This window comes from Chelonia mydas, chromosome 6 (genome assembly GCF_015237465.2).
Source record: "Chelonia mydas isolate rCheMyd1 chromosome 6, rCheMyd1.pri.v2, whole genome shotgun sequence".
NCBI classification, from domain to species: domain Eukaryota; kingdom Metazoa; phylum Chordata; order Testudines; family Cheloniidae; genus Chelonia; species Chelonia mydas.
Window position 1 is genome coordinate 17,448,636 of NC_051246.2, and position 71,213 is coordinate 17,519,848.

Genomic DNA, 71,213 nt, shown 5'->3' on the forward strand with positions numbered 1-71,213 from the left:
CTCGGAGCTCCAAAAGTCAGAGGGGGCAGGAGGTGCACATGGCCCCTCTGGCTGGGTGGGTGATGCCCTTGCTGCCCCACTCACCCAAACAGAGAGGTTGCTTTCCACTTCCCTCCTGGTGCAAGGCACTAGAGGACTGGACTGACCACACATCCCCTGAGCTTACACCTCACTGATCCACGCACTTAAAACAAGAAATATTTTGTTTAAAGCTCAGATTAGTCCCCAGAGGGGGGAAGGAATCCAGGAGACGTGTTATGGACCAACTGCCATGCCGGGGGCTGCTGTGCGTAGCCTGTGATTCTGGGTAGGGCGTCAACCTAGGGGCATGCAGGGCAATGTACAATGGGCTGCAAGAGGCTTAGGGTTAGCAGCTGCCAGTGCTACTTACTGAGCTAGTGACCTGTGTGTGTGTGTAACCCAGTTTAGGTAAGGAAACGAGGTGCCATCTCCCAGCTTGGGGAAGGGGAATTACGGGCTGGCAGCAGGAGGGTTTTCCAGCAGTTCAGGATGCCCCAAAACTGAGCTGAACAAGGGAATGTGAATGATGTCTGCTCAATGCTCTATCGGCCAAATAGCAGAGCGGTGCTGAGCGAGTGCCTAGACTTAGAGTTGGCATCCTGGCCCTGAAGTTTCCTAACGGGCACCAGCCACCAACCAAAAGAACAATGGAGTTGCCCTCCCGCTACTTTACCGAATTCTTGGGGCTCTGCTCAGCCAGCTGGGCCTCAGAGGGAACATCAGGAAGAGAAGGCCTCAGTACATAGGGGTTATGATTGAGTGAGAGAGGAGGAGAGTTCAGATGGGGCAGCGACTGGCAGTGAACCCCTCATCTGTAGCAGCATTGCTCCAAGGAAGGGATAACATGGGGGAATCTCCCCGCTGAGTGAGAGGAAATTCTGGCTCCAGCAGTACCTCAGTGAGGAGGAGGGGGGTGACTCCGAGCAAGAGGGAACCCCAGTCTCTGCAATAACTTAGGAACCATTTGTCCAGTGAGCCCAGTTAGGGTGACTGGGCAGGGCAGCCCCTGTACCTTTGCTCAGTAACTCAGTGGCTCTGGCTGGGTGAGTGCTGGCGGGACGGAGCAGACTCAGCAGGGGGATGGGAGATCTCTATCCAGCAAGAGTTTGGGCAGGCGTCTCTCTACCTAAGTATCTCAGCACTCTGAATGCTCATTGCTTTTCATGGAAAAGAATGTCCCCAGGACAAAAGACATCTCTCTTGCTGGGATTATCTTTAGCAGCTGAGAAGCCCATTGATCTTTGGGGGAGAAGGGGGTCTCTCCCTGGGACAGGGCTGAGCCAGTTGTGGTACCAAGCTCTTATCTAGTAATTTCATCAGTAGATCTCAAAGTGCTTTACAAAAGTGGTCAGTATCATTACCCACATTTTACCGATGGGGGAAACAGAGGGGAAATGATTTGCCCAAGGTGGCCCAGCAGGCCAGTAGCATTCCTGATGAAGTGAGCTGTAGCTCACGAAAGCTTATGCTCAAATAAATTGGTTAGTCTCTAAGGTGCCACAAGTACTCCTTTTCTTTTTGCGAATACAGACTAAAACGGCTGCTACTCTGAAACCTCTCATCCTAATAAATTTCAGGCTTAAGCCAATCTTTAATATCCCTTCCAAAAATCTTTAATTAATCGGGATGTTCTTAATCTCCATATAGCTGTCCAATCCCTTTTTGAATCTTGCTAAATTCTGAACCTCAATGACTTCATGTGGCAGTGAGTTCCACAGGCTAATACCACACTGGTGTGAAAAAAGTATTGACTTTGAATGTCCCTTGGTCTAGTGTTAGAAAGCAGGGAGAACAGAAGCTCCCAATCTCCCCTTTTCAAAACCAGTGATTATTTTATAGATTTTTACCATGACCCTTCTCATTTACCTTTTCTCTAAAGTACCAATCCCTGTCTTTTCAATCTCTCTGCCTGGGAGAGTTATCCAGGCCTTGACCATTTTCATCACCTTTCTCTGAACTTCCTCTAGTTCTGCTACTATCTCTCTCTACAGGGGTCTTGTTGTACAGGAAGATCCCTGATATTTACAACAACCATGGAACCTGGTGCTCTTGGGAAACTCTCTCTGCAGGGGTTGCCACCAGTACCTATAACTGAGGAGCTCATTGCAAAGGTTGGGGGGGGACATGACTGGTGTCTCTTCCTAAGGGTAGGTACCTGTAGCAGCAGAAAGGCCCACTGTTCAGGGCATAAGCAAGGGGGTTCTCTCTCTTTCCCTAGGGGTTTTGAGTCTTCCTCACATGTGGGGACAGGGACCTTGCTACCCGAAAAAGTCTGTTGGTCTACGTACTTATCTGGCCCATCATCACCACACCCTTGCAAGGCAGGGTAATATTATTTGCAGTTTACAGATGAGGCACAGAGCATCTGGCTTCTCCAAGGTCACACATGGAGTCTGTAGCACGGCAGGGAACTGAATGACCCAATCCAGTCCTTTAACTACAAGAACAACCTTTCTTGTGAGGGGCAGAAGGGGAGAACTCCCCCTACCGGGAAATAATCACTATCTGAGTTAATGTATAAATCTTTTGATGTGAGGACAGGAACTGAGCAGCCTAATGCTACTTTAGGAGAATGTAAAAGGGGCTCTTCCCAGCAGGCTCTAGACAGGGAGAGGGATATAGAGCAAGAGATACAGTACCTGAGGAACCCATTGTTCTGGGTGGGAAAAGGAGCCTCTTTGTTGGGACATCCCAGGCCCGGAGAGGTATCAGTGTGAGGGAAGGGTTGGGATCTATAATAGCTGCAGGGCTAAATCACTCTCCCTAGGATGGGGTCCCAATGGGAGGCAGTCCCCAGCACAGGGGGTGCCATGACCTGCAGTAGCTTGGGGGAGGGAGGCCACGACACAGTGGTGAGGAGACTGTCTAGCTCAGAAAGGGAAATAGGGACTTCCTTGAAGCAGCTTAGGACCCCACTGCTGTCGGGGGAAGGGTCTCACCCATAGCTCAGGAGTTGGGACGTACCACTGGGGGTGGGGCAGGGACTGAGTCGGCAGGACCCATCTCCAGCGGGGTGTAGTAGGTCAGCACCCATTGCTCTGGGGAAGGTCAGCTCACAGAGCACGAATGAGCTCAGGGTCTCACCTGTAGTAGCGCCGCAGCCCATCGCTATGGGGCAGGAGGACGGGGCCCGGCCTGGGGGCGGGGTCTCACCTGTGGTAGCGCAGCAGCCCATCGCTATGGGGCAGGAGGGCGGGGGAAGGGGCAGAGGGCTGGGGACAGGGCCCACCCAGAGGCGGGGTCTCACCTGTAGTAGCTCAGCAGCCCATTGCCATGGAACAGGAGGGCTGGGGGCGGGGTCTCACCTGTAGTAGCTCAGCAGCCCATTGCCATGGGACAGGAGGGCGGGGCCCGGCCCGGGGGCGGGGTCTCACCTGTAGTAGCTCAGCAGCCCATTGCCATGGGGCAGGAGGGCGGGGGAAGGGGCTGGGGGCGGGGCCCGGCCCGGGGGCGGGGTCTCACCTGTGGTAGCTCAGCAGCCCATTGCCATGGGGCAGGAGGGCGGAGGAAGGGGCTGGGGGCGGGGCCCGGCTCGGGGTCTCACCTGTAGTAGCTCAGCAGCCCATTGCCATGGGGCAGGAGGGCGGGGGAAGGGGCCCGGCCCGGGGGCGGGGTCTCACCTGTAGTAGCTCAGCAGCCCATTGCCATGGGGCAGGAGGGCGGGGGAAGGGGCCCGGCCCGGGGGCGGGGTCTCACCTGTAGTAGCTCAGCAGCCCATTGCCATGGGGCAGGAGGGCGGGGGAAGGGGCTGGGGGCGGGGCCCGGCTCGGGGTCTCACCTGTAGTAGCTCAGCAGCCCATTGCCATGGGGCAGGAGGGCTGGGGGCGGGGCCCGGCCCGGGGGCGGGGTCTCACCTGTAGTAGCTCAGCAGCCCGTTGCTCAGCACGAACCAGCGCCGCTGATACCCTTTGATGTAATTGGTCCATTTGAAGAGCCAGCCCTCGCGGGCCGACCCGGAAGCGGAGCTGGCCGACCCGGAAGCGGCTGTCACCCCTCCCGGGCCCGCTCCAACGGGGCATCCTGGGCCGCCGCCGCCCGGTGCCGGCGAGGGGAGCGGGGTGGTCGGGCCGGGCCCGGAGCCTCCGCCGCCTCCCGCGGCCGGTGCCGAGGGTCCGGGCGCCGCCGCTGGGCCTGTCCCGGGTCCGGGCCCCGCCGCCCGCAGCTCTGACATCTCGCGCCGCGTCCGAGAGCTCGTCGCGCCGGAGCCCAAGTGCCCTGCCCCCCTCCTTCCTCCGTGCGCTGCGCCGTCACCCGCCCCGCGCGCTGCCCATTGGCGGCGCCACCCCTCTCCGGGGGCAAGAGACCCGCCCGCCAGCCCCGCGGCCCCGCCCATGCGCTCCTATTGGCACAGCGGCCTCTGCTGGGCGGGTCCTGGCAGCTTATTGGCTGGCGGTAGCCATCGCTGCCATCCCATTGGCGTAGTCTTCCCCCTTGCCCCTGGCTGTTTTGCCTGTTCGTCGCTATCTGCGTCCAATGGGGAGATGTAGGCGGGGATAAGCTAACGTCGCCGTAGAGCAGAGACGTTATTGGTTGGGGGAGGTGCTGATAAGGCGACGCCACACACTGAGAGGTGATTCATCCTGTGTCTGATTGACTGGGTAGGCTCCAGTGGGCGGGGTTTCCACCAGTTTAATGTTGGGATTGGCTGAACCAGGAGCCAACCTATCCAGGAAGCAGTAGGGCTCATGGACGTGTCCAAGCCAGGGTCTCGGTGACCTCTAACCTTGGTGACCTGTGACCCCCTGACCCTGAGTTACTCTCACCCTGGACTGCCAATCTCTGACCCTTGACCTGTCCCCAGGGCCAGGACCCTAGCATGCCTTACCAGTGTCCCCATCTGCTGGGTCTGGCCTCTTTGAGGCCCCAGGTCATGGCTGGGCAAATGGGCTCAGGATGGCAACGGACTCAGCCAGCGTCACATGGCTGTCTGTGGCAGAGCTGGGAACGGAACCCGAGCTCCCCGATCAAAGCCCCACAGACACCCAGGCTCCTAAACCACCATCTGAAAAGGATGGCATAGGGCAGGAGGAGTGAATTGAAGCCAGGCTGCTCCCCCATCCCTGCATGGATTTGTCCCACCAAGCTGTTCTACATTAGGGGAAATCCACAGACCCTGGCCAAATGGTTGACCATAAATTAGAGGCAGAAATTAGGAGACATGTAGAGCCAGGAAAAGAGAGCATGATGGGAGAGTATATTCTGCTTGTCACAACCAAAATATGAAGAAGTTCAAGATAAGGATTTCCCTATCAGCTGTGAGAAAAAACTGTCCCATGAAGAGCAATGAAGAAAAAAAAAAGCATAATTGTGTGGAAAAGATGGCAAATGCACCACTGTCATAAAACACTGCACCTTACCGCCCAGTCAGGATTGGACAATGACTAATGGATGCAGAAAATAATAATATAATGCTTTTTATCAGTAGATCTCAAAGCACCTCAAAATCTTTAATGTATTTCTCCTGCAAACAGCCCTGAGAGGTAGGACAGTGCTATTATCCCTGTTTTTTGCATATGGGGAACGGAGGCACAGAGACTTGCCCAAGGTCACAGAGGAAGTCAGCGTCACATGTCAACATATACAAAGTAAATATCCTTAAATCAAACTCTAAGAAGTTCTCAAGCAGCATTTTGCTTACTTTGCCCATCTGTACATTTTGATTATTATTGATGGTAATATGTTTCATCAGTTTGTCTGTGTAACAGTGAAATCAATATTTACTGACATTTACTGATAAAGATCTAATCCTTCCAAGCCTCCTCTAAGATCAAACCACAAATACACCATGAAGCCCCTCCCAATCCGATGCCAAGCAGGCTCTGACATCACACACTCTCAACTGAGAAGATGGGATTAGAAACAGCAGAAGAAAATTGCGTGTGGTTAGATGATGCTGATACCAGATCACGGCATTGTTAACACAAATAATGAAGAATTTGGTGTATTGTACATATTGGCATTGCATGTTTAAAGTGCACCTTGATTTCTTCAGACAGTCATCACTTGATCTGCAGTAACTGTGAGGAGTTGTTACTGAGTAAGAGAGGCCCAGATCCTGACAGGTATTTAGACACGTCACACTCATTGAAATCAGTGGGAGTTAGGCACCTCAGTACCTTTGAGGATCTTAGCCCAAGCCAATAACTAGGTGATTGCTTAATTAATTACACACAGTGGATGCTCTCACTACCTTGCTCACTTTTAGAATTGTGCTTTTCTTTGTGAGCCACTGGGGTAGCAGCAGGTACTCTCAAAGGCTGCATTGCCTCATTTTAATTAGGTGTATAGAATAAGTATTTATTTAAAGCACCTTCCCATCTGTGCACATTTGGTATTATGCTTCACTCCAGGTATCATTTGTTCATGTATCATTTTTTCAGGTGTACCCTGTCCCACTGGAGTGGAGATGGAAATTGTTGCTGCTAGGGTAAGTTCCCTGATCATTGTGGTCTCCCTTAGCTTAATAGGCTGGGCCCAGATGAGGCTGGACATCCTTCCCCCTGTCCCCCTCTCCAGCTGGCTCCTTCTTGAGGTTGCACTGGGTTCTCAGCCAGGCTAGGCCCATTGTCAAGGCTGCACCAGCCTTAATGTGAATTGGGCTGAGGTCTAGAGGAGGAATGATCCTTCTCTGGCAGCACTGTCTGAAGCCTGGCTCCTCCTTTCCAAGGCTGCTGTAACACCACTGCTACTGATAACCTCTTTGATCTGAAAGCCATCCCGTTTGGATTCAAATAACTGGTTCTCATTTCCTCTAGAAACAAATAACCACCCTTCTTCTTTCTGGCTCCTTTTGCTAATGACAGCTCTTGGACAGTTCCTAGCCTCTCTTCTCATCCCTTCTCTTTGTCTCCTTTTAGGGGACATAGCAGCAGGCAGACACTCATGAGAATCCCCTCCCAAAAAAACCCTTCGCTCTCCCTCCATCTCCCATAGGCTAGGATTGGTGTCTATCTCCTTTTGCCACCCAATCTGCCTCCTTCTCAGGCCCATGAGGAGCGAGGGGCATTTTCCAAGGCCCAACCATCACTTCCTAGAGCAGTGGTTCCCATCCTGATCCCTGCTGCCTTTTTTCAAACCAAGCACTCCCAGCCCTCCAACCTCACTCTGTATTCTTAACAGTCAGCCAGTATTTTAATTAAAGTGAATTAAACTGTGTTTTAAAACATGTCTTTACATGTTGATGTTCAAGAATGGTGGATATTCAATAGGGAACATTAAGAAATGTTTGAATACAAAGTTATTGCATCATTTGAAACTGAAATACATCATCACTTATCCAGCCTATACTAGAATTTCTTTGCAACAACTATTACAAATATCACACACATTGCAACATTAATATTTTCCTCTAACAAAACATCTTGCATCTATGGATCCTTGGATATGGCATCCCTTCAGTGGGAGTAAGATGCCTTGCTGTGCACCCTGGACTTCACTTCTTTTTGATTGTAGGAAGGAGCGGTGGTATCTCCTGAGACTACCCATTTGTAGCACCAGCATGAGCAGTCACTCCAAGTGTAATGTGGATTTTCTTAACTTAGGGTATATCTACACTAGAAATTTTAAGCTACACTGCTGCAGCTGCACCACTGTAGTGTTGTAGCATAGACACTACAGTGCTGGAGGGGGTTCTTCTCAGGGCATGAGGGATAACTCAGTGGTTGGAGCATTGGTCTGCTAAACCCAGGGTTGTGAGTTCAATCCTTGAGGGGGCCATTTAAGGATCTGGGGCAAAAATAAGGGATGGTACTTGGTCCTGCTGTGAAGGCAGAGGACTGGACTTGATGACCTTTCAAGGTCCCTTCCAGCTCTATGAGATAGGTATAGCTCCATATTATATAGTTGTAGTAAATCCACTTTGCTGAGAGGCAGTAACGAGGTTGACAAAAGAATTCTTCTGTCAGCCTCGCTGTGTCTATACCAGGGTTTAGGTCATACATTTTTCACACACCTGCCCTTATGTACTTTCCTTTCTTACCTATTGTAACAAGCAGTGCAATAGTTAATAATCGTAACTTTGAAGTAGTATGATCTTGAAGTAGTATCCTCTGAGTGAGCAGCCATTGAAATGAATGGAGCAATTCACACGGAGCAATTGTTTCAGACATTTTGCAAGTTCAGGCAAACAGCATTGCAACCATTACAGTTGGTGCCACATTTAGGAAAGATGTGGACAAACTGGAGAGAGTCCAGAGAACAAAAATGACCTACAAAGAAAGGTTAAAAATACTGGGCATGTGTACTCTTGAGAAAAGAAGACTGAGGGTGGACCAGATAACAGTCTTCAGGGCTGTTATGAAGAAGACAGTGATCGATTGTTCTCCATGTCCATTGAAGGTAGGCCAAGGCATAATGGGCTTAAACTGCAGCAAGGGAGATTTAGGTAAGATATGAGGAAAAACTATCCAACTATAGGAGTAGTTCAGCTTTGGAATAGGCTTCCAAGGGAGGTTGTGGAATCCCCATCATGGAGATTTTTAAGAACAAGTGGGATAAACACCTATCAGGGATGGTCTAGGTTTACTTGGTCCTGCCTCAGCTCAGGGTGCTGAACTTGATGACTTCTCCAGGTCCCTTCTAGCCCAACATATATATTATTCTACAATGAGGCTCCTAGATCAGAGAGGGCCTGTGAATAGAAGACCCCATCTACCCTATTCTCCTCTGTCAGGCTTCAGGGCCTGGTCAGAGAATCATAGAACTGTAGGCCTGGAAGGGACCTCGAGAGGTCATCTAATCCAGTCCCCTACACTCAAGGCAGGACTAAGTATTATTTAGAGCATCCCTAACAGGTATTTCTCTAACCTGCTCTTAAAAATCTCCAATGATGGAGATTCTACAACCTCCCTGGGCAATTTATTCCAGTGTTTAACCACCCTGACAGGAAGTTTTTCCTAATGACCACCTAAACCACCCTTGCTGCAATTTAAACCCATTGCTTCTTGTCGTATCCTCACAGGTTAAGGAGAACAATTTTTCTCCCTCCTCCCTGTAACAACCTTTTATATACTTGAAAACTGTTATGTCCCCCCTCAGTCTTCTGCAAACTAAACAAACCCATTTTTTTCAATCTTCTCTTATAGGTCATGTTTTCTAGATCTTTAATCATTTTTGTTGCTCTTCTCTGGACTTCCTCCAATTTGTCCACATCTTTCCTGAAATGTGGCACCCAGAACTGGACACAATACTCCAGTGAGACCTAATTAGCATGGAGTAGACCAGAAGAATTACTTCTTGTGTCTTGCTTACAATACTCCTGCTAATACATCCCAGAATAATGTTTGCTTTTTTTGTAACAGTGTTACACTGTTCATTCATATTTAGCTTGTGATCCACTATGACTTTTTGAAGTACTCCTTCCTAGGCAGTCATTTCCCATTTCGTATGCGTGTAACTGATTTGTTCCTTCCTAAGTGGACTACTTTGCATGTCATTGAATTTCATCCTATTTACTTCAGACCATTTCTCCAGTTTGTCCAGATCATTTTGAATTTTAATCCTATCCTCCAAAGCAGCAGTTCTCAACTAGAGGTCCGAGGCCCCCTGTGGGGACCTGAGCAGGTTTCAGGGGGTCCATCAAACAGGGCTGTCATTAGACTCATTGGGGCTCAGGGCAGAAAGCCCACACTGCCCTGAGCTCCACCACCCGGGGCTGCAGCCAAGGCCTGAGCAGCTTAGCTTCGTGGGGCACCCCGTGGTGTGGTGCCTTGTGCAATTGCCCTGCTTGCTTCCCACTAATGCCAGTCCTGACTTTTAGAATCATAGAAGATTAGGGTTGAAAGAGACCTCAGAAGGTCGTCTAGTCCAACCCCCTGCTCAAAGCAGGACCAAACACCAACTAAATCATCCGAGCCAGGGCTTCATCAAGCTGGGCCTTAAAAACCTCTAAGGCTGCAGATTCCACCACCTCCCTAGGTAACCCATTCCAGTGCTTCACCACCCTCCCAGTGAAATAGTGTTTCCGAATATCCAACCTTTTATATGCAGAAAAAGAGTTGTTGTGGCACAGGCGGGCTGTGGAGTTTTTATAGCATGGTAAGTCTCAAAGAAAAAGATTGAGAACCCCACTCCAAAGCACTTGCAACCCCTCCCAGATTGTTATCATCCGAAAACTTTATAAGTGTACTCTCTATGCCATGACCTAAATCACTGATGAAGATATTGAACAAAACCACACTCAGAACTGATCCCTGCAAGGCCCCCTCAATATGCCCTTCCAGCTTGACTGTGAGCCACTGATAACTAATCTCTGGGAATGGCTTTCTAAGCAGTTATGCACCCAGCTTATAGTAGCTCCATCTAGGTTGCATTTCCCTAGTTTGTTTATGAGACAGTCATTTTCCACTGAATGCATCCAATGAAGTGAGCTGTAGCTCACAAAAGCTTATGCTCAAATAAATTTGTTAGTCTCTAAGGTGCCACAAGTACTCCTTTTCTTCATGAGAGACCGTATCAACAGCATTATTAAAGTCAAGATATCCCACATCTACTGCTTCCCCCCTATCCACAAGGCTTGTTATCCTGTCAAAGAAAGCTATTAGGTTGGTTTGACATGATTTGTTCTTGACAAATCCATTCTGTTACTTATCACCTTGTTATCTTCTAGGTATTTGTGAATTGATTATTTGCTCCACCGGGTACTGACATTAAGATGACTGGTCTGTAATTCCCCAGGTTGTCCTTATTTCCCTTTTTATACGTGGGCACTATATTTCTGCTTTTACAGTCCTCTGGAATCTTTTCTGTCTTCCACGACTTTTTGAAGATAATTGCTAATGGCTCAGATACTTCCTCAGTCAGCTCCTTAGAGAATTCTAGGATGTATTTCATCAGGCACTTGTGACTTGAAGACATCTAATTTTTTTAAGTAATTTTTAACTTGTCCCCATTTGAGCTTCTGATCCTACCTTATTTTCACTGGCATTCACTATGATAGATGTCCAGTCACCATCAACCTTCTTGGTGAAAACCAAAACAAAGAAGTCATTTAACACTTCTGCCATTTCCACATTTTCTGTTATTGTCCGTTCCCCCCAATCATCACTGAGTAACGGGCCTACCTGCTCTTTGGTCTTCCTTGTACTTCTAATGTATGTGTAGAATGTCTTTCTTATCCTTTACATCTCTAGTTAGTTTAATCCTTGTTTTGTGCCTTGGCCTTTCTAATTTTGTCCCTACATACTGGTGTTATTTGTTTATATTCATTCTTCGTAATTTGCCTTGTTTCCACTCTTTGTAGAACTCTTTTTTTGAGTTTCAGATCTTAATCCAAGGTGGTCTCTTGCCATACTTCCTATGTTTCCTACGCAGGAAGATAGTTTGCTCTCATGCCCATAATAATGGCTCTCTGAAAAACTGCCAACTCTCTTGAACGGTTTTTCCCCTTAGACTTGCTTCCCATGGGATCCTACCTACCAACTCCCTGAGTTTGCTAAAGTCTACCTTCTTGAAATCCATTATCTTCATTGTGCTGTTTTCCCTCCTACCATTCCTTAGAATCATAAAGTCTACCATTTCATGATCACTTTCACCTAAGCTGCCTTCCACTTTCAAATTCTCAACCAGTTCCTCCTTATTTGTCAAAATCAGTTCTAGAACAGCCTCTCCCCTAGCGGCTTACTCCACCTTCTAAAATAAACTGTCTCCAGTACCTTCCAAGAACTTGTTGGATAATCTGTGCCTTGCGGTGTTATTTTTCCAACATATGTCTGGGTAGCTGAAGTCCCCCATCACCACCAAGTCCTGTGCTTTGGATGATTTTGTTAGTTGTTTAAAAAAATAGCTGCATCCACCTCTTCTTCCTGGTTAGGTGGTCTGTAGTAGACCCCTACCATGACATCACCCTTGTTTTTTACCCTTTTGAATCTTACCCAGAGATTTTCAACAAGTCTGTCTATTTCCATCTTATCCTAGGCCCAAGCGTATACTTTTTAATAGATAAGGCAATACCTCCTCCCTTTTTTCCCTGCCTGTCCTTTCTGAGCAAGCTGTACCCGTCTACACCAATATTCCAGTCCTGTGTATTATCCCACCAAGTTTCTGTGATGCCAACTATGTCATAGTTGTGTTTTATTAACTAGCATTAGTTCTTCCTGCTTATTCTCCATACTTCTTGTATTAGTATACAGACATCTAAGATACTAATTTGATTTCCCCCCTATGTTCTCTTACCCCTACGTTCTCTTACCCCTACTATAATGGCCCATGCTCCCCACAGATTCCAACCCTTCTCCCAGGTCTTCATGTTTTGGAATTACCTGTGGGCTTTTGTCAGCTGCTGCTGTCGAACCCAGTTTAAAGCCCTCCTCACTCTGTATTCAAATATGCTCTTCCCCTGCCTTGATTGGTAGATCCCATCTCTGCTTATCAATCCTAGTTCCCGGAACAGCATCCCATGGTCAAGGAAGCTGAAGCCCTCCTGGCGCCACCATCCTCACAGCCAGGCATTCATTTCTAGGATGTATCTGTCTCTGTCTGGCCCCCTACCCTTGATGGGAAGGATCAAAGAGAACACCACCTGCACCTCCAGCTCCTTCACCGTTATTCCCAGAGCCCTGTAGTAACTTCTAATCTGCTCAGGTTCATACCTTGCAGTATCATTAGTGCACACATGGATGACCAGTAGGGGGTAGGAGTCAGAGGGTGGATGATCCTCGACAATCCCTCTGTAATGTCTTGAATACGGGACCCTGGCACACAGCATACCTCCTGGGTGCCTCCGTCCCCCTCAGAAGAGTCACCAACCACCACCACCAACCCGTTCTGTCATGGATGATTCTATGGAACAGATAGTGTTGGTGTTATTGACAGATGTAAGAGATGGTCAGGAATTTTTTGAAAAAAAAAAAAATATATTTTTTTTTAAAATAAAAAATGCCCATTCATCAAACCCCAAACTGTTTCCAAGTAGGGTCAAGTTTGACAAATCTGACTCAAAAAATTTGGGTAAAAAGTTTCAAAATCCCATTTCAATATTGTGGCAAATCGCTGGGACGATGATGATGGGTCCCGCACTTCCTCTTCGTGTGTGGGTGTGGGGGTGTGTGTGTTGGGGGGGTGAGGGGAGGTGTGTTCAGGGCGCAGTTTCCTGCCCCTGAACTAGGGTATCTACTGTCCCACTAAAAGAAAAGGAGTACTTGTGGCACCTTAGAGACCAATTTATTTGAGCATAAGCTTTCGTGAGCTACAGCTCACTTCATCGGATGCATACTGTGGAAAGTGTAGAAGATCTTTTTATATACACACAAAGCATGAAAAAATACCTCCTCCCACCCCACTCTCCTGCTGGTAATAGCTTATCTAAAGTGATCACTCTCCTTACAATGTGTATGATAATCAAGGTGGGCCATTTCCAGCACAAATCCAGGGTTTAACAAGTACGTCTGGGGGGGGGGGGGGTAGGAAAAAACAAGGGGAAATAGGTTACCTTGCATAATGACTTAGCCATTCCCAGTCTACCGGAGACCTACTGACCGCTATTCCTACCTACATGCCTCCAGCTTTCACCCTGACCACACCACACGATCCATCGTCTACAGCCAAGCTCTGCGATACAACCGCATTTGCTCCAACCCCTCAGACAGAGACAAACACCTACAAGATCTCTATCAAGCATTCTTACAACTACAATACCCACCTGCGGAAGTGAAGAAACAGATTGATAGAGCCAGAAGAGTTCCCAGAAGTCACCTACTACAGGACAGGCCTAACAAAGAAAATAACAGAACGCCACTAGCCGTCACCTTCAGCTCCCAACTAAAACCCCTCCAACGCATTATTAAGGATCTACAACCTATCCTGAAGGATGACCCAACACTCTCACAAATCTTGGGAGACAGGCCAGTCCTTGCCTACAGACAGCCCCCCAACCTGAAGCAAATACCACCAGCAACCACATACCACACAACAGAACCACTAACCCAGGAACCTATCCTTGCAACAAAGCCCGTTGCCAACTGTGCCCACATATCTAATCAGGGGACACCATCACAGGGCCTAATAACATCAGCCACACTATCACAGGCTCGTTCACCTGCACATCCACCAATGTGATATATGCCATGTGCCAGCAATGCCCCTCTGCCATGTACATTGGTCAAACTGGACAGTCTCTATGTAAAAGAATAAATGGACACAAATCAGATGTCAAGAATTATAACATTCATAAACCAGTCGGAGAACACTTCAATCTCTCTGGTCCTGCGATTACAGACATGAAAGTTGCTATATTACAACAAAAAAACTTCAAATCTAGACTCCAGCGAGAAACTGTTGAATTGGAATTCATTTGCAAATTGGATACAATTAACTTAGGCTTGAATAGAGACTGGGAATGGCTAAGTCATTATGCAAGGTAATCTATTTCCCCTTGTTTTTTTCTACCCCACCCCAGATGTTCTTGTTAAACCCTGGATTTGTGCTGGAAATGGCCCACCTTGATTATCATACACATTGTAAGGAGAGTGGTCACTTTAGATAAGCTATTACCAGCATTAGAGTGGGGTGGGAGGAGGTATTTTTTCATGCTTTGTGTGTATATAAAAAGATCTTCTACACTTTCCACAGTATGCATCCGATGAAGTGAGCTGTAGCTCACGAAAGCTTATGCTCAAATAAATTGGTTAGTCTCTAAAGGTGCCACAAGTACTCCTTTTCTTTTTGCGAATACAGACTAACACGGCTGTTACTCTGGAAACTGTCCCACTAGTAACTCAGAGAAAGGTAGTGGAGAGGGAGGGACCCGGGCCCACCCTCTACTCCAGGTCCCAGCCCAGGGGCCCTAGGGATAGTGGCAAACCACTTGAACTAGCGCTTCCTTCCCATGGGCTACTTCCCTCTCCTGCTCTTCAGCTTGTGGGGCTTCCTGCCCTCTCTCTGTGCACAAGCTAGGTGTATCTTTACCTAGGGTTTTGGTGTTCTAGCCAGCCACGGCACTTCTCCAAACTCTCCTCTACTTCAGCTCCTCCAAACTGCTCTCTGCTCCAACTCCAAACCACTCTGCTCCAACTCCTTCCCCTGGCTGATTGAAGCAGGGGGTTTTTATCAGGTGGCTTCAGGTGCTCTAACTGGCTTCAGGTGCCCAGTTTGGCCAATGTACATTTGCCAGCAATGCCCCTCTGCCATGTATACTGGCCAAACCTGACAGTCTCTACGTAAAAGAATAAATGGACACAAATCAGACGTCAACAATTATAACGTTCAAAAACCAGTCGGAGAACACTTCAATCTCTAAAAAGAAAAGGAGTACTTGTGGCACCTTAGAGACTAACCAGTTTATTTGAGCATGAGCTTTCGTGAGCTACAACTCACTTCATTGGATGCATCCGATGAAGTGAGCTGTAGCTCACGAAAGCTCATGCTCAAATAAACTGGTTAGTCTCTAAGGTGCCACAAGTACTCCTTTTCTTTTTACGAATACAGACTAACACGGCTGTTACTCTGAAACTTCAATCTCTCTGGTCACTCGATTACAGACCTAAAAGTTGCAATTCTTCAACAAAAAAACTTCAGAAACAGACTCCAACGAGAGACTGCTGAATTGGAATTAATTTGCAAACTGGACACCATTAAATTAGGCTTGAATAAAGACTGGGAGTTGATGTGTCATTACACAAAGTAAAACTATCCCCTCCCTCCCCCCCACTGTTCCTCAGATGTTCTTGTCAACTGCTGGAAATGGCCCACCTTGATTATCACTACAAAAGGTTTTTTTTCCTCTCCTGCTGGTAATAGCTCACCTTACCTGATCACTCTCATTACAGTGTGTATGGTAACACCCACTGTTTCATGTTCTCTGTGTATATAAAATCTCCCCACTGTATTTTCCACTGCATGCATCCGATGAAGTGAACTGTAGCTCATGAAAGCTTATGCTCAAATAAATTTGTTAATCTCTAAGGTGCCACAATCCTCCTTTTCTTTATACATATTTTAGAAATCACCCTGAGTTGGGAGGGCAAAATTCTTTGAAACCTCAAATTCTCAGAGGACAGGCAATCCTTTTCCTACCCATTCCTACTAGCTACACACTCTCCCATTGCTGGACCTCTCTACAGTAACCATGAAATCCTGCTGTTCTGCCTCAGCAGCAGCAAAGGCCAGTGGGATTGCACTTAGATGGTTTCAGTTGTGCCACTACGACCACTCGATCCTCCCCCTCCAGAGTTCCTTAGGATCAGAGAGAGGTTGGGTCCCTATTGAAGAGCTAGGTAAACAACATGGGCTAAAATGCCAGCACTAGGGAAACACCAACCAGCTTTACATCATCTTTGCACCCCCCCCCCCATGGTGGTTCAGATGAGCCCCCTAAATGAAGAGCAGTTGCTGAGGCCAAATCGAGGTCTGACTGAGGAGATGGTGATTGGCAATGGAAGCACATTGAAGAACTCCCTATCTCCATAGCATCACTCTCCACTGAAAGCAGCTTGCTGCTGGATTGCTAAAATGAGCCATTACTTCCTTATTCACCTGGAATCCTTGCGGCTAACCCTGGCCCAGAGAAAAGGCTGCTTCCATCTATAGCTGTCCAGGAGACTGCATACCCCTGGAACAAAACCACTCCAATTGGTTCAGAACAGAGCGGCTGACGTACTCAACAATGCAGGGTGGCAGGGCCACCTGTCCCCAGTGATGTGATCTTTTCAGCTCTTGCTCTGCCAGTATGTACCCATATCACGTACAAATGGCAGCTTAGCTGAGATCGATCTGATTTCACACGTAGCTCTGGGTGCTGAACATATCAGCCCTGGCACTTTCTCAAGCTGCTCCTTTGGTAGGTAACTGATGCTTGCGCTGAGATTCCATTAGGAACAACTTCATCATCCAGCCATTCCACTTCAGCTACAGAAAGAGGGGAGAGTGCCTAACTGCACCTGCTAAGCAAGATTGTCAGCACAGAGATGGGAGACCTCAAAGGTTAAGTTGGCTGCTATTAAGGGTAGCAGCATTGATGATTCAGGACATGTTCTTTCCTCTGAATCAGTAGCAAGAGCCCACACGTCCCCTTTTTCAAATGAGACGTGAAACAGAAGTGCAGACTTCTTGGTTGTTAAAACCTCCCTGGCACTTTTCACAAAAGTTGGCAAGTTCACAAGATGATAACAGTGGGGTCCTGGTCAGGTTCTGCCTTGAAGATTCACATTGATTTGACAAGTCCTGCAATTTCCAGTGGAGATGTTCTTAACATCCTGCCGTAACTTTCAGTAGTGGTGCTATGCCCTGTTAAACAGCTCCCCCACTCCACTCCCAAGACTATGATCAAGACAGAGTATAACAAGGGACCATTATGATCAGCTAGTCTGCCTTCCTGCATAGTTTGGCCAGAGAATGGCACCTGGCAATTCCTGCACTGAGCCCATGTTTGGTTGAACTAGTGCATATTGTTTTAGGAAGATGTCCAATTCTGATTCAACAACAAAGATGGAGAATTCCCCCACAGCCCTCGGCTAGTGATTCCAATGGCTGATTACCCTCATTTTTGAGGCACAAGTTTTTATTTCAGTCAGAAAATGTCTAGCTTCAAGTGCCAGGTCTTGGATACTGCTATACTTTTGTCCACTAGATTAAAGAGCCCTCTATCAAAATCTTTTCTGCACCTCAGGCTTTAGAGGTAAGAAATATTTGCTGATAGCCTCTCTGGAAGGCACTTTGGGATGATGGAGAGAGCTCGAAGAGGCACAAGGCCACCAAGTGGAAGGAAGAACTCTACTCTCCCCCAAGTATACAATTCATTTTTATTTACAATACCCTATAAAAATGTAAATTTAGAAACTTATTTTCATCAGAACCAAAAACAGGGAGGGAGGGAGGGGGAAGCACAAAAAAGGAATAATATAATAAAAGAACGGTCCACTCAATTGGTTGTGAGGGAAATGGAGGGTGTGGGGTGGGGGGCGACTGTGGGTATGGAGAGGAGTTATGGGGAGGTGGTTTTGGTTGGAGGGGAGAATTCTTTGGGGAGAGGGATTAGGAGAAAGCAGCGGATTTAGGAGGGAGGGGCAGCTGGTTATTAATAGGGAGGAGTTTACTGGTTGTAGAATACCTACATGTGCAAATATTTTTGTTGTTAAAAGCAAAGTAAGATTAAAAACCCCACCACATTCCAAAAGGAGCAAAACAGCAGGATCTAGCAGTGGTTGGGTATGGAAAATTCATTCAGATTAGCGGCTCTATCCACTAGGGATCAAAGCCAGGCCCCTTGGTTATTGTCTTGGAGGGCTCTTGACAGCATGGGCCTGACCCAAGGGGCAGGTGTGAGAGAGAGGGATGCAAAATGATTCTCAGGAAGACGAGGCAAGTGTGCAAAGATGTGTGTTCACTGTGTCATAGGACTAGGAGGGGTGACAGAGGGGAGCCCAGCTTGTGCAACTTCAGAAAGAATGAGAGGCCCATGACAAGCTGGGACAGGAGAGCCCACCCTGTGCAGTATGAGGGGTGGGACCAAATCTCAGTGCTTGGATGGGGGTGGGGAGTAGCCAGCAGATTCTCACGTTTTAGCCAATGAGCAAAAATTGAAGAAAGAGACTGTCCCTCTGATCCTATCATCTAAAAGTCACACCCTCCAAACATTTAGGAGACACTGGACGACAGATGTCTCTCTAGGCCCCCAACTCCACCTTCCAGAGCGCATGGGGATTCTCCCCACAACTAGTTGTCTCCCTGGCTATCTGGATTCTACATTGACAGGGGGGCAGGAAGGAGGAGAGGGTGGGTTCCTCACCACTCCCTCAGTAGCCTGAATGTGGTAGGTGGGGGAAGACAGGGCTGTGTTGGGAGAAAGCAGCAGCTGTTGTGAAGATGCAGAGGGAAATGGGAAGGACATGCCGAATTGCAACCTAGCAGCGAAGGGTGGGAGGACAAACCAAACACACACCCAACCAAGTTCACAGAGCATAAAAGAGGTCTCCCGTGCCAGATATCCAAGAGAAAAATCCCACAAGGCTTTGCTTCAGGGGAGCAACTGCCTCCCCTCCTCCACTGCAATCCTCTGGTGGTGGTGGTGGCGGCGGCGGCGCGGCAAGGATGGCAGCCGGCATTGAGGACCTGTCAAGACCTCCTACCGTATCCCCTGCACTAACCTGGCAGGGCAGAGGAAATGAGAACAAGAGAGTTAGATAGCTGCAGTACTAGGGTGTGATGGAGATCGGTGTCCCCTCCTTGGCTGGAGCACATGCAGACATTCAAGCCTCATCTAACACCACTGAGATCCCTGCCACCTTCACTTGTCTTCATCGCTGCCTGTCCAGCATTGGCAATTCCCACTTTTCTGTTCTCCTAAGATCCCTGATGGTTTAACTGTGGAGAGCAGGGCTGAACTCCTGAATCTCCCCCTCCACACCCTTCTAACTCTACATATCTCCTGGCCACCTCTTCCCCAGCCATACTCCTTCCTCCCCACCCTCAAGCATCTGACCTCCACCCAGCTCCAGACAACAGAGCCTGACTCCCTGTTCCTCAATTGCTGAGCGTCACTCAAATCCTCACTGCCACTGCACAACTCCCTGCCCCCCTCCCTGTTATTACACATGGGAAGCAGGACAGCAAACACAGCACTAAACCAGACGAGAAACAGGGACTTACTGCAACTTTGTCTCCAGCACGTTCAGCTTCTGCTGATCAACATAGCGAGAAAAAAGGGACAGCAGGTTAGAGGGGGTGGATACTGGCTTTGCCAGCGCTGCTTCAGGGATCCGCAGAAGCTCTCGGGTTGCCATGAACATCAGCTCCGTCCTGCCAAGGAGAAGGGCACAGACGAAGGTGTGAGTAGGTGGCAAGATGACAGAGCTTCCCTGCATCAACCCCAGGCAGGATTTAGCGGTCAAGGTGGATGACAAGAAGCACAGGAATGGGAGTTCTACTGATAGCCTAATTGGCTTCTCCTAAACCAGCTAGATTCTGTGAGATGACCTCCTATCAGCAGATAGAGACCGGCAGTTTCAACAAGGTTTTGACGGTATATAGGGTCTGTTTCACTGAGGAATCCAGTTGTGACCAAATTGAAGATGCTCTGCAATAATTTATTAATTCTGTATGTTGACCTGGTTATTGGGATGTTTGCTATATGACTATATTGGTTTAGTTTAAGAGAGAAGACAAGGCAAAACAAGCAGGAAGGAAACAGAATGGCTCCTGATAAGCCATTCCTCTGCAAACAACTGAGGGTCATTAAGAGACATCATCATGACGAGGAAGAGGCCCATGCACATGGCAGATCAAAAGGACTGTAGCTATTTAGAAAGGGATTCTCTCAAGAAGGATAAGAGAGGTAAAGAGGGAAAGTTGCTCAGGGGAACCAGACTAAGCTGTGGTCTACACTACAGAGTAAGGTCCACACAAGGCAGCTCATGTTGACCTAACTAAGAGTCCACACTAAAATTTTGCTCCCGCCAACATAATTTGTCTGCTATAACAACTTAATAACTCCACCTCCATGAGCAGCATAGAATCAATGTGAAGTTAGGTTGACACAGCATCAGTGTAGACACTGTCTTGCTGACATTGGCTGTTGCTGGCTTTCAGGAGCCATCTTCAATCGGTGCAAGTGCTCCTGGTGAGGACGTGCACCGCCGACACAAGTAGCAAAGATGTGGGCGCACACAAGCGATGCAATTACTGCAAGCTTTGTTCCTCCTGTTAAAATTTCCTCCAGTTACCTTTGGCTTAAGGAGGCTTGATGGTCAGTTTATTCACCTCTAGTCAGATGCCCCCAAGACAAGAAACTGCAAGTGTCCAAAGCAGCTGGACCTGCTGGGTTAGCACAGCGGATACACAGTGTGCTATAGCCCAGGGCCTAGTCTAAGCATGGAAGAAGGGTGAAATTCCACCCCAAGACAGGTAAACGCACTCAAAGAGACCAGAAAGGGGCAGAGGTGCAGCCAGTCCTACAAGAAACTTTTCGCCATGCAGCCATTAATGAAACCAAAGCCAAACAAAAAGTGAAAGAGGGTAAGTGTCAAGGAGGAGGAAGGAAGCACCATCATGTGATAGTGAAACCCTAAGCAATGGTTCCTACTAGAAAAAGTCAAAAAGCCTCCACCAACTTGGCTGAAATGCCACTGGGAGACTGTTTGAGAAGTAGGAATCACTCAGTCATGCTCCCATGTGAGGATCCAATAGGGTATGCAGGCCACAGTTCAGTTCCCAGAGACAGCTTAGCTGGCCTATAAGAAGTCAGCTAATGAATAGTGGCTGACTCTGAAGAACTCTAGGAATCATCTGAGTCCAGATTGGTCACCACTTTGGCCACACCCAGTGCCTTAACAATTGACCACCAATCTCTCATTTCCAGACTGAACCCCAGGGGCTGGTGGGTGGGTGAAGCCCTTTATAGAGGATAAGGCCAGAAGGGACGAGGAGATCATCTAGTCTGACCTCCTGCATAACACAAACCAAAGAATGTCACCCAGTTACCCCTGTACTGAGCTCAGTAACTTGTGTTTGGCTAAAGCATCTTCCAGAAAGGTCTTCCGTCTTGATTTGAAAACCGACCTCAAGAGATAGAGAATCCACCACTTCCCTGGGTCGTCTGTTCCAATGGTTAATCACTGGCACTGTTAAAAATTGTGACTTAAGTTGAATTTTTCTGGCTTTAACTTTCAGCCACAGGTTCTTGTTCTGCCTCTCTCCACTAGATGACGGACTCCTGTAGCACCCAGTATCTTCTCCCCTTGAAGGTGCGGATACACTGTAAACAAGTCACCTCTTGAACTTTTTTGGATTGAAGTAAGCAGATTCAACTCCTGAAGTGTCTCACTATCAGGCATTTTCTCCAGCTCTTTGTGGTTCTTCTTAGCACTCTCTAATTTTTCAACATCCTTTTTACAAATGTGGATATCAGAAGAGCAGAAAGTATTCCACTGTCTGTCTCACCAATGCCATATAAAGATGGAAAAATCACCTCCCGGCTGTTTCTATATCCAAGAATCATATTAGCCCGTTTTGCTCCTGCATCACACTAGAAGCTCATGTTCAGTTGTTTTCCCTCTATGAAATTAAATCCTTTTCAGCCATTGGAGTCCCATGATTCAGGCGGAGACTGCATTCAGCAAAACTATGCACCGTCACTGGGGTGCCTCTGTGGCTCTCTGGACTCTAATGCAGAACATTCCCCTGGCGGCCAGGAAGTGTCCCCCTTCCTAGGAGGAAGTTAGACTCCTTCAGTGAGGCTCACCTTCTCCACAACTAACTCCAAAGCAGGCCCAGAAAGAACCACTGAATATCAGTTCCTGGATACACAGGAACTTTGTAGTAACAGACCCCCATCAGCAAGACACCAATAAGAAGCTTGGAATTACTGTAGCAGGTTGCCAACTCACAGCGTGATCCCTCCTCCAGCTGGGGAGTTGTGGGTTCTGTTCCAATTCCTAATCTTATGCTCTGACTACTAGACCAAGCCGCATCTGCTGTTAGGAGGCCATATTACTCAGTGTCTACACTGATCCAGGGTATGCTCTGCTCACCACTGGTCAACATGCATTGTCCACAAAGGGAGGGACGCAGCTAAGGGATGCAGCTGGAACTCACCACTGGTTGTCCTGCATTAGCTCCGTAGCAGCACTGGAATTCTGCAATTCCTCCCCACGACTCAGGACCAAGTACAGCAGGGACAGGCCAAACTGCAGAGAGAGAAGTAGTAAGACAGCGTGTGGATGGAGGAGGGGACGATTGTGGGCCTGACCCACAGCAGGCAGACTCTTCTCTCTTCCTGGTGCTGCTATACAACCACAGTTCCCACTCCTAGGTCTGAAGCCTTCACTTCCTCTTTTCTGGCCTCTGCACATGGCCCTCTGACTTTCCCTGTGCCCATTCTGACTGCAGCCAGTATCTGTGAGGCCTACTCCAGCACAGGCACTGTTTCCAGAGCCCAGCAGTCTCATTTATTATTTGTATTACCACAGCACCTGGGAGCCCTAATAATAGACCAGGACCCCTATATACAAGATTTAGTAATAACAGAGAGGGAAAAGTCAGATTAAGACACAAACCATCTGCCTAGCATGTTTAGCCTTAGACTGTGCAAGAGAGACACTGGGTAGGATTGGAAACGTGAGGTGTTGCTTTGCTACGACAGCATGTCTTCTTTCCCTTCAGCTTTTTGGACATGTGCTTCTTGGTTTCCTGTCTGTAATAGCCCCATTATACTTTTCTGGTTCCTTTGCTGTGCTGGGTTTATCAAAGCAGACACTCCCACTACCCAGAAGCAGCCTATTCCCAGATTCAGCAAGGATTGTACAGCCCCTGCATTGAATTACAATTCCCATAGCACTGTTCCTCCTTTGCAGCACACTGCCCCAGAACAGCATGCTGCTCCCAAGCCTGCCCAGCATCCTTTGTGCCAGCCAGCACCATCATGCTTTGGCACATTAATTGCCTTGGTTGGAGAGCCACTAGAATCTGTTTAGCATGCTTTTGGAGGTGCTGAGCTTATATAATTCCAGGATTCATTCTTTTACATTAATTCTCCTCTGGATCCAAATGAATCCTGAAGAAAGTAACTGATATGTTGCAGGCCCCAGGAGTGCTATACAGCCTTATCTACCATTAAAGCAAAAGCAGTGAAGACCAGAGAAACAGACCCTACTGTGAGGACGAGACGCACAAGGAGAAAGACTCCTATCATCTGCACGTCCAACTGGTGGTACTTCTAAGGTGTCTTTCACTCCGATATGCAATTCTCAGCTCATTTAAAGCTACTCACCCCGCAGCTGGCTGTGCAGTGCAAGGAGAGGGGAGATAATGGAAGTGCTCTGCAGGAAGATTTTACTCCCTTTCCCCAAGTCAGTCCCATTCCTTTAGCGCCTTGCTCATCCACCCCTGTTGCTGCAATTCAACGCAGGAGACTTCAGTGCCAGTTAGCTCAACGCTACCTCTCCTGCCAAGGAAACTGCTGGTCAGAAAGGGCGGCCTCTCAACGAGTTGTTGGCCTGTCCCTGGGTTCAGGAATCACATTTATGGGGGTTCCACACCGCCTGGGTGGAGAAGGGGACCAGCTCTCTCGTTCTCCTATTGGGTGGGGGGGGGTGTTTGGACTAATGAGGATACCCTCCAGTTAAGAATAGAAAGGACAGACTCAAGGGAAGTGTCTCTAGCATCTCTCAGTTCTGAGGGTACCAGATGGGTCTATACCCTAATTGGGTCCCAGCAGTGAAGGGACTGAGTATGCAGATGCTGCAGCCTCTCACGGTGCTCAGCAATAGCTCAGGCGTAGGCACCTTGTTCTGGAGCACAGCTGCGAGGTGCAGGTTGGCAGGTGCTGGCGCCGTGGCGCTCTGAGGTAGGTTCGCTAGCTGCTGCAGAAGGCTGGTGACCGTCCCCGACGGAAGATGATAGAGAATGAGAGAGAATGGCCTCAACAGGCACAGCAGCACCTGAGGGAGAGAAGAGCAACATCAGTCACAGACAGCTGACTACGCAGGCAGCTCCCCACACTCCAGGAGGGGCTATCTGACTGAATCCAGGTATCATTTCCTATTGGTGAGCAGGGCAAGGGCGTTCCCTTTTTGAGTAAATCCAGTTATCCAGGTGACACGGAGTGGAGATGGTTAACAAAACAGGAGAGAGAAAAGACGGGCAGGAACTGAAGGGAAAGTAATAATGGGATGTTTGCTTGCGTGGAATGAAGTGACAGCATCACCTCCAGGATGAGACAGGGATGGCTACATATTATTAAGTTCTCCCACCCAATCTTGTCTATGTAGATTGTCTCCATTTGAAGAAAGGAACTATGTGTTTGTGCAGCACCCAGCACAATAGGGCCCCAATCACACCAAAGGCTTCTACATGCTGCTGCTGCAATACAAAAGGAGTCATGCTACTAACATTCCCTCATTCCATTTATTGCTGACGTTTTGTTCTGAGGCAGCCTCAGAAAAAGAGTTGGTTCAGTATGGGTTTGGGTCAATGTCCAGGGAGGATTCTTATTTTATCTGATTCTGATTTATTTCCTGATTCCTGTTCTTTGCACAGAAGCCTGGCCTCTGAATCTTTCAGGGGGTTATAGCACAGCATGCGCCCTCAATACCTGATCCTGCTAGCACTCTGAACTGCACCTCACGTTCAGCGTGGCTAACGTTACTCCAAGACCTGGTTTTTTGACAGTTCCTGACGTTTGAGTGCTTGTAAATGCAACACTGAAGTTAAAGTTTGAGATCTTTTCATTTCCCTTTTTAAAAAAAATCAGCAAAAAACAAACAACTGGCCTCACTGGTGATTTCACTCTGGTCTCTATTACTTTATTAAAGCCCTGTACTATTATTAATTCCATAGGATTTCGACCAGGTACCTGGAAATTGAGACTCCCTCTAGCCCCTCAGAAAGGGTATCAAGTGATATTATGTATTTACTCTCCATCACAGCCACATAAACAACAAACTCCAAGATCAAACTGTGAACTTTGCATAAGCAGAAGTGAATTTTCAGCTCCACTACTTTCCATGTGTCCTGTAAAACAGCTGACACTTCTTCAGAGGGTGGAAAAAACTCTGGCCTTTTAAGTTCAGCCATTTTTGAGAATTTCTCCGTATTAAACTGTATTTTAAAAGAAAATGAAGATTGGAATAATGCCTTTTTCGTTTATTTAAAAAAAAAGTCTGAAGAAGGTCTGAAAGACTTCTTGTTTACTTTTACAAAAATTTTCCAGCTCGTCTTTTTACCTTAGAAATATTGGTCTTTCCTGTTTCTGCTAGATGTCTCTTTAGAGGACTAGAAAACTGAAGTGAGAGTGCTCTCATTCCTCAGTTGAGGGAATGAGGATGTTGAGTCTTCCAAAAACTTCTCTCTCTCTCAATTATTTGACAAGTGTTTGCATTAATTAAAACAAAATGGTCAGTTTAACAAAAATTCTTTCCCTCTTCCTTGATACTGAGGATTATTATCTGTATCATGGTAGCACAGAGGTCATTGTGCTAGGAGACGTATAAACACAAAAACAGGATGATTGCTGCCCAAAAGACCTTCCAGTTATGTCATAACCCTACTAGTTCTCTAGTAGTCCATAGAGTTTTCCAGAAAAAGACAGGATCAACAAACCTAACAGTGCTACTGTAAAACAAATAATAGTCAGGCTGCCTGTACACATCACAAAGCAGTAACCAAGGAAACGAGTCCACTTTTCCTTCCCCCACCATCTCCTTCAAAGCAAGAAGAGGTAAATAGTTATTAGGGTTGGTCTATACTTCAAAGTTAGACCAGTTTCACTACATTGCTCAGGGCTGTGAAAAATGTCACACAGGGCATGACATTGATAAACCAACCTAAGGCCTGGCATAGGCGCTGCTAAGTCAATGGAAGAATTCTTTCATTAACTCAGTTCCCACCTCTAAGCTCTCACTGATTAACTACAGCACAGAAGAACCCCTTCTGTTGCCATAGTAAGCGTCTACACTACAGTAACAACACCACACCTATGTCGCTGTAATGTTTCTAGTATAGACATAGCCTAAGAAAGTAGGGAAAGAAATAGGCTAACTGTCTGAATGGACTTTTCTCAAGCTTTCACTTTCTAGCTTTGGGCAATCATGGCCAGTTTCAATCTAGAGGGGGAATTTCTTGGAGTTAAGTGTGTGATGAAAATGGGCGCACAATGAACATCTGCATATCTAACTGGACCATTCTGTCCAAGGATCTCAAAGCACTTTCCCAAACATTAAATATTGAATCCTCACAAACCCATATGAGGCCAGGAATACTACATATAGACCAGTCAGTTATTACCCCCATTCATGGAGTTGCAGATATGCAAAGCAACTTCCCCATGTTCACACAGTGAGCCAGAGAGTGAAGGTATGAGTTCAGATTCTCAGTCCCCTGCTCTGATCGTTGGACAACGCTACCTCTGAGATGCAGAGACACACAACTCATACCAACAACCTGAGGGGGAAGTTATTTTTGCCACAGCCTCTTGGTTACCTCATCCTGAGCATCCTTCTTGATCAGGAAGGGCAGGTTTCTGGCTGTTGCCATGAGTATGTCAGCCGCTTGCTCCGTGGACAGAAAGGGCAGGATCCGGGCAACCATACGCTTCCCTTTCCGGATACACATGATTTGCACAAAGTGGTCGTCACTCGGCCTGCCAAGAGAACGTTCGGACTGTCAATAGCCAGATATAGGAATGACCCCCTAGTTCACAGTGGGTATATGCAAGGACTCACAGGAAATCCCACGCCCCTGTAACATGGGTCTGCATTTAATTGTCACCTCTCCCCAGCCAGAAAGGACACCTTCCCAAAAGCATCACTGATCTGGCCTGAAGGGAAGCACATGGAGGGGAGGGGGAGAAAGAGAGAAAAGAAAAAAAAAAGTCATCACACAATGCTTCTTCATGCCGTCAAGTTTCCTTTCAGTAGATTATAATAATGGGGGCAATAATGACCGCTGTAGCTAAAGTCGCATAACATCTTCCATGCTGAGTCCTGCCTGTATGTGTTAGCTGCTCATCATTTACAATGCTGAAGTGAACTTTGTTTTTTGTAAGGGAGGCAGGAGAAGAGAACCATACTGCCCTGTTACAGAGCTAGTTACAGCTGGGAAGCAACCAAGGGGGGAGAACTTTTCAATGGTTTGCTAGGAGTTATAACTCAGCCTGGGTCTGTGCAGCACCACAACTGCCCCCACACCCCTGGCCCACAGCACCACCCCAACCCCCTGCATCCAGGGCCTATGCAGCACCACCACCTCCACCCCGCATCTCTGGCCCATGCAGCACTGCCCCCACCTCCCTTGCACTCCGGGCCAGTGCAGCATCACTCCCCCCCCACCCCCATTGCACCCTTGGCCCATCCAGCACCACCCCCAGCCGTGCACTCAGGGCCCGTGCAGCACTGCCCCCCGCCCCACCCATTTGCACTCAGGGCCCGTGCAGCACTGCCCCCTGCCCCACCCCCTTGCACCCAGGGCCCATGCAGCATCACCCCTCCATGCCCATGAAATACATGTCTAACTTCTCTGCATAGGAAAAGCTTTGCTCACTATACCCAAGGACTAAAGGTGCAGGCCCCACAGCAATAAAATCCTTGATCTGAGGGCTGCCATGGTCACACTTTCCTCCTCAGCCCAGGCCCGTTGGTCCCCTGCCTGGTTTCTCCCATGTTTCCTGGGAGAGAACCAGCCCCGCATATGAACTGGGGAAGAGGCCTTATTCCAGGCAGGACTGGGCACAAACCTCCCCAAGTGTCTGGGTCTCTTCCTACTCCACCTTTCCAACTGAAGGGGGGCAGCACCCAAAGGAGAGTTCCCTTGCTGTTTCAGTGAGCCTGTTACTAGAAAGGGGGCGGCCCCACACATGTGGATATGGGGAATGGACTGTAGACATTCACCCCATCCCGAAGCAAATGAGGGAAGAATTCCACAGTCCTCTCCTTTCTGTACACATGGGTGGGGCAACGAGGCTGGGGGTGGCACAGATCTGTGCAGTAGCAGACTCACGTTCCTCACCTCTCTTGGCCGGGCATTTTCCCCCTCAGATTGTCATACATGTCACAGATCTTCTGCTTTCTCTCCTCCATCAGGGCTGGCCGCTCCCCCTCCAGGCTCAGGAGGTAGCGCCTCTCATAGTCTTCCACATCCAGGAGGAGGCTGTATGTCTGCATGACACGCAGCCGGATCAGAGCCAGCCACAAGTACCCCCGCTATCCCCCACAGCTAGTCAGGACAGGAAGCCACTGCCTTCCGAGCAGACTCGGAACCAGAGTGCTGCTGGATCAGCAAGCCCTGTAGAGAGTGGGTACAGCAAGGGCGGCAGCAAGCTGCCAGTGTGCCTCAGCCCCAGCCTAGAGAAGCTCCACCATTCTCTCCTTGGCCTGGCTGCTGAAGCAGGCAACGAAGAGGGAAGGTGTTTCCAATGTTTATTATGAGCTTCGATTAGAGCAAGAAATAAGGCAGTGCCTGGAGAGTGAGGAGCATGCCCGACTCAGCACAGGGATCTGGGAAGGGGGTGTGTAGGGAATCGCTTTTCCCATGGCTTACTGGGAACATATCCCCAGCCCCAAGGGGCAGCCGCTGCACATGGGTTTGGCAGCTCCCTTGGAGCACTGGCTTTGCTGTGGAGCAAAGGGGGGGAGGGATAGCTCAATGGTTTGAGCATTGGCCTGCTAAACCCCGGGTTGTGAGTTCAATCCTTGAGGGGGCCAATTAGGGATCTGGGGCAAAAATTGGGGACTGGTCCTGCTTTGAGCAGGGGGTTGGACTAGATGACCTCCTGAGGACCCATCCAACCCTGATATTCTGATTCGGGGGGGGGGACACCTCATCTCACACTCACCTTCTCAATGGTGACGAGGGTCTGACGTCTCTTGTCTCGAACCTGCTTCTCCTTCGTCTCCTAGGGAAAGAGAGCGAGGCGGGCCCAGGTGGAGCACAGAACAAAAAACAGTGTCAGAAAGGAGAGGATGGGGAGTGGAGTGAGCGAAGAGAGGAGGACCGAACCCCGGGTGGAAAGAAAGAGCCCAGACTACGCAGGGCAGCCATGTCTGCCGTTACTTACATCGTCCTCACTGCGGGAGGTCACCACCGCGTCAATCATTTTCCGGGGGTTATTTACACTGGAGACTGTGAGTTTCCCCAGCGAGCCCTCAAACTGCACTGCAAGGACAGAGGAATGTGGATGGAGTCATTGCCCCAAGCCTCTGCTCCTCTATCCCCCCCAGAGAAATCTTACACTCAGTCTCCTCCAGCTTCACCCTGCCTCCACATCAATGCCCCAGAGAACCTTGATCTCTCCCTGTCCTCCCCAAGGAATCCCTGCAACTGTCCCCAATGCCAGCCATCTCCAGATCGAGTCGACAGCGGTTCTTCTGCCCCCAGCCCCATGACAGGTAACCATCCTCCACCATTAAAAGAGCATTACTGTTAGGAAATGAGATACTATTTCACGACCAATACATCACCACAGGTCTGTCAATTCCCTGCTGGCCCATGTACCCCCCTACCTTTCCCCAACCCAGGATGCAGTTTGAGGGAGGGGACATTTACCTGGCTTGTAGGCATGCTCTAACTTGGCCACCTGGGGTGTGATGAGTTTAGTACGTTCTTTCTTGGGGCCATCGCCGTGCATCTCCTCTGCCGCTGACACTTTCTCCAGCTTCTGGAAGTAATTCTGAGACAAAAGAGAGGAGGAGGAGGAGGAGGTGGTGGTGGTTAGGATCCCAGCACAGAGAGACGAGGGGCAGCTTGGCCCCCAGAACCAATGTGCCATCACACACAGTCCCGCAGCTGATAGGGCTGACAAGCCAGCCTGAGTGGATGCAGACAGTGTAGGGGCACAGGTGTAGGGGGTGAAGGGGGAGTGCTGAAACACAGTTACAGAGCCAGCTAACAGCATCATACTGGGAGCTCAGCTGCAGCCACCCTCCCGGCAGTCACTTATCGGGTGGGTGCAGGTACGGCAGACAAGGGATTAGCACACTAGGCCAGCAGCCCCTGGGACAGCCAAGCTCATCCCTAGGTGGAAGCTAGGTCAGGATGGCTTGATTAGTGAGTGCAAAGCATTTACCTGATAGTAGAAGTCATCCAGGTAAGGGTCAGTGCTTTGCAACTGCATCATCTGGATCTTTGATACCCAGTCCTTTTCCCGCTGCAACATGAGATTAGCATAGGGGTCCTTCCGCAGCTGCTCCTGATGGCTGCTCCGGTGGCCCACTCGGTCCCCCGCCGAGCCATTCAGACTACGGTGCTGGCTGGTGGGAAGATCCATAAAAATTCAGAAGATACAGAAAGGGCACAGTGGAGAGGACACATTGATAATGGCCTGCACTGCAGGATGGCTCTTGAGAGGCCACGCCCGACGGTGGGGAGCATGAACTCCTGGGAGACCCCCAAGGGGGGTGTGTGTGTGTGTGTGTGTGTGTGTGTGTGTGTGTGTGTGTGTGTGTGTGTGTGTGTGTGTGTGTGTGTGTGTGTGTGTGTGTGTGATACCCTCTTTCTCTGGCACTAGAACCCAGGTGAATCTTCTCTTCCCGCAGTGGAGTTCATTACCCCCCACCCGAATGCAGGCGATTTTAATACTCACTTCCTGTTCTGCTGCTGTCTCTGATGTAAGAGCCGCCGATGCTGCGGGTGAAGGTGAGTTGTATCTGGTCTGAACATCTGAGGGTGAGGCCTAGAGAAGAGAGTTGTAACCTCAGGTCTGTCATCTCCGGAGAAAGTCAACAGAGACTCTCAAACTCGGTGCAGTTAGCTCAATGATGGGAGACAGAGAATAAGTGTCGTACCTTAGGTTCTGCAAGTGGGACCCAGGACATGGGGGGTGCTGCTGCTGGGATGGGGGTGGCGCGGGAGGCGGTGGCGCTCCAAAAAAGGCACGGAACCCACTGGCTGGAGACATCATCTGCCCAACTCTGCCTTGAAGCAACTTGGGGTTCATGGATGTGAGGGGGCTGCCAACGAGTCCAGAGACACGAGCAAACTGGCTGGGAGACATTCGTCCAGCCTGCATAGATGAGGGTGAAGGGGCGGTGGGGGGAGAGAGACCACCACAAACGTTACCACTGTGACAGAGAGAGTGGGACACACAAGACTGAGTGGCACAGCTCTAGTCATCCGGGAGAGCAGGCAATGGGAGCCACCACCAACTGTCTGAGAAGGAGCAGCACAGAGAGAGCCATGGAAAGGCAGAATAGACGACACAGACACCAGAGGACAATGCAGCGCACACAAGATGCTGTTGAGGAAAGACTGAGAACAAGAGGGAATAGTCAGAGCTTTACCTGTGCTCCTCCTAGAAGCTGCGCTCTCTGAAGGTGGGTGAAAACGGGAGTGACGCTGGGAGGGAACGGGTGGCCCAGCAGGGAGGAATTCTGGGGAAAGAAAATGGAAGAGCAAAAAGGAAACACTAATTCTAAACAAAGAACCAATCAACCCAACATGGACATTCAGCAGGTGCATGCTCCAGATACATTCAGATCGGAGAGAAAACGAGAGACCACAGTTACACCCAGATCAGTGACAGTGAGGCCAAGAGATAGGCACATGAGCTTCCAGCACGTGGGATACACCCGGGCCTGAGAGGAACGGGGAAAAGGAAAGAGGTGCTGAGATACAGAAAGGGGGATCTCTAGTTGACACATGGAGGTCAGAACATTGAACACCAGATGATTCCCCTTTAAGAAAAAGTTAGTTTAGACCGAGAAGCCTGGATCTGTGGAAGGGAATGGCATTACAGGAGGGATCAGAGGACAAGTGTGATGGTTATGGGAAAGGACGTCAGGATTATTGAGACAGAGTAAGAGGCTCAGGGGTGAAGCTGATGGAAAACAGACTTTTGGGATGATAGAAGGGACAGTTATTGGGGCCGGGGGACCTAGAGAGTGAGGGGTCAGGCTGGGAATACACAGAGCATGAGACACTCCGTACCGGGACACTGCAGAGCTGGTTTGGGGACATCCTCTCGCTGTAGGGGGAAGGATAACGCTGTTGCATCGGGGCCCGGATGTGAACAGGCTTTGGACACAGGATCTATCAGGAGGGGGAAACCAAAACAAGGGAACTAGTCTTAGTCCTAGAAACTAGCTTCCCCTTTCCTTGCCAACATCTGCCAGGCAGCTCCTCCCACAGAGTTATCAGACCAGCCTGCAGTGTGTCATATGGTAGAGCCCCTCCACCTCCCCGAATTGCCCCATCTTGTGGTAGAGGGGGAACCCCCCAGTACACACAGCAGCAGCAGCATCTTCAGACTGTTTCTTCTGGAGGAGACTCTGGCTGGATAGCATCTGGTTTCAGGCAGCAATGCCACGTCTCTCCCCGTCTGCCAATTGCTGGCATGTGAAAGCAGCGTATGAAGGAGGATCATGTAGGCTCCAGGCACAGTAGTGGCACCTAAAGGACAGAGCGGCTAAGAGGACAAGCCTACCCACCCTACCATTAATCTCTTCTCCACCTATCAGCATCCAGGCACGCACTCAGCTGTGTTGCTACTCTAAAGATTGTGTGGTGGCAAAAGCTAGTGGCAGGCTCCCTTAAGCGGCCCTAAAAATTTCAGGGTCTTCACCTTCTGGGGTCTCTCTTTCCCATTTCTACCCTGCTTCTTCCTGGAAACACCACCCTTTCCTGAAACCATGGTGACCAGATCCACCTCCTGCCAGAGAAGTGTGAGGGGCAGAGGTACCTGCTGGTTGAAGTTGGGCACGGTGGCCTGCTTTGGTGGGGTGCCGATGGGGACAGCCCTGACAGGGGGGCTCCCAATGACTGGGGAGGACGAGCGCCTGGGCAGTGCCCGCTCCGAGAGGTCCCGCTCATCCTCCTGGCCCTGTGGTGGTCTCTGAGGCAGAGCATATTCCAGCACAGACACCGAGGGCACCTCCTGCACACGGGAGGAGGGGAAAAAACAGCCAGTGGTTAGCTACTTTGAATTGTGTGTAGTTTACCAGCTTGCCAGTGGCACAGCCCAGCACGCACTGAGGCTCAGCGAGAACAGAGGCACTCGCGGCACAGCTAGAGCAAGGAAATCTGCCTAATGAGAAACAGGGGGAGGATGGTCAGGAAAGCAAATGCTCTCTGGGGAGCTTCAATGTGTCACCTGCAGCTATGATCTAGTGGGCAGGAGTCCTGGCCTAGAGTATGAAACCCTATGCTGGAAGTCAGGTGACTGAGTTCTATCTGGGATTCTGCCACGGATTCACTGCAAAGCAAAGAACAAGTCACCACATCTGTCACTAGCAAGCTCTGCAAAGTACTGAGAGACTCAGGGAGAACAGAACTGCGTGCTACGTATTATTGTTCCATCTGCTGCCTTTCATGGCAATAGACACATTGTTGACACTTTTTAGCCTGACTAGCCCTGCAGAGCCAGCCCAGATGCAGGCGAATTAGTTGGACTCTATTCTGGTTCAAGCAGCAGCATTCTTAGCCAAGTTGTGATAGCAGAATCTTTATCGTGAGGAGTTCACATCAACTTAACTACTCCTGTAACATCTCTCAAATGGGGCAGGGTTACTGGGGATAATACACAAGCAGGAAACAACCCAGCTTGGCTCGCAGATCCAAGATGAAATTGGCAGAGCTGGCAGCTAAAAGACTATTTCTCGTGAATAGATCACGTTTGATCTAGAGTCAGCAAGAAGCAAGTGCTGGCTCACTGTCCACAATACTATTTTAGAGTCACTTTACAGAGCAAAATGGCTCTTCAGGAGTAAATAAAGTCTCATACTTCAGGGTCTAAGCTGGCTTTCACAGAACTCAAGAAGGAATCGCTCACCTGGCATGGGGTGCAATACAATAAGCTAAGAAGTACATTATGGAAAACTGCAACTTTCTCTGATGCATCTGCAACCAGCAACAGCCTCATCTGAGCAACAGGAGGCAGCACACCAGACCAAAAGGGCTAGTGGCCTGATTCAGTGCAATGGGACACAGAACTGGCAAATCTTATGCTCCTGGAGATGGCAAAAGCTTCTGCTCTGCACCGGAAAGGGATTCCTGAGATGGGAGGAAAATGGCTCCACGAAAGACTCTGAGCTCCCTTTGCAGGATTAGTAATGAGACAGGACACAGCACCTGAGTGAGAAGCGGTCCTCGGATGCGCCTCAGAACTGCAGATCCATCCCAGATGCTGGAGTTGAGGCCTCCTGGCTGCTGTAAAAGAGAGTATGATGAGCTATCATGGAGAGGGCTCTCCTGTCTTTCCATCCATTCCATGCATCCATGCTCTGCTCCCCCGCCCCCACAAATATTGCACTCACCTGCATTGGAGGCTGGGTTTGCACAGCCTGCATGATGGCTGGATCTTCCAGCTCGTTCTCGATGACCAGCTTGCTCAGCCTCTCTGCCAGGTTCTCCTCATGGTGCCCCAGCAGGTCCATCTCATCACTGACCGCCCCATCTTCCAGCTCTCTAGCTGTCGCAGGCTTGTCTTCCAGTTCTGCGAGCCGCTCATGTGCCTCCTGCCAGTCGTCATCTGCAAAGGAACCACAGAAAGGAAGCAGGGCTGGCACCCTAGTGCCACTTATTTATTTCACAGACAATTACATTTCCCAGGCACTAATGGACTGGAACAGCAGGGAAAGCTGGGGCTCAGGACTGAGGGACATCAGCAAAGCTATGGGTGGAGCAACCCAGAACTGGAGCTGCAGGGTGGGGTGGCTAAGGGCAGGATTGAAGGGATTTCCATTCAGATATGGCATTCCCTGAAGGAGAGCTGGGGACAGAGAGGAGGAAAGGGGAGTGAATGGGAGATGCAGCTCTCACCAATAGCACCGGCTCCGAACGTGTCATCATTGAACTGGTCGATATCTTCATCCTCCTCGCCCAGGGTCTGAAAGGCATCTTCATCTTCATCCAGAGGACACTCCTCCAGGGACTTGGAAAGGAGCAAAGAGAGAACAATGAGCAGGCCTCCAGATATGCCACAGTTTTACTTGCCCTCCCAGCATCACTAGTGTGGGCTCCCCTCAGCCACCTCATGCCCAAAGCTGGGGCGCCGAGTTTGTCTGTCTGAACCCGTTCCTGGAGATTATCTCATTTCCCTATACCAGCACATCACAAACGTGGCCCTTCAGAGGAAAAAGAGAGACATCACCTCCAGCACACACTAAATGTAACTCCTCAGACAAGGCATGTCACCCCTTAGCAAGTGTGTCCCGGGACACCCCCACACATCCAAACTGCACCCATGACAAGACGACAAGGTACTTCTGCCCAAGCACAGACTAAGACATCACTCACCTCCCACATACCCATTACACACACTTTCTTTACTAAGCATGCCTTCTTAGATGAGGCAATGCCACCCCACAGATAAACATCCCATTTCAAGCACACCTCCTCTGACAACATGAGCGGAAGGACAATAGTCCAGTGATTAGGGAGCAAGTCTGGGATCAATTTCCCTGCTCTGCTACTATAACATCTTGGGCAAGTCACTTAGTCTCTCGGGGCCTGTTCACCATCTGTGCAAAGGGGATAATAGCACAGCCCTGCCTCACACAGGTGCTACAAGGATAAATACACTAAAGATTGTGAGAGTGATGGGAGCCAGATAAATACAAGGGATAGAAGGAACCTTCTTCCCCCACCCACCCACGACAGACCAAGCACACCCCCATAGTCCTCCCATGCACCCTCCTCAAACAAGACACTCTACATACACCATGCAACAAATACAGCCTACAACTATGACACATGTACCCATGCCTCTCAACATGGACCAAGCATGTCCACTCAAATGCTTTCCCCAACCCAAGCCAGCTAGGTAAGAAACAAGTGTGCCCCTTGCCTGAGCTCCCGAACTCGTAATGGCTACCCCATCCATACCTTCCATTCAATCACGTTCTCCCTCAAGCTGTTCCACTCTCAGGGCCCCACCAGCCAGGCACATAACTCTTCAAATAACATAGCATGTAACAGAATAAAATCGATCATCATCAAGCCCAATCTGATGGGCCAACATCCTGGGCATCCTCCCGAACTAATGTCTGATCCCAACCTGGTGCACCCATATCCAGAGTAGCCATCTGAATCTAGTTCTGGGGCACACATACCCCACATGCACGCTATACTCAGAAAGGCTGCCCCTGGGCCTGTATCCCGGTAGTTCCTGCTCCGAGAGACATGTCCCCTCCATATCCTATATCTACCTCCCTAAGAAAGGAACCACAGATCAAATCCGGGATGTGCTGTGGCTCATACCCTACATGGCATCCGCAGCCTATACCACAGAGTCTCTGACTCCAGCCCATGCTCTGTGCAGCCCCACCTAATAGAGGCAGCCCCAGCCAGTCCGACATGCTGCCCCCTTCTGAGAGATTCCCCAGGCTACATCCTCTACATTTAACTTCAGAGCCTCCTACTCCATGTGTGTGTCCCCCACCCCCAGCCTGCAGAGCCCATATACCAAGCAATCACCTTAGCCAAGCATTCCAAGCACCAACCTGCTAAGTGCATACCTAGCTCTGCCCCTCTGAAACAGCCTCCATCGCCAAACAGCTCCCACGCAGGGAGGCCTCCTGGGCACCCACTGAGTGTGACCTTCTCAGCCACTCACCCCCACTCCAAGGGGGGAGGGCGTCCCCCTCGGACAAGCATCCCACAGTCCCCAGCCTGAGAGAGAGAACTCCCTACCCCACATCCCTTTCTGACCCATGCCCTTGGCATTCCCTTACCTTCTCCACATACACAGAACCCTCATTGTCACATACTGACCATGCACCCTGCAACAGAGGCTCCTCTGGACCTGTAGCCCATCGCCCTCACAACTAAACCCATCCCTAAGTCATGCCTCCTGCACACCCCTCCCTACAAAGACCCTCCAGCCCATACTTCCCCAAAAATTCCTCCCATCCCATGCCTCCCAGAGACCCCCCAGCACTCCATGCCCCCCAAACACCCAGCTCATGCACCCCCCCAGACACACACCCTGAACCCCTTCCCCCCATGACACACACATGCCAGCCTATCCCCTCCCCAGCACATCCCCCCACCTATGCCCCCTGCAACACACACCCCAGCCCATGTCCCCCCACACTTCCCCTGCTCGTACCCCCCGAACGCTGCCCCCCCCGACACCCTCCCGGCCCATGCCCCCCCCCCGACCCCCCCAACCCGAGCCCGCCCAGACACACACCCAGCCCCTGCCCCCCAAACCCTGTGCCCCTGCGAGCCCTATGCCACCTGACAGACACCCGGGCCCATACCCGAGAACGCCGTGTCCCGCAGACACACACCACGGCCCCATCTCCCCTAAAGACATACCCCACCCCATGCCTCACACAAAGGCCCCCCTCCGGCCCGAGCCCCGCCAGCACCTCGTGCCCCCCCAGCCCGTGCCCGCCACACCCCCCGTGACCGAGGAGGAAGTTGGGGCTCTGGGCGAGGGGAGAAGTGACCCAGGGACTGGGGTCAGAGGTCAAAGGTCGCAGCCCGGGCGGCCCCCTCACCTGGTAGCGGAACATGGTGAGCGGCGCGGAGACTCCCACCGCCAGGGAGGCCCAGCGCGGCCCCCGCTCCGGCTCCGAGCCCCCGCCCCTCGATACGCGCCCGTCGCGTCCAGGAACACGCGCATGACGTCATCGCGCAAGTCCCCCCCCATCCGCGGAGCCTGAAAGACCTGGTGCGCAGGCGCAATACGTCTAGCAGCCCCGCCCCTGCCATTAAAGAAACAGTGCCTGGGGAGGTGTCTTAAAGGGACAGTGTCATTCCCTGCCTGTGGCCTCTTAAAGGGGCCGTGTCTCTTTCCTCTCCCATTGAGCAGAGCACTGAGGGCTGGGGGAGGCCTCCATACTGACAGGCCCAGCTTTACAACGCCACTGCTTTGTCCCAGCTCTGTGGGCAGCCTCACCAGCTGGGGCACAAAACCTCCACAAAACCGGGGCAGGCACCAAAGCCCTGCTCCCCCGAAGGGCAGAGCTGCCCGGCCAAGGGCCCTGGGTCCCATCGTCCATCCCTGGGCTGGGGTCCCTGCGGGGGCCGCTGGACACTGCCAGGAGGCCTCGCACCTGGGGACCCCCACCCCCACCCCTGTGCCACGCTCCCCTGCAGCTCTGCTGCAGCATGGGCAGAGTTCATGCACCCCAAGCCCTTCGCTCAGTTACCCCACCCCAAGGTTACTTCATCCTGCCCTTCCCCGGGGCCCCCTGTCCTGAGGTGACCCCCTGCCTCCTGCAAGTCTTCCTTCAAACAAGGCTTCCGGGGGTCATCTTCCTGCTCCTCCGGCATTCCCCCCCAGGCCCTTGGGAGTGGTATTATTATTTACCATTGCTGCGAATAAGTGAATTAAGCAAACCTTGGGCTGCTCTCTCCCAATCCTCCTGTGTCTCTATCTCCATACACTCCTCTCTCTCTCATCTATGTCTACCTATTGTCATACACACCCTCTCTCTTTCTCCCTCTCTTTGGGTTTTATAAAGTGGAGTCCTCAATTACTCCTATGATTGCCTACCCCAGGCTAGGGCTTAGGGAGACAATGTTTGATGACTCTAGATAGTACGGGCTGTTAGTCAGTCTGGGAGCTGGAGGACCAGAGCAAACGGTGAGGCTTATCTCATGCAGGAATCCCCTTGTTATCTGTTACAGCCAGTGAGTAAAGTGTGCTGGGTCACGAAGGGGCACAGATCCAACAAATAAAATTTCGAAGATGAGCACACATTTCGGTCTCACTGGGGCAGTGGGGAGAATCCCCTTCTGATTGGTTGCTTTCCCCACTTCTCCACCTCTTGGGGAAGAGAATCAGGGTTACTGCAGGAGGCAAGCAGAGCTCTCCCCCAGTCAGGAGGGGCAGAGGTGAGGCTGGGGGCAGAACAGATGTGAAGGCAAAATTGATGGGGGTGTGTGTATGAAACAGGGAGGATATAATTGGTTTGGGGAGGAGAATTAATTGCTGGTGATGAGACCCCCTGTTTTTTTAAATTGTTTTGCCTACCACTTCAAGCACTGATTACAACCAAGTCCTGTCTCTCCTCTGTGGCCAGGACCAACTTATGTTTAATTTCTGGTGTCTTTGCTGAGATTTCTGCATTTCTGAGTGCCAGCTCATGAATTTTTGGGCACCTGACTCATTATTTTTGAACACCTAGGTTTGGTGATACTGCACCTTGTAAGAGGTAGATTCTGGCATTTGATTTTAAAAAATCTCCACTAGCATCCCTCTTAAGTCATGGTGCCCTGGAGGCACACGCTAGGCCACCCCAGCCATGTACATGGCTTTTGTTGTGTCCTCTTCTCTCTGTTTGTAAGTTGACTGGTTAGATTGTCAGCTTTTGAGGAGAAGGACCTGCTCTCTATACCTGTCTATAAAGTGCCATGCACACTGTCGGTGCTATACAAATAGCAACCACAATAACAAGGTATTCATAATTCATGTGTTTTTAGCATTCACTCCCTTCCTGCTTTACCCTTTTATATACATCACTGAGCGCATAAATGGGAGGACAAAAATAATTATAATGAATAATCAATTTCTTATATGCTTAAATGTTCAAAGTGTTTTACAAAATTTAACTAATTAGTTAGTGGGTGCATTGTTATTATTTTCTCCATGTTTCATTTGGGGAAACTGAGGCAATAATGTTAAGGATTTCCTGAGGCAGAGCTGAAAATAAAGGCTCCTAAGCTCCAGTGCCCGAGTCTAACCATGAGGACACTCTGTTTTAGGAAGGGTACCTGCATAGCTAGGGAAACAGCGGTATAAGCACACCTTTGAAGTGGATGTTGTCATTATAATTATGGTTCATTGTCTGTGGAATGCTGCATTGCTTGGGGTGTGTTGTCAGCAGCAGGGATTGACCCTGAGACCTCTGGATCTTAAAGCATGAGAGGCTCCTGTCTGAGCTAAAAGGGCCAACTCTGTTAGCCAAGGATGGAGCATGCTCATCGACTTCTAACTGTGGCCCAACCACCACTAGCAGGAACAGAGCAGTAGGCAGAATGGATGAGGCTGGATTGCATTTGCATTACAGTAGGGCCTACAGGCTTCAGCCGAGATTAGAGTCCCATTGAGCTAAGTGCCTCAAAGGCTCGAAGCTGTCTGATGTTCTTTGGCTAGCAGAATTTCTAGCAATGCTCCAGGACACTGTGGCAGAAAGGAAGTAAAGACAAAATAGATACTCTGTGCTCCGTCGGTTTCAATTCTGCGCTCACAGCCAGTTTCCTTTCCTGAGTCTCACATGCTAGCAGGGTGAATGCTAGCAGCATGCATCTGATGAAGTGAGCTGTAGCTCACGAAAGCTTATGCTCAAATAAATTGGTTAGTCTCTAAGGTGCCACAAGTACTCCTTTTCTTTATGCTAGCAGGAAGAGATCAAACTTCTCCTGGCCTGCTCCTGCAGCCACCCTGCAGACACTGGAGGAGTATGGAGATCTGCTGCTGGGTATGTAACCATGCCACAGTGCAGGGGCATTCCCCAGTCCCTGTGAACACCCACTGCATGGATGCTCAGTGGAAGGGCATCTTATAAGAGCGACTGCTCAGGGTAAAAACAATGAGGAGTCTTTGTGGCACCTTAGAGACTAACACATTTATTTAGGCATAAGCTTTCGTGGGCTAAAACCCCACTTCATCAGATGCATGGAGTGAAAAATACAGTAAGCAGTATATATATATGAAAAGATGGGAGTTGCCTTACCAAGTGGGGGGTCAGTGCTAAAGAAGCCAATTCAATTAAGGTGGAAGTGGCCTATTCTTAACAGTTGACAAGAAGGTGTGAGTATCAGCAGAGGGAAAATTACTCAGTCTTTATTCAGGCCTAATTTGATGATGTCCAGTTTGCAAATTAATTCCAATTCTGCAGTTTCTCGTTGAAGTCTGTTTTTGAAGTTTTTTTTGTTGAAGAATTGCCACTTTTAAGTCTGTTATTGAGTGTCCAGGGAGATTGAAGTGCTCAGGGTGTAACTGATTGCCATATGTGGGGTCAGGAAGGAATTTTCCCCCCGGTCAGATTGGCAGTGACCGGGGGCAGGTTTTACCTTCCTCTGTAGTGCATGGGTACGGGCCTGTCAAGACTGATTCCCCACTCGGGCACTTTGAGAGCAGAAGGTGGAGGCCCGCAAGGACTGTAAAAATTTATACTGGACACTCCAGGCTTCTATTAAACTTCCAAGGTTACAGCTTCCCTCTGACCTCATTGGTCAGATGCTGCCACCACCCAAGTGCAGAACCCCTTTGAGAGCCTAGGAAGGCGCACTTGGGAATTCCTTCCTGTGGGGTACCCTCAAGCCCTTTCACCCCCTGTCAAGGTTTCTTCCCCACTCTGAACTCTAGGGTACAGATGCGGGGACCCGCATGAAAGACTCCCTAAGCTTGTTTCTACCAGCTTAGGTTAAAATTTCCCCAAGGCACAAAGTCTTTGCCCTTGGATTAGGTAAAACGCTGCCACCACCAAGTGACTTAGACAAAGAACAGGGAAAGGACCACTTGGAGTTCCTATTTCCCCAAAATATCCCCCCAAGCCCTTACACCCCCTTTCCTGGGGAGGCTTGAGAATAAACAAGATGAGCACAAACCCCTTGGATTTTTAAGACCCAAAAAACCCAATCAGATTCTTAAAAATCAGAACTTTATGAGAAGAACAAAAAACGATAAGAGAACAACTCTGTAAGATCAGAATGGAAGATAATCTTATAGGCAGTCAGATTCAAAACATAGAGAATCCCTTTAGGCAAAATCTTAAGTTACAAAAAGACACAAAAACAGGAATACACATTTCCTCCAGCACAGCAAATTTACAAGCCAAAAAACAAAGAAAACCTAACCCATTTTCTAGCTAGATTACTTACTAACTCTACAGGAGTTGGAGAGCTTGCATCCTTGATCTGTTCCTGGAAACGGTATCACACAGAAAGACAAAAGCCTTTCCCCCCCACTCCAGATTTGAAAGTATCTTGTCCCCTAATTGGTCATTTTGGGTCAGGTGCCAGCCAGGTTACCTTAGCTTCTTAACCCTTTACAGGTGAAAGGATTTTGCCTCTGGCCAGGAGGGATTTTATAGCACTGTATACAGAAAGGTGGTTACCCTTCCCTTTATATTTATGACACCCCCCCACCGGGGAAGAGCTAAGAAAGAAAAAAAAAAAAAAAAAGGAAGTCAGCTGTTGCCACCAGCTAATTAAGCAACATGTGTAAACTTCTTAAGACACAAAAATCCAATTCTGTTCTTAAAAAAAAATTATTAATAAAAAAAAAAAAAAGAAAGCAAATACATCTGGGAACTTTTGCTAGATTTTTTAAAAAAACCTACAAGGATTAAGCATCAAGAATAGCTTTCTTGTGGTCCAGCTTAAAGGTTACAAGCAAAACAAAAGCACCAGGAGTTAGCACAGAGGAGTCCACAAGCCATAAAGAAATAAAAAGAGATAAGCCTAATCGTATCTTCCTAGACATTTCCTGATCTACTTACATATCTGGGGTTTCAAATGATACCAAGGATTTTTCATACCTGGCCCCAAGCTTCTTATAGCACAGATGTTGCCCTGTTCACTTGTCCCGGGAAGAACAATCACAGACAGACAAAAGGGGAGTCTTGTTTCAATTTTAAAAAGTTCTAGCCTTCCTATTAGCTCTTTTGGCCAGGTGCCCACTCACTTCCTTTTACCTATGCATAGCAGTGAGACTTTTTAACCCTATACAGGTAGAGCAATTAGAGAACAGCTACGAAGAGGGATTTTATAGCTAGTGGCTGGCTGGGTGTCCATAAAAGGGAGCTACCCCCCTCCCTTAATTACCTGGGTATATCTCACTTAATCATTTCGGGCATTGGTGTGCCTCAGTCCCTTCTACTTATGGCACATAATAGTCTAGTCTCCTGTGGGCTGTAATACTTTGGTCTGATTTTGGTAGTTGTGCAGATGCTGGGTGGTGTTAGTGGCCTGGGATACACAGGTGGTCAAACTAAACAATTGGGTGGTCCCTTCTGGCCTTAAACTCCGTGACTCTGTGCTTGGGATACCGATAGGGAAAGAACAGATCTGGCTAGGAATGTGTTTAAAAACATTTATTTTGCCAGAAAATGCCAGTTCATCAAAAAAGAAACTTTTTGTGAGATTGGGTCAGTTTTGATGAATTTCTCAACACAAAAAATGTTTTGGAAAAAGTTTTGGAATTGAACTTTTTTACATGAACATTTCCTGTTTTTCTGGTTTGCAGTGACTTTTGGTTTTTCAATTTAAGCTAACTGTAATTTTAAAAGTAAGAAGCGGTCGAAATTGAAAGAAAATGTTTTGATTGACCTGAACTGATTTTTTTTTAATTTTGTTTTCAGTGTGCAGAAATTTTCGAGATTTTAACTGTTTGTCCCAATTCATTAAGGGAAAATTTTTCAAAATCTCCAGAATGTTTGCAGGACAGGAAGACTGTTTCCCACCATGCTCTGTGAGGAGAATGCTTTCTGGCAAGTGCAAAGTGGGTGGGGCCATTCTAGAAGAAATCAGAACACAATAAGATGGGGTGGGGTCAGTTACGAGATGTTCAGTTTCTGCATCTCTCCCAGTGGGCCTCTACAGAGGGATTTTAATCCTGGCTGGATTTTAAAGATGCCTTTTGCAGATGGAACTCTTTCTGCTGGCCTAGGGTGTGAAAACTACATCTTAAGTGCAATCAACTGTCCCCCAGACTCTGCCCTTGGGAAGAAAGCTCAGTTATAATTCACATAAATCTTCCCTACTAAACATTGCTTGATACAACCCATCTCATGCCTGGATGATGTGGGTCCCCTTATCTGGTTCCTGAAGGGAAGGGAGCCAGGAGCAATCCCTACATTATTTCATGGGGATGGAAGCTGGTTTCCCCTCCCTCCTCATAAGGCGGGAGCCTCCATGGAGATTTGTGGAACAGCAGCCAGTGCAAAAAAATCTCCCCGGATCTATTCCAGTTGCACCTATGCAATTTTGCAATAGTTGATCTAACATATCTATATAAAAAATGAGAAATAGTGACAAGAGTCTTGAGTGGGTCAGTCTCTGCTCAGAACCTCACTGTTGGAACCTAGAGACACAGAGGGAGAGATGGGGTCTGGGCTGTAGAGCCCTTCATTTCTACAGCGCCAACTCCAATTTAGCTCTTTGTAAGTGTCAGGGACCGGGATGTGGGCAGTTGTGCGTAGTGGTCTGAGCAGGTGTCAAGTCTAGTGGTAAGCACAGGAATCAGTAGCCAGGAATTGGCACCAAGGGTCAGACTCAGAACCAGAATCGGAACAAGATGCCAGAGCCAAGGGCCAGAGTTGGAGACAGAGCTGAGGGTCAGAGCTAGTGTCAGATGTCAGGAACTGAAGCTGAGGGTAAGAGCCTTTAGCACAGGGTTAGTCACTAGGCGGACTGTGGGCCAAATCCAGACCACCAGATGCTTTTGAATGGACCATGAAATCTTTTTATTTACTTATTATTACCATTATTGTTTATTTTTTTATTTTACCATCCCATTCTTTCACGCTGCAATCTCCAGTACATAGTACTGTGAATTTATGGTTCGCCTTAATTCCTTATTTGCTTAATTTGAGCGATCAGTTTCAGCCAATAAAAAACGAGAGTATGCTCTTTTTTAAAAAATTACGTTTTCCACTGTATGCTCTGAGGCTCATTTACACTGTTGAAGGTTGTAGTCCCACCTCCGGCACTTTTGACTTTTCACCGCACTGTGTTTAACCATTGCAGCAAACAAAAGGAAAGTTGACACTGAAAACTGTTCATGTAAAGAAGACTGGACCAACACTTACTATTTTATTTTGCCATGATGTCCAGAGGCTCGACCAGTATGTTAAATTTGCACAGAGACTGTGGTTGTTGTTAAAAGTGGGGACATGAAATGGCACTATAAAGCGAAGCACATGGATTTTGACCACAAATATCCACTGGGCACCCGTTTAAGATCGGACAAGATTGCGGCATTAAAAGATGGATATTTTCAGAGAACAAATATTATTTCAAGGCTACTTGCGCTCATGAAAAGGCAGCTGAAGCTTCATTGAGATGTGTGTGGGTAATGGCAAAACACAGGAAACCTTTTACAGATGTGGACTGTAGGAATGCTTGGCTGTCCCTCCCTGTCAATCTCCGAGGGAGGCCATGCCCCCTCACTCTGTGGTCTCTAGTAAGGCCAGGGTTAGTGGGGTTAGTAGTCTCTAAGGCCCTGGCCTTCTAGGCAGGCCAAGCAACAAGTAGTCCAGGCAGGGGTGAAAGTAACTCTAAAGACTTACTGGAGTCGACCCCCGGAAGGGGCGGGGGGCCTCAGGCAGAAGAGGTGGGGCTGGGCAGGTCAGCATCCCCCAGCCAGCCCTTTCACGCCGCCTGGGGCTCCAGCGGCGATTTAAAGGGCCCAGGGTAGCAGCAGCGGCAGCCAGAGCCCCGGGCCCTTTTAAATCACTGGCCCTGGGGCAGCTGCTCCCTTTGCCCCCCGCCTCCCGTCGGCGGCCAGGGCAAAAGGGGCAATGACTTTAAAGCGCTTCCGCGGCAGTGCTTTAAGGAGGGTCCTTTGCTGCGGCAGCGCTTTAACATCGCTGCCCCTTTTGCGCTCCCCCGTTGGCGGCCCTGCTGGTACGGATCCTATCGGCAGGGCCGCTGACCGTGGAGGCAAAAGGGGCAGGGACGTTAAAGCACTGCCGCGGGCCGCGTAGAGGCCAGTACTGGCTTCTTACCGGTATGCGGTACTGGCCCGTACCGGCTCACTTTCACCCCTGAGGCCAGGGCTCTGGCCCCCGGCAGGGTAGAGAAACAAACACTCTAGCAAGCTCGGGCCCTCAGGCAGGGAGGAGCAAAAACCAGTCTAGGGGATCAGGCCCTCAGGCAGTTCAGAGCAATGAACAGTCTAGGAGCTCAGGACCTCAGGCAGGGCAGAGTACCATACAGTCTAGGGGCTCAGGTCCTCAGGCAGGGTGGAGCACCATACAGTCTAGGGCAGGGGAGGGCAAACTACAGCCCGTGGGCTGGATCTGGCCCGTCAGAGCTGTCAATCTGGTTCGCGGGATTGCCATCCCCATGGCGCAGCGGGGCTAAGGCAGGCTCCCTGCCTGCCCTGGCCCCGCGCCACTCCTGGAAGCGGCTGGCACCATGTCCCTTTGGCCCCTGGGGCAGAGGGCTCCATGTGCTGCCCTTGCCTGCTGGCACTGCCCCCCGCAGCTCCCATTGGCCGGGAATGGGGAATCACATACGTGTGTGACTCAGCATTCTGAACATCGAACGACATTCAGTTGCATAATTGCTCTGTTTTGACTGATGATCATCTGTGCAATTGCCTCAGTCTAGCCTTGATTGAACTCACTCCAAACTTGAAGGCCCTTGTCAGTGAGGACCTGTCACTTTTCCCACTGATGGTGAGTATTATAATTATATATTAGTCACATATATTTTATTTTAAATTTGTATTGCCATATAAAATTACATTTTCAGTTGTGATACTACAGTTTTAACAGGTATTTCACAGTAATTATTCATGATTCATTTGCCTACTGCACGTGTGTGTGTGTGTGTGTGTATTTTGTTATTGGAAAGACTTGAATCATAAAGCTAAGGTAAAGAGTTCATGTGTATAAGTATTATTTTCTTTCAAATTCTGATATTAATATTAAATAAACCACAAAAGGGTTGAAAGTTTCAAATATGTTTATCTAGCTATATACATATATGCCTACAATAATTTTATTTGACAGAACCAAAGGTAATACTTTTTGTAAACTTAAAACCAATTCAAAACTTAAAACAGTTGTCTGAAAGTGTTTTAATGCTAATATTTGCATCTCTTTGACATTTTATCTATGTACTTTCTCAAAATCTCAGATGTAATTTATTACATCTTTCTTGGAGGTTATTTTTAGGATATACAGTGGTTTGATTTGCATTTTTCATTTAATGCACTAAAATATAAGCAATGGGAATTCTGCGCCAAAAAAATTAAAACTCTTCATGCAGTATTTTAAAATTCTGCAAATTTTATTTGTCAAAATAACACAGTATAATCATTTTAATCAGTTTAAATTATTTTGGTAATTTATTTCAAAATACCTGTCACCAAGTATGTCTGTAACAATACAGAAAACAAAAAAGATTAAGGAAATGTTTTTTGACAAATAGATTCCTTACTAGGCATATTAATACATAACTTTGAGTAATAATTAATTTAAACTGCAATACAGAAATGTATTTCCCACATCCCTCAGAAGCAGTGCAAAGGCTTGAAGGAGTCAGGAGTAACAGAGGAGATGAGGGAGAGGGAAGTAATTGCTGGGAAGGAGCCTGGGAGTGGATCTGAAGGATTGTTGGGTGTGGGTGGGAGAAGTATGGAACAGGGTTGTTGGTTTTTTTTTTTTGTGGGGGGGGGGGGGAGGGATTGTTAGGGAGTTGGGATTCCTCCTCCACACCGACCCTGGCTGACCCCCAGCCTCTCCCATTCACTCCCCATATCCCGTGCCTCCTCATTTGGTCTTGTGGGCAGGTTGTTGTGAGGAACACAGCCTCTCCTTAGGGTGAGCAGATGCCCTGATTTTATAGGGACAGTCGTGATGTTGGGGTCTTTTTCTTATGTAGGCTCCTATTACCCCCCACCCCCTGTCCCGATTTTTCACATTTGCTGTCTGGTCACCCTACCTCTCCTCCTCCCTATTGGCTGCTGCCTGCTATGGCCGTTGAGCGGGCTGCCCTCTGTTCTGGTGCCATAACAGCCCCTAGTGGGCAAAAGGCGTAATTGCAGCACCTCTCCAGCAGAATGTACTTTTTGCAGAGAAAAAAAAAATCTGAGAGGGACGTGAATTCTACGCATGCACAGTGGTGCAGAATCCCGCCAGGAGTAATAATGCACAGCATTGTATGTGTTTGTTGTACAGGGGCACTTGTAGTGTGAAAAAATATTTCTCTGGAGTCTGGACCTTGACTAAACCTTGATCAAGAAATCTGGACCTTGACAAAAAATAATTGGCTATCCCTGCCTTAGCAGATCTGTTGATTCCCTCAGCCAATGGGCAGTTGGGCCAATCAGGAGGCTCAGTTGGGGCCTAGACTACCTGGGGGTTAAGCTATCTGGTGGTCCCACTAGCTGTGGGCCCTTATTCCAGACAGTAAGGGAATGGCTGACTCAGAGACCCGTGGAACATAGAGCCTGTAGTCTCTGCATCACTGGTTCTGATCTGGTGCTTAGGCTAGTCAGGACTGATGCTATTGTTGCAGTTACAGCAGTGACTAGAGACCCCAGTTCAGTGTTCTAGCTACACTGGCTCTCACTGACACAGAAATAGTCCTTTGATGGTTCTTTGGTGACTCAGTCCTAGGGGGACCCAGACTAGTTCTCATGTTACCCAAATGTTCAGTATAGCTGGCACTAAGTGGCTCCCTTGCTGGCAGACTCTGTAGATCAGGGATCTCAAACTCAATTTACCTTAGTGCCAGTCCTCAAATCCTCCCAGCAGGCCAGTAATGTCACTCATGCCCCCCAAAACTCTACACACCCCAAAACTCTGCCACCCACCTGCCTAAAGCTCTTGGAGGGAGTTTGGGTCGGGAAGGAGGTCTGGGGTAGGGGATTGGGGTGCAGGCCCTTGGAGGGAGTTTGAGTGCAGAAGGGGTGAGAGTTTGGGCTCTGAAAGGGAGTGGGGGGAGGGCTGCAGGATCTGGGAGGGAATTTGGGGGCGAGAGGGGGTGTGTGGGAAGGGGGAGGGGTGCAGGAGGAGGAGGTGGGGTTGCAGGCTCTGGGAGGGATGGGGGAGGGGTGCATGATCTGGAAGGGAGTTTGGGGGCAAGAGGGGGTGGGGGTGCAGGCTCTGGGAAGGGGTTGTGGGGTGCAGCGCTTACCTGGGGCTCCAAGGCAGGGCAAGCCGAGGGGCCTCCACGCGCTGCTGCCCCCAGGCACCACCCCAGCAGCATCCCATTGGCCGCAGGGGCGTTCGGGGTGGGGGCAGCATGTGGAAGCACAGCCCCACCCCGGGGCCGCAGGGTCAGGCAGGCAGCCACTGAAGCGAGGTGGCGGACGCCGCTCAGCTCCGCTGTGCTGCTGGGGCCCAGGGCCATTTTAAATCGCCTGCGGGGGGGAAGGGCCCGGGGGCACAGGTGGGGCTAAGGGAGAGATCAGGCCCCAAAACTGCTGGAGCCCTGCGGGCCACATTAGGGAGGCTGGCGGGCCGCAGACGGACCACGGGCCGGGAGTTTGAGACCCCTGCTGTAGATGACCCAGGATGAGGCACATTAGCAGGGAGATGAGGGCCAAAAGTGTACAGAAACTTGCATTGCTGCTGCATCTCTTCTGGGAACAGAGGAGTTCAGGCACCAGAACTGTCACTTCAGCACACCTCTCTTGCCAGCTAACTTCACTGAAAGCTATGGCTGGGCAGAAAATACGTGTTCCAGCCTACAAGAATTTTTGAGATTTTGAACATTTTCCCCCTTGGAATTGGGGCCAAAAAAGTGAAAATCTTGAAAATGTTTGTGACCTAACACCAGCTCCCCCCGACAGACACACAAACAAACCCCTCTCGGTTTGGGTCAATCAAAACATTTTGATAACTTGGAAATGTTTTGTTTAGATTTTGACCTTTTTTTCTTCTTCACTTTGTTGGGGTACAAATTAAGTTAAATTTCTACACAAAAAGTCTTTCTGAACTGAGAAACTGAAGCTTTTCATTTTGGAAATGATGAAACATCTCAAAACTTTTCTTCCAATGTTTTTCAAGTTTGGACATTCATCAGAACTGACTGTGACACAGAGGCCCCTTGGCAAAGAGTTCTTTGCAAACAACTCTTGTCACAGACCTGACAAACTTACTAAGCCAAACAATGTCTTGTAGGGTACTTATCAATAAAGTGTAGTATGTAAAGTATCTATAGAAAGCTCTTAACTTGTCAAGATTTATAGTCATTGCAAGATGTGTGCATAGGTAATATTTAAGGAATAAGGTATTTACATTGAAAATTTGCTTTATGGACTTGGAGTAAAAGTTAATAACCAGGAGACAATATTCTCAGTGTTACCACTAGGGCTTGGGAAGTCAGATCTAAGGTATATCTACACAGCAAAGAAAAACCCGCGGCTGGCCCAACTAAGGCTCATGGAGCTCAGGCTGCAGGCCTCTTTCATTGCTTACGTCAACTGTTACTGGCTTTCAGAAGCCATCCCATAATGCCGTACACTAACAGTACAATCAATACAAGTGGTCCTAGTCAGGATGCACACCACCAACATAAGAAGCAAAATGTAGACAGGCACAAGCAATGTAATTACTGCGGTGGCTGTATGCTGACATAAGTTAGGTCGACTTAATTTTGTAGTGTAGACATGGCCAAAGTATGATCCCCCCCCCCCCAACAGCTCCCTCCGCCTCTTCAAAGACAGTTCCTTTTTAAATTGCTATAGTTCTTTTGATCTCTGGTGTACACTATCCTTTTCCATCATGGCATTGTCTCTTAATGACTTGCAAGTGTTTGCAGAGAAAGGGCTTATATTGAACAATCCTGTTTCCCTTCTGCTTGCTTTTCCTTACATCCCTCTTATTAAACTAAATCAATGTAAAGAGAGCTTTAAACTAGGAATTTGGGGGAGATGGTTGGGAGATGTCCAGGTAATCTCCATGCTGGATTTTAGCATTTTCTTTGAGAGGGAAGAAAACGAAGTAAGAAAGGATACAGCCGTGGGTAGGAGAATGTATATAAGGAGGAAGGGCAGTGTGGATACCAGTCTAATAGGTTATACTGGCTGTAGAATGACCATGCCTAATAGGGTACAGAATGTGAGCGAGGCCAAACAGCAAAAATTAAGATCTTTCTACACCAATGTGAGGAGCCTAGGTAACAAAATGGAGGAACTAGAGCTACTGGTGCAGGAAGTGAAACCAGATATTATAGGGATAACAGAAACATGGTGGAATAGTAGTCATGACTGGACTACAGGTATTGAAGGGTATGTGCTGTTTAGGAAAGACAGAAATAAAGGTAAAGGTGGTGGAGTAGCATTGTATATCAATGATGAGGTAGAATGTAAAGAAATAAGAAGCGATGGAATGGATAAGACAGAGTCTGTCTGGGCAAAAATTACATTGGGGAAGAAAACTACTCTGGGATAGTGCTTGGGGTGTGCTATAGACTGCCGGGATCTAATTTGGATATGGATAGAGCCCTCTTTAATGTTTTTAATGAAGTAAATACTAATGGAAACTGTGTGATCATAGGAGACTTTAACTTCCCAGATATAGACTGGAGGATGAGTGCTAGTAATAATAATAGGGCTCAGATTTTCCTAGATGCGGTAGCTGATGGATTCCTTCATCAAGTAGTTGCTGAACCGACTAGAGGGGATGCCATTTTAGATTTGGTTTTGGTGAGTAGTGAGGACCTCATAGAAGAAATGGTTGTAGGGGACAATCTTGGTTCAAGTGATCATGAGCTAATTCAGTTCAAACTGAACGGAAGGATTAACAAAAATAAATCTGCAACTAGGGTTTTTGATTTCAAAAGGGCTGACTTTCAAAAATTAAGGAAATTAGTTAGGGAAGTGGATTGAACTGAAGAACTTATGGATCTAAAGGCAGAGGAGGCCTGGGATTACTTTAAATCAAAGCTGCAGAAACTATCAGAAGCCTGCTTCCCAAGAAAGGGGAAAAATTCATAGGCAGGAGTTGTAGACCAAGCTGGATGAGCAAGCATCTCAGAGGTGATTAAGAAAAAGCAGAAAGCATACAGAGAGTGGAAGATGGGAGGGATCAGCAAGGAAAGCTACCTTATTGAGGTCAGAACATGTAGGGATAAAGTGAGACAGGCTAAAAGTTAAGTAGAGTTGGACCTTGCAAAGGGAATTAAAACCAATAGTAAAAGGTTCTATAGCTATATAAATAAGAAGAAAACAATGAAAGAAGAAGTGGGACCGCTAAACACTGAGGATGGAGTGGAGGTCAAAGATAATCTAGGCATGGCCCAATATGTAAACAAATACTTTGCCTCAGTCTTTAATAAGGCTAAAGAGGATCTTAGGGATAATGGTAGCATGACAAATGGGAATGAGGATATGGAGGTAGATATTACCATATCTGAGGTAGAAGCGAAACTCGAACAGTTTAATGGGACTAAATCGGGGGGCCCAGATAATCTTCATCCAAGAATATTAAAGGAATTGGCACATGAAATTGCAAGCCCATTAGCAAGAGTTTTTAATGACTCTGTAAACTCAGGGGTTGTACCGTATGACTGGAGAATTGCTAACATAGTTCCTGTTTTTAAGAAAGGAAAAAAATGTGATCCGGGTAACTACAGGCCTGTTAGTTTGACATCTGTAGTATGCAAGGTCTTGGAAAAAATTTTGAAGGAGAAAGTAGTTAAGGACATTGAGGTCAATGGTAAATGGGACAAAATACAACATGGTTTTACAAAAGGTAGATTGTGCCAAACCAACCTGATCTCCTTCTCTGAGAAAGTAACAGATTTTTTTAGACAAAGGAAACGCAGTGGATCTAATTTACCTCGATTTTGGTAAGGCGTTTGATACCGTGCCACATAGGGAATTATTAGTTAAATTGGAAAAGATGGGGGTCAATATGAACATTGAAAGGTGGATAAGGAATTGGTTAACAGGGAGACTACAGCAGGTCCTACTGAAAGGTGAACTGTCAGGCTGGAGGGAGGTTACTAGTGGAGTTCCTCAGGGATCAGTTTTGGGACCAATCTTATTTAATCTTTTTATTACTGACCTTGGCACAAAAAGTGGGACGTCTGGAAAAAGGCTAAAGTAGTGCCCATCTTTAAAAAAGGGAAGAAGGAGGATCCTGGGAACTACAGGCCAGTCAGCCTCACCTCAGTCCCCGGAAAAATCATGGAGCAGGTCCTCAAGGAATCAATTCTGAAGCACTTAGAGGAGAGGAAAGTGATCAGGAACAGTCAGCATGGATTCACCAAGGGCAAGTCATGCCTGACTAATCTAATTGCCTTCTATGACGAGATAACTGGTTTTGTGGATGAAGGGAAAGCAGTGGACGTGTTATTCCTTGACTTTAGCACAGCTTTTGACACTGTCTCCCACAGTATTCTTGTCAGCAAGTTAAAGAAGTATGGGCTGGATGAATGCACTATAAGGTGGGTAGAAAATTGGCTAGATCGTCAGGCTCAATGGGTAGTGATCAATGGCTCCATGTCTAGTTGGCAGGCAGTATCAAGAGGAGTGCCCCAAGGGTCGGTCCTGGGGCCGGTTTTGTTCAATATCTTCATTAATGATCTGGTGGAGGGTGTGGATTGCACCCTCAGCAAGTTTGCAGATGACACTAAACTGGGAGGAGTGGGAGATACGCTGGAGGGTAGGGATAGGATACAGAGGGACCTAGACAAACTGGAGGATTGGGCCAAAAGAAATCTGATGAGGTTCAACAAGGACAAGTGCAGAGTCCTGCACTTAGGACGGAAGAATCCAATGCACCGCTACAGACTAGGGACCGAATGGCTAAGCATCAGTTCTGCAGAAAAGGACGTAGGGGTTACAGTGGACGAGAAGCTGGACATGAGTCAACAGTGTGCCCTTGTAGCCAAGAAGGCCAATGGCATTTTGGGATGTATAAGTAGGAGCATTGCCAGCAGATCGAGGGATGTGATCGTTCCCCTCTATTCGATATTGGTGAGGCCTCTTCTGGAGTATTGTGTCCAGTTTTGGGCCCCACACTACAAGAAGGATTTGGAAAAATTGGAGAGAGTTCAGTGGAGGGCAACAAAAATGATTAGGGGACTGGAACACATGATTTATGAGGAGAGGCTGAGGGAACTGGGATTGTTTAGTCTATAGAAGAGAAGAATGAGGGGAGATTTGATAGCTGCTTTCAACTACCTGAAAGGTGGTTCCAAAGAGGATGGATCTAGACTATTCTCAGTGGTAGCTGATCACAGGACAAGGAGTAATGGTCTCAAGTTGCAGTGGGGGAGATTTAGTTCGGATATTAGGAAAAACGTTTTCACTAGGAGGGTGGTGAAACACTGGAATGCGTTACCTAGGGAGGTGGTGGAATCTCCTTCCTTAGAAGTTTTTAAGGTCAGGCTTGACAAAGCCCTGGCTGGGATGATTTAATTGGGGATCAGTCCTGCTTTGAGCAGGGTGTTGGACTAGATGACCTCCTGAGGTCCCTTCCAACCCTGATATTCTATGATTCTATGATTCTAAAGTTTACGGATGATACAAAGCTGGGACGTATTGCCAATTTAGAGAAGGACCGGGAAATCATACAGGAAGATTTGGATGACCTTGTAAACTGAAATAATAGTAATAGGATGAAATTTAATAGTGAGAAGTGAAAGGTTATGCATTTAGGGATTAATAACAAGAATTTTAGTTATAAGCTGGGAACGCATCAATTAGAAGCAACGGAGGAGGAGAAGGACCTTGGAGTATTGGTTGATCATAGGATGACTATGAGCTGCCAATGTGATATGGCCGTGAAAAAAGCTAATTCAGTCTTGGGATGCATCAGGAGAGGTATTTCCAGTAGAGATAAGGAAGTTTTAGTACCGTTATACAAGGCACTGGTGAGACCTCACCTGGAATACTGTGTGCAGTTCTGGTCTCCCAGTTTAAGAAGGATGAATTCAAACTGGAACAGGTACAGAGAAGGGCTACTAGGATGATCCGAGAAATGGAAAACCTGTCTTATGAAAGGAGACTCAAGGAGCTTGGCTTGTTCAGCCTAACTAAAAGAAGGTTGAGGGGAGATATGATTGCTCTCTGTAAATATATCAGAGGGATAAATACCGGAGAGGGAGAGGAATTATTTAAGCTCAGTACCAAAGTGGACACAAGAACAAATGGATATAAACTGGTCATTGGGAAGTTTAGACTTGAAATTAGACAAAGGTTTCTAACCATCAGAGGAGTGAACTTTTGGAATAGCCTTCCAAGGGAAGCAGTGGGGGCAAAAGACCTATCTGGCTTTAAGATTAAACTCGATAAGTTTATGGAAGAGATGGTATGATGGGATAACATGATTTTGGTAATTAATTGATCTTTAACTATTCATGGTAAATAGGCCCAATGGCCTGTGATGGGATGTTAGACGGGGTAGGATCTGAGTTACTACAGAAAATTCTTTCCTGGATATCTGGCTGGTGAATCTTGCCCATATGCTCAGGGTTTAGCTGATCGCCATATTTGGGGTTGGGAAGGAATTTTCCTCCAGGGCAGATTGGAAGAGGCCCTGGAGGTTTTTCGCCTTCCTCTGTAGCATGGGGCACGGGTCACTTGCTGGAGGATTCTCTGCTCCTTGAAGTCTTTAAACTACGATTTGAGGACTTCAATAGCTCAGACATAGGTGAGAGGTTTTTCGCAGGAGTGCGTGGGTGAAATTCTGTGGCCTGCGTTGTGCAGGAGGTTGGACTAGATGATCATAATGGTCCCTTCTGACCTTAGTATCTATGATTCTATGAATCTATTCATACAGCAAACATCCCAATAACCAAGTCAACATACAGTGTTCGTAAATTATTACAGAGCAGCTCAGTGGCAATCACTTGGGCTCCCCCAAGATTCCATATCTTGTGTGTTTGGAGAGGTAACTACTCACTACGTTCTATATAGAGAAACTCCATGCAGAAAAATGATGTTAAAAGACTCCTTTTCAGGTTGCACATCAGTTACTTGAAAACTACGACATTTTAGCATTAAGCAGCAGCAGTTTTACCTGTATCCTTTCTGTCACTCTATGTGCTGGTGTGAAACATTGTAGATGTCTGGGAGCAGGCTCAGTGACCATTTGGAAGGTTCAGAATAGTAGGAGCAAGACTCTAGCAAGCTGTACTGAGCATGCTGCTGCTTATAACTCGGTCAAATCTGAATAAAATTCTGTGGAGAAAGCATAAATATCTTCCTGCCAAATCTGAAGTTTCTAGTTCAAACCCCTAAGCAACTAGAACTGTTGAAAAAATGTAGAAACATTTAATACTGACAAATTTAGCCTTTTTTATAGTCTGAGGTTGCAGCCATTGCTGTCAAGTGAGCAGTCAGTATGACTGGGATGAGCTCTCAAAGAATGAGCTCTCAAAACTGGAGACTCTCATACAAAACCAATCTTCCATACAAACTTCCACATGGCTGGACTTTACAAAAACGACACAAGCCATTTACAATGCACACTTCACTTCTCTACAGAGAAAAAAGGACAGTAAACTATCTAAACTCCTACATGCCACAGGGGGTACAACAGTGGTACCCTCAACTCACCTCAACAATATTGTTTATCTATGCAACCACACACTTAGCCCGGCGGAAGAGTCTGTCCTATCTCGGGGACTCTCTTTCTGCCCCACCATCCCGACGAACATGATACAGTTCTGCAGTGATCTGGAAGCCTACTTTCGTCGTCTCCGACTCAAGGAATATTTTCAACACACCATTGAACAGTGCACTGACCCACAGGAACTCTCCTGCCAACACTACAAGAAGAAGAATTCTGCATGGACTCCTCCTGACACTCAAAATGATAGACTGGACTTCTGCATAGAGTGCTTCCGCAGACGTGCACAGGCTGAAATTGTGAACAAACAGCATCACTTGCCCCATAACCTCAGCCTTACAGAATGCAATGCCATCCACAGAAACAACTCTGACATTATAATCAAAGGGGCTGACAAAGGAGGTGCTGTAGTCATAATGAACAGGTCGGATTATAAACAGGAGGCTGCCAGGCAACTCTCCCACACCACATTCTACAGGCCACTATCCTCTGATCCCACTATGGAGTACCAAAAGAAACTACACCAGCTGCTCAAGAAACTCCCTGCTACAGCACGGGAACAAATCCACACGGACACACCCCCAAACCCTGACCAGGAGTATTCCATTTGCTACTGTCATAAATATAAAGGGAAGGGTAAACCCCTTTAAAATCCCTCTTGGCCAGAGGAAAAATCCTCTCACCTGTAAAGGGTTAAGAAGCTAAAGGTAACCTCGCTGGCACCTGACCAAAATGACCAATGAGGAGACAAGATACTTTCAAAAGCTGGGAGGAGGGAGAAAAACAAAGGGTCTGTGTCTGTCTGGGTGATGTTTTTGCCGGGGACAGAACAGGAACGGAGTCTTAGAATTTAGTAAGTAATCTAGCTAGAGATGCGTTAGATTATGATTTCTTTAAATGGCTGAGAAAATAGCTGTGCTGAATAGAATGAATATTCCTGTCTGTGTGTCTTTTTTGTAACTTAAGGTTTTGCCTAGAGGGATTCTCTATGTTTTGAATCTAATTACCCTGTAAAGTATTTACCATCCTGATTTTACAGAGGTGATTCCTTTTTACTTCTATTAAAAGTCTTCTTGTAAGGAAACTGAATGCTTTTTTCATTGTTCTAAGATCCAAGGGTTTGGGACTGTGGTCACCTATGCAAATTGGTGAGGATTTTTACCAAACCTTCCCCAGGAAGTGGGGTGCAAGGGTTGGGAGGATTTTGGGGGGAAAGACGTGTCCAAACTACATTTTCTCAGGAACCCAGGTAAAGTTTGGTGGTGGCAGTGGAAGTCCAAGGGCAAAGGGTAAAATAGTTTGTACCTTGGGGAAGTTTTAACCTAAGCTAGTAAAAGTAAGCTTAGAAGGTTTTCATGCAGGTCCCCACATCTGTACCCTAGAGTTCAGAGTGGGGAAGGAACCTTGACAGCTACCCAAGATCCATAAACCTGGAAACCCTGGACGCCCCATCATCTCAGGCATTGGCACGCTTACATTAAGATTATCTGGCTATTTGGACTCTCTCCTCAGACCCTACGCTACCAGCACTTCTAGCTATCTTTGAGACACCACCGACTTCTTGAGGAAACTACAATCCATTGGTGATCTTCCTGAAAATACCATCCTGGCCACCATGGATGTAGAAGCTCTTTACACCAATATTCCACACGAGGATGGACTACAAGCTGTCAAGAACAGTATCCCTGATGAGGCCATGGCACACCTGGTGGCTGAACTTTGTGACTTTGTCCTCACCCACAACCATTTCAGGTTTGGGGACAACTTATACCTTCAAGTCAGTGCCACTGCTATGGGTACCCGCATGGCCCCACAGTATGCCAACATCTTTATGGCTGACTTAGAACAACGCTTCCTCAGCTCTCGTCCCCTAGCGCCCCTCCTCTACTCGCACTACATTGATGACATCTTCATCATATGGACCCACGGGAAGGAGGCCCTTGAAGAATTCCACCTGGATTTCAACAACTTCCATCCCACCATCAACCTCAGCCTGGACCAGTCCACACAAGAGATCCACTTCCAGGACACTACAGTGCAAATAAGTGATGGTCACATAAATACCACCCTATACTGGAAACTTACTGACCGCTATACTTACCTACATGCCTCCAGCTTCCATCCAGGACATATCACATGATCCGTTGTCTACAGCCAAGCCCTAAGATACAACCAAATTTGCTCCAATCACTCAGACAGAGACAAACACCTACAAGATCTTTATCAAGCATTCTTAAAACTACAATACCCACCTGGGGAAGTGAGGAAACAGATTGACAGAGCGAGACACGTACCCAGAAATCACCTACTACAGGACAGGCCCAACAAGGAAAATAACAGAACACCACTGGCCATCATGTACAGCCCCCAGCTAAAACCTCTCTAGCATATTATCAATGATCTACAACCTATCCTGGAAAACGATCCCTCACTCTCCCAGACCTTGGGAGGCAGGCCAGTCCTCGCTTACAGACAGCCCCCTCAACCTGAAGCAAATACTCACCAGGAACTACACACCACACCACAGAAACACTAACCCAGGAACCAATCACTAGTCAGGAAGACTCGATTTAATCATGGTTTTCTACATAAAAGTGTATTCTTGTTGGTTGTTATAACCTTAATACATATTCTTCACAATTCAGAGATAGATGTAGGTTTCATTTTTAGAAGGTACACATGATACATTTTTAAACAGTGATTTATTTTTAAAATTTTTCAGATTAATCTTACAGCTATACCAGAAAATGAATGATTGTTTGGTTATTTCATTTACCAAAGGTAATTGAAGCATGTATTTATGAAGTCATTGGGAGGTGAACTATCTCCCATTCACAGGTTAATCATTATTATTTGGAGGATTTTCTTGCCATGCTGTATTAGGAGGAGAACATCACCAGACAGACATTTAAATTGTTTTATTTAACTAAAACAACAATGTTAAGTATTCAACAAAAAACATAGAATATTTTAACAAAAAAGCATATGTCCCTCCCTTCTCACATTTATCTCTAGACTTCTTCTCCTTGTCCAGATCTATTCCGCCCCTAACAATCTTCTATTCACTGAACTTTTGGAAATTTTTCACTTTTAGAGAGAGGTAAGGAATTGACTCTGTGTACACAAATTTGCGGAGGGACAATAGAGTTGAGGTCAGTTATTTCTCACCTCTATATATTTACTTATTTAAAACATTTTTGCTGTTAACAAGTATGTTACCTCTGGAGACACAAATTCATAGTTTGAGAACTGCAAAACTAAGCATCTCTGATGGTATCTTCTAGACTGAGCACTGAGTTCCATTGCGTGGATAGAAAGATTAACCTAAAAAATCTATACAGAAGCCTGTGGAACCCCATAAGATTGGGATCCTAATCCATGAACTATTGGAACTCATTTATAAAACTTTTCTTAAACATTACATGAATATATTGTCTCATACTATAGAATTAGAATTTATAATCCCTATTCCATGATGAGATATCTTTGAGCTATAATGTATCTTAATTAAAACTATCTTTAGATAGGTTTATTCCTCAAAAATAATTTTACCAAAAAAATCCGATTTAAATTAAAAAATCCTTTTTTAAATTTTTTTTTTAAAAAATCATTGATTTTTATTCACCCTGCTCAGCACTCTACTCAGAGCATCCTTGAGCAACTTGTTCCTCATGCTGTAGATCAGGGGGTTCAGTACAGGGGTCACAAAGGTGTAGACCACAGACACCACCTGGCCTTGCTGGAATAGCTGGAGCTTTTGTGGGAGTAAATGAAGATGTAGCAGCCATATTGCAGAAGGACAACTGTCAGGTAGGAAGAGCAGGTGGAGAAGGCACGGTGCCAGCTGGCCACAGAGTGGATCCACAGGATGGCAGCCACAATAAAAGACATAAGAGATGCAAATCAGAAGGAAGGGGATGGTCAGGGTTATCATAGTCATAGCAAAAATGATGGCTTCAAGGCTCTTCGTGTTGCCATACGCCAGCCACAAGACACAATAGAAGTGGTTGATTTCATTGGCACCACAGAACAGCAGGTGGAACAGCAGAACAGTAACTTGCAGGGCAAATAAGAACACCCGCACCCGCGACCCAGCTATAAGGCACACATTGTATCAGCCTCATCTGGTTTTCTTCCCCCATGGAACCAGCATGTGGTACCTGCCAAAAGAAAAGTGGGGAGAGGAGTAGAGCCAGAGGATATGGCACTGCACTTCTGGGAAACATTCAGGTTCAATATCAGGAAGCACCTTCCAATTCTCTAAGCTGGAGACTTATCAGTTGGAAGTGACAGAGGAGGAGAAAGACCTGGGTGTATTGGTTGTTCACAGGATGTCCATGAGCTGCCAGTTTGATATGCCCATGGAAAAAGGCTAATGCAGTCCTACGATGCATCAGGTGAGGTATTTCCAGTAGAGACAGGGAAGTGTTAATACCATTATACAAGGCACTGGTGAGACCTCAGCTGGAATACTGTGTGCAATTCTGGTCTCCCATGTTTAAGAAAGATGAATTCAAACTAGAACAGGTGCAAAGAAGGGTTACAAGGACGATCCTACCTTATGAGAGGAGACTCAAAGAGCTTGACTTGTTTAGCTGAACCAAAAGAAGGCTATGGGGACATATAATTGCTCTCTATAAATACATCAGAGAGATAAAGACCAGGGATGGAGAGGCATTATTTATGTTAAGCACCGATATGGACACAAGAACAAATGTATATAAATTGGCCATCAGCAAGTTTAGGCTTGAAATTAGAGGAAGGTTTCTAGCCATCAGAGCAGTAAAGTTCTGGACCAGCCTTCCAAGGGGAGCAGAGTGGGTAAAATACCTAACTGGCTTCAAGACTGAACTTGATAAGTTTATGGAGGGGGTGGTATGATGAGACTGCCTACAATGGCATGTAGCTGATCTGCAACTGCTAGCAGCAAATATCTCCAACGGCCAGTGATGGGACACTAGGTGGGGAGGGCTTTGAGTTACTACAGAAAATTCTTTCCCAGGTGTTTGGCTAGTGGTCCAACTGATCGCCATATCTGGGGTTGGGAAGGAATTTTTGCCCAAGTCAGATTGTCAGAGACCCTGGGAGTTTCTCACCTTCTGCTGCAGCATGGGGCATGGGGCACTTGCAGGTTTAAACTAGTGTAAATGGCAGATTCCCAGTAACTTGAAGTCTTTAAATCATGATTTGAGGACTTCAGTAACTCAGCCAGAGGTTATGGGTCTATTTCAGGAGTGGGTGGGTGAGGTTCTGTGGCCTGCAATGTGCAGGAGGTCAGACTAGATGATCATGATGTTCCCTTCTGACCTTAGAATGTAGGAATGTATGAGTCCAGGGCTGGCACCCATCTGCAAGGGCTAGTTCTGAAATCAGCTGTGCTCTAATGTAAGGAGACTCACTCACGGTCTCCCTACAGTGCATTCTTCTATTATGTATCATTTCTGAGTCCCTCAAAATGCAAGGAAAGACCTGTTCCTACCCCAAGGAGTGCACTTCTTAACATCCACATGGCACAATAAACAAGCCTCATAAACAGACAAGGAAGGGGAGGGAAATGGTGAGGGTGACAACAACAAAATGACACAGTTTGATGATTCTGTTAACGTAGTGTTGCCGGTCTCTTCTTCCCCCCCCCCCCCATTTTCTTCTCCTCACTCCCTCCTCAAAGGCAAGCCAACTAGGGTGAGTTCTGAGGGGAAGTTTTAGCAAGGCAAGAGATGGCAGGTTTGCAGAGGGATTGCCATGCAACCCAGCTGCATCGGAGCAATGAAGAGGAAGGCACAGACACAGGTGTGGGAGACGCTTCCTATGGGAGATGGTGCCAAGACATCCTTGGCTGCAGGCTGAAAAGGAGAGGAGTATTTTCCAACACTAACAGGGAGAAGCAGCAACTACACATCTCAGGAATCATTGAATCTGTTAGTGAATTAAAAGGCCCTTCACTGGCAGCCCTGTTTCAGAAGGCCAAGAGGTTACAGCAGTTAAGCGGATTCCTGCAGAGAATGAACAACCCAAAAGAAAAAGGTGAATTCTGTGCTTAGTAAGGGTCTCAGAAACTCACAGATTCTAATCGGCTTCTGAGCTGGCATCAGAGACGTGACTATCAGAAGGGAAAGTCCCCATGTCCCGAAAATAATTTCCCACGCTTTTTAAGCATCTTGTATTCTGTCACTGGCTATTTTCTTTTCTTCACTCCTGCAATTTGTACCCTTCTCCCACCCCGCAATGTCTCTCCATCTCGCTCGCTCTCTTATTATACATGGCTGCTGCATTATCAGAGGAAAACAGCTCTCCCAGACCAGAGTGCCCATTCCTGGTTCCCCAGCAAACACCTGCCTGGCTCTCAGCTCTGCCCCTACTGCGACTCAGGCATAGAGCTCCTCTGACCCAGCCTCTCAAATCCCCAGCACTCAGCTGTGAGCTGCCCACTCTCCTTTCTCACATGTGGAGCTCAGAGGAGGTGCCATCTCAGGACACTAATGAACAGCCTGTGTCAGTGTGATGGGCAAATATCCCTGGCTCACTGAATTTCTCCTAGCGCATTCTGCTCAGTTGCCCAGTTCGAACAAGTATTTCCTCTGGTTCTCCCCATGAGCAGATATTGCCATGGAAAAGGCAGCCTGAGATCCTGGATGATGTTCTACACATAATACGTCATCGGATCCATCACCAGCTATGATTGGACCCGAGTCTTTGGAGCAGACAAGAGGGTACAAAACAGACCAGTCATGGCTTAGACGTTGTTCACTGAAGTGGACGGGAGGAAAGGCCTGAAGACAGTAGGACAAGGCAGGCAGCTCGGCACCGCACTGGTGAAGGGACTGCACAGGGCCATCCCTCCAGCTCATCAGCACTAGCCAGGGATGAAGAAACTAAATACCCATCAGACCCATGACATATGGGGGGTTAGGTCATGTGGGCTGTTTGGATTGGACTGTGCAGAATCTGAAATCCCCTGGACCCAGCCCTACAGATCCCCTTGGAGTTTCAACTTATAGAATCTCCTAAGAGCCCGAAATAATCCCCCATCCACCATAGTGTACCTTCCTGCCCCTCTCATCTTCCTCATTGTCTGACCACCTTCTCTGGACTTCCCTTCCCTCCTCACGCTGCCCTGCTAATCCATTGTCTGTTCCATTCCCACAGCCGTGCAAGATTGTTTCCTATGATGTATGTGGCATTATGCAGGGTACAATGTGGACTGGGGGACAGCTGTGTCCCCTCAGTTCTCCAACCTGGGTTGCCTCTTACACGGCTTTGCTGTAAGAACATCCAGTCCTGGCCTGTTCACACACACAGCCTTTAGCATGTAAAATCCCTCCTAGCTACACAGTATTGAGGGCTAGTAGTTAGCCACTAATGAATTAAACTGCAGAGCAACACAAGCAAACACCCAGTCCCAGACTTTCCCCCAGAAATGTGCGTCTTGTACTGCCCAGTACACTACTGAACAATGCAAGCTCATATAAAATCTGTCATTTCATCAAAGGAAAATGATATGCACCAGTCTTGTTATCCCAAATGGAGTCTCCCACAAACTTTAATCCAAACACATAGTGGTTAAGGGAAACAATAAGATAATTTTATTAACTACAGAAAGATAGATTTTAAGCGATTACAAATAATGATGCATAAAAGTCAGGATTGGTTACAAAAGAAATGAAAGAGTAAAATGCAAGCTAATACCGAACTTAACAAGCTAAGGGTATGTCTACACTACGAAATTAGGTCGAATTTTGAAGTTGAATTTTATACAGTCGATTGTGTGTGTCCCCACTTAAAACCATTAAGACCATTAAGTCGGTGGAGTGCGTCCACAGTACTGAGGCTAGTGTTGACTTACAGAGTGTTGCACTGTGGGTAACAGTGGGTTGAGATCCCAATGCCTAATGGGGCAAAAAACATTGTTATGCGTGGTTCTGGGTACATGTCTTCAGGCCTTCCCTCCCTCCCTCCGTGAAAGCAACGGCAGACAATCGTTTCGCGCCTTTTTTCCTGGGTTACCCATGCAGACGCCATACCACGGCAAGCATGGAGCCTGCTCAGCTCACCGTCACCATACATCTCCTGGATGCTGGCAGACGTGGGACTGCATTGCTACACAGCAGCAGCTCATTGCCTTGTGGCAGCAGATAGTGGAGTACGACTAGTAGCCATCCTCGTCGTCTCTTGGGTGCTCTTGGCCGGCCTCGGTCAGGTCGGGCGGGGCGCCTGGGCAGACATGGGTGCTCCTGGCAGACCTCGGTGAAGTCTGTCAGGGGCGCCTGCACATAAATGGGAGTGACTCAGGTCATTTTTTTCTTTAAGTTTTGTCTAATGGATATTCAGTCCTGCCTGGAATATTGGGAGAGGGATAGCTCAGTGATTTGAGCATTAGCCTGCTAAACCTAGGGTTGTGAGTTCAGTCCCTGAGGGGGCCATTCTTGCCTCAGGCTGCTCTCCCAGCCACCAGCACTGTCTGCTGCTAGCTTGCTCCTTCCTCCATGAAAGCAACAGCTGACAATCGTTTTGCGCCTTTTTCCATGCGGGCGCCATATTGCTCTCAGCATCGTTATCCACCCGCCGCTTCCGCTGCCACTCTGCTCTCCTGCTCACGCCATACCACAGCAAACATGGAGCCCACTCAGATCACCGCAGCAGTTGTGACCGCTCTAAACACCACACGCATTATCATGCAGTATATGCAGAACCATAACCAGAACCTGCAAAAGCAGGCGAGTAGGCGACAGCAGCGCGGTGAGGAGAGCGATGAGGACATGGACACTGTGAAAGTAGAATGAATTATATTTAAATTATAATTCATTCAAGAAATGCTGCTTGAAAGGTTTTTTGAAATATAGTTGTCAGGAAGAGAAACATTAAGGAGTATGAGACAATGGGTCCTCAAACTAATTAACTTAGAGCTCCTACTGAGCTAGGAGATTGGTAAACGTTAGTATGCAAATAAGATATGTATGTATATTTGTCAGTTTCTCTTCCTTTTGTCTCTTATGTTAAATTGGCTTTGGCTTATCTGTATAAATAAGTTAGCTTGAGCTTTTGCATGGGGCTCACATATCTGGGTGCATTGGCAAAACGCTTTGCTAATAAACAGAGTGGTCTGACAAATTCTGTGAGCCTTGAATCTGACTTTGACAACACAGACTGCTCTCAAAGTAGGGGCTCCAGCAATTTGGCCATCCTGGTGGCAATGGGGCAGGTTCATGCCGTGGAACGCTGATTCTGGGCTCCGGAAACAAGCACAGACTGGTGGGACCGCATAGTGTTGCAGGTCTGGGATGATTCCCAATGGCTGTGAAACTTTCATCTGCGTAGGGCCACTTTCATGGAACTTTGTGACTTGCTTTCCCCTGCCCGGAAGCGCCAGAATACCAAGATGAGAGCAGCCCTCACAGTTCACAAGTGAGTGGCGGTAGCCCTCTCGAAGCTTGCAATGCCAGACAGCTACCGGTCAGTCAGGAATCAATTTGGAGTGGGCAAATCTACTGTGGAGGCTGCTGTGATGCAAGTAGCCAACCCAATCACTGAGCTGCTGCTACCAAGGGTAGTGACTCTGGGAAATGTGCAGGTCATAGTGGATGGTTTTGCTGCAATGGAATTCCCTAACTGTGGTGGGGCGATAGACGGAACGGATATCCCTATCTTGGGACCGGACCACCAAGGCAGCCACTACATAAACCGCAAGGGGTACTTTTCAATGGTGCTGCAAGCCCTGCTGGATCACAAGGGACGTTTCACCAACATCAACATGGGATGGCCGGGAAAGGTACATGACGCTCGCATCTTCAGGAACTCTGGTCTGTGGGAACAGCTGCAGTAAGGGACTTACTTTCCAGACCATAAAATAACTGTTGGGGATGTTGAAATGCCTATAGTTCTCCTTGGGGACCCAGCCTACCCCTTAATGCCCTGGCTCATGAAGCCGTACACAGGCAGCCTGGACAGTAGTCAGGAGCTGTTCAACTATAGGCTGAGCAAGTGCAGAATGGTGGTAGAATGTGCATTTGGATGTTTAAAAGCGCGCTGGCGCAGTTTACTGACTCGGTTAGACCTCAGTGAAACCAATATTCCCACTGTTATTACTGTTTGCTGTGTGCTCCACAATATCTGTGAGAGTAAGGGGGAGACATTTATGGTGGGGTGGGAGGTTGAGGCAAATCGCCTGGCCACTGATTATGTGCAGCCAGACACCAGGGTGGTTAGAAGAGCACCGCAGGGCACGCTGTGCATCAGAGAAGCTTTGAAAACCAGTTTCATGACTGGCCAGGGTATGGTGTGACAGTTCTGTTTGTTTCTTGATGAAAACCCACCCCCTTGGTTCACTCTAGTTCCCTGTAAGCCAACTGCCGTCCCCTCCCCCCTTTGATCACCGCTTGCAGAGGCAATAAATTCATTGTTGTTTCAAATTCATGCATTCATTCACATTTCTTAATTTATCACACAAATGGGGGGAGAACTGCCAAGGTAGCCCGTGAGGGGTGGGGGAGGAGGGAAGCACTGGGTGGGGTGGTGGAGGGGGGAAGGACAAGGCCACACTGCACTCTAAAACTTACTGAATGCCAGCTTTCTTTTGCTTGGGCAGTCCTCTGGGGTGGAGTGGTTGCGTGCCCGGAGGGCCCCACACCGAGTTCTTGGGCGTCTGGGCGAGGAGGCTATGGAACTTGGGGAGGAGGGCGGTTGGTTACACAGGGGCTGCAGCGGCGGTTTGTGCTCCTGCTGCCTTTCCTGCAGCTCCACCATACCCTGGAGCATATCACTTTGATCCTCCAGTAGCCTCAGCATTGCATCCTGCCTCCTCTCATCACACTGACCCCACCTCTCCTCTCGCTCATGCCTCCTGTCCTCGCATTCATTTTGTGCTTTCCTGGACTCTGACATTGTCTCCCTCCACGCATTGTGCTGGGCTCTTTCAGCGTGGGAGGACTGCATGAATTCAGAGAACATTTCATCGCGAGTGCGTTTTTTTCAGCTTCTAATCTTTGATAGCCTCTGGGACGGAGATTATACATGGAGCGAATAAACATTTGCAGCTGTGGGAGGGAAAAACAGGAGATTAGTCTTTAAAAAGAGACATTTTAGAGAACAATGGGTAGACTCTTTCACGGTGAACCAAGCTGTTAACATTACATAGCATGTGTACTTTCTGTACAAGGTCGCATTTTGCCTCTTATATCGAGGGCCTGCCAGTATGGTGAGAGATCACACACGCAGGGCCGGCGGGCAACAGAATTCGGCTTGCAGGCAGCCATGGTAAGCCACAGTCTTTTGGCTTCTTTAACCTTCCTAACATGTGGGAATGGTTCCAAACAGCAGCGCCCTCATTTCACATACCAAGCACCCATTGGGTTGGCCCTTTAAAATGGGTCGGCCATTTAAAAGGAGAGGCTGCGGTTTTCGGGTTAATGTGCAGCACAAACCCAACCCTCCGCCCACACACACACCCAATTCTCTGGGATGATGGCTTCACTCCTTCCGCCGCCACGTGGCTAACAGCGGGGATGATTTCTGTTCAGCTACAGGCAAAGAGCCCAGCAGGAATGGCCACCTCTGAATGTCCCCTTAATAAAATTCCTCTATTTCAACCAGGTGACCATGAATGATATCACTCTCCTGAGGGTAACACAGAGAGATGAAGAATAGATGTTGCTTGAATGCCAGCAAATACCGGGCCCATACGCTGCAATGCTTTGTTATGCAATGATTCCAGACTATGTGCTGCTGGCCTGGTGTGGTAAAGTGTCCTACCGTGGAGGACGGAATAAGGCTGCCCTCCCCAGAAACCGTTTTCAAAGGCTTTGGGAGTACATCCAGGAGAGCTTCACTGAGATGTCCCTGGAGGATTTCCCCTCCATCCCCATACACGTTAACAGACTTTTCCAGTTGCTGTACTGGCCGTAAATGCATCCCAAGTCTCCATGGCAAATTAATCATTAAACACGCTTGCTTTAAAACTGTGTATTATATTTACAAAGGTACACTCATCAGAGGGCCCTTCTCCTTCTCCCGGGCCCTTCTAGGTCCGGGAGCCTGCCTTCAGTGGGTTGGGAGGGTACTAGATCCAGGGTGAAAAACAGTTCCTGGCCGACAGGGAAAACAGTTTCTTCGCTCGCGTGCTGTGCTTCAACCTCCTCCTCCTCGTCCCCCAAATCCGCATCCCTGTTCCATGAGAGTCCATTGATGGAGTCCACGCACAGGGCTGGGGTAGTTGTAAGGGCACCCCCTAGAATGGCATGCAACTCATCATAGAAGCGGCATGTCTGGGGCTCTGACCTGGAGCAGCGGTTGCCTCTCTGGTTCTTTGGTAGGCTTGCCTGAGTTCCTTAAGTTTCATGCAGCACTGCTGTGGGTCCCTGTTATAGCCTCTGTCCTTCATGCCTTTGGAGATTTTTTCAAATATTTTGGCATTTCGTCTTTTCGAATGGAGTTCTGATAGCATGGATTCATCTCCCCATACAGCGATCAGATCCAGTACCTCCTGTTCGGTCCATGCTGGAGCTCTTTTGCGATTCTGGGACTGCATGGTCACCTCTGCTGAAGAGCTCTGCTTGATCACCTGTGCTGAAGAGCTCTGCATGGTCACCTGTGCTGATCAGCTCGCCACGCTGGCCAAACAGGAAATGAAATTCAAAAGTTTGCGGGGCTTTTCCTGTCTATCTGGCCAGTGCATCTGAGTTGAGAGTGCTCTCCAGAATGGTCACAATGGAGCACTTTGGGATAGCTCCTGGAGGCCAATACCGCCAAATTGCTTCCACACTACCCCAAATTGGACCCAGCAAGGTCGATTTGAGCGCTAATCCACTCGTCGGGGAGGAGTACAGCCCTTAAAGTTGGAAAAAATGGCTTCGTAGTGTGGATGGGTGCAGGCTAAACCGATCTAACGCTGCAGGTGTCTGGGTCACAGATGGCTGATACAGGGTCCATGTTGGTGTTTCATAGTCTCTCTCTGCTAAGTCAGTGTCTCGGGCAGCATCTCTATGTGCTTCTGTTGCATCACTGTCCAGCCACCTCTTGACAGCTTCCTGCTGGCTCAATAATTTCAGCAGCTTCCTGAAACATAAACTGGTGATACAACTTTTGGCTCTAGACCAGAATGTTTGCCAGGAAGCTTGAAATTTTTCAGATAGACAATTACGCGGTCTAATGATTAGTTGCCTTGGGGCCTTGTTAAAATCGTCAGGTGGCCTAAGGGACATAGAACACACACTAAATGAAGCCATAATTCCCAACTGGCTACAGGTGACATACTAGGACATAACAGCTGAGACACTGGGGGTGGGGATGGGGGAATTCAGAAGTTTCACTCAAGAGAAAGTTCAATTGACCTCAGATCAATCTCCCTGGAGAAATAATTGTCTCTCTATGCCAAGGCTTTCAAAAATAAGAGCCTAAAGTTAGTCTCTTAAATTCATATGTAGGCACCTGACTGGGCTGATTTTCCAAGGTGCTAAGTACACACTAGCTCCCATTGTTCGGTTCCCTATGGCTCCCCAACACTAGACCACCGTATGAGATTGCTGGTTGGTTGCACCACAGCCAATCTCTCCCTGAGCATTAGGGGTTTGTGGGACTCTTTTAGGGTGACCCAAGGGCTACAGAATGAATCGCTACCACCTGCTGATAGCACCAGGGAGCCTTGTCTGTGCCCAGTGGGGGAAACTCACCCCAAACTACCAGCTATGGCAATGCAAGCTCCCCGCTCTGGGCTCTGTGAACACTGCTCTATCATTCTGTAGGCCAGCAATTTGCACATCCCAGCCCTAAGTGGGTCCTTGGGACACAGGACACTGATATGAGATAACCTGTAGCTAAACCTATGGAAATAGCTGGCACCCAGGGTTCTGCTCGGGGCCCGGGGCACAGGTCTTCCACCCTGTCTGTACACCCCAGTTCGTTACACTCGAATGTCCAGTCTCTCAACTTCCGGACAACTTCAATGCACACAGATTTGCTGCCTCTGTGGAAGCCATTCTCCCCAGTTCACTAGTGTCCCCTCAGGCCAACACTCTCCTCAGCACACAGCACTTAGTCATGTCTGTCCTAAACCCAAACAGATGTTTATTTGACAAAGCTTAAGATAAGGATTCAAACAGAAGCAAGTGTAAGTAATGGAAACATATGGTTACAGCAAAAAGAAAACTATAAAACAGAGTAGAGCCTATACTTATTGATAAGTTCCCTTCCAGTCAGCCAAGCAATTTCTCACCCAATGGTCAGACTATACAGCACTTGTCCAGTCCAGAGAGCTGGGATCCATTTTTCTGAGACAGTCACACTGGTCTCCATAATGGATGAAATTCTTTCTTTCTCTTCTTTCTCCTTTTATACAGCTCCAGACCTTCTCTCTTCACGTAACCAGGATGTTTCAATAACTTCAGTTTGCCCCAATGTTTCGATAACTTCAGTTCGCCCTCTTCAAGGTCTTGTTCTTGGGCTCTTTGGTGCTTTCTACAGGCCCTGCACCTTGTCTAGACAGTAAATGCTTGGCTGGGCTGGGCCACAAGATGTGAATTGTTTGTTCTCATTCTTGATTGAGTTAACTCTGAGAGCCACCTCACCCCAGGTGGCCAGTTTCACCTCCAGCTACTTTGGAACACAATATTCTACATGTTACTAGCTCTT

At 48.0% G+C, this 71,213-nt stretch overlaps 2 protein-coding genes and 1 pseudogene across 15 annotated transcripts in view; all 3 read right to left on the reverse strand.

The window, feature by feature from the left end:
• LOC102931965 (oxysterol binding protein) overlaps positions 1 to 4,307 on the reverse strand; it is a 24,560-nt gene extending 20,253 nt beyond the window's left edge. The window contains exons 1-2 of one of the 3 annotated variants that reach the window (XM_043549529.1): positions 4,178 to 4,307; positions 3,876 to 4,147 (exon numbers count right to left, since the gene is read on the reverse strand). In XM_043549529.1, coding sequence (XP_043405464.1) covers positions 3,876 to 4,147; positions 4,178 to 4,192 — 287 coding nt within the window. In that variant the 5' untranslated portion in view covers positions 4,193 to 4,307. Of the gene's footprint in view, positions 1 to 3,268; positions 3,298 to 3,875 lie in introns of those variants that run through there. The other 2 variants (XM_037899383.2, XM_037899384.2) reach the window with 2 other exon arrangements.
• Positions 4,308 to 17,736: 13,429 nt separating this feature from the next.
• PATL1 (PAT1 homolog 1, processing body mRNA decay factor) lies at positions 17,737 to 38,043 on the reverse strand. Of its 12 annotated transcripts, none has more exons than XM_037899385.2 (19): positions 37,881 to 38,043; positions 35,194 to 35,305; positions 34,689 to 34,903; positions 34,504 to 34,581; positions 33,116 to 33,310; positions 32,365 to 32,466; positions 31,719 to 31,808; positions 31,224 to 31,441; positions 31,022 to 31,111; positions 30,506 to 30,689; positions 29,986 to 30,109; positions 29,498 to 29,595; positions 29,276 to 29,335; positions 28,450 to 28,598; positions 26,926 to 27,085; positions 24,231 to 24,386; positions 22,543 to 22,634; positions 19,600 to 19,749; positions 17,737 to 19,097 (listed from the first exon to the last, which is right to left on the reverse strand). In XM_037899385.2, exons 1-19 carry the CDS (start codon positions 37,893 to 37,895, stop codon positions 19,076 to 19,078), a joined length of 2,310 nt encoding a protein of 769 aa, XP_037755313.1. In that variant the 5' UTR covers positions 37,896 to 38,043; the 3' UTR covers positions 17,737 to 19,075. The 12 variants fall into 12 exon arrangements, 11 of the variants coding, with proteins under 11 accessions (XP_037755313.1, XP_037755314.1, XP_043405466.1 ...); XM_037899386.2 differs by having other exon boundaries at positions 34,504 to 34,578; positions 37,881 to 38,021; XM_043549531.1 differs by having other exon boundaries at positions 26,926 to 27,088; positions 34,504 to 34,578; positions 37,881 to 38,021.
• A 22,158-nt stretch (positions 38,044 to 60,201) lies between these two features.
• On the reverse strand, positions 60,202 to 60,705 carry LOC114018497 (annotated as a pseudogene).
• Between the last annotated feature and the right edge of the window lie 10,508 nt (positions 60,706 to 71,213).

Excerpts from the sequence above, each read along its gene's own strand:
- PATL1 (XM_043549530.1), bottom strand. Across the intron at positions 30,690-31,021 it reads AGACAGCAGCAGAACAGGAA|CCAGCACCGTAGTCTGAATG; the intron begins GTGAGTATTAAA and ends TCTTCCCACCAG. Across the intron at positions 27,089-28,449 it reads AAAATGCCCGGCCAAGAGAG|CAGGCCGAGTGACGACCACT; the intron begins GTGAGGAACGTG and ends ACGTTCTCTTGG.